This window comes from Ursus arctos, unplaced genomic scaffold, assembly GCF_023065955.2.
Source record: "Ursus arctos isolate Adak ecotype North America unplaced genomic scaffold, UrsArc2.0 scaffold_126, whole genome shotgun sequence".
NCBI lineage: Eukaryota > Metazoa > Chordata > Mammalia > Carnivora > Ursidae > Ursus > Ursus arctos.
The window spans coordinates 8,916-79,205 of record NW_026622793.1 but is presented as its reverse complement, the minus strand read 5'-3'; the positions used below and the strand labels follow the sequence as shown (position 1 = coordinate 79,205).

Here is a 70,290-nt window from a genome sequence, read left to right as displayed (position 1 = left end):
TAAGTGCTGAAAAGGCGGGGCGGAGCCAGTGGGCGAGCCCAAAAGGCCTTGTGGGTAAAGGCGCATGCGCAAGTGAAACTCTCGCAGATCTCCTGGGCTCCACGCTGTGGGCAAAGCCGGATATTGCTACAATTTGCAAAGGAAGAAATTGAGGCTCCGTGGTTATTGGGTTGTGTCTAATGCCTCCGTTAGGACTCCTACACTTCTGATTTTCATTATTGTACTTGATCCTTATCCAGGGCATGACTTTTGGTAGGTTGGAATCCCGACTGTGCCCCTCTGAACCTCAGTTTGGCCCTCTGTAAAATTGGTTTAATAATAGTGTCTGTCCTAGGTTGTAGTGAGAATGAGATGAGCGAAGCCAGGTAAAAGCACTTAGAACAGCAACTAGCACAAACGGAGCGCTTAGTACCCAGGCATGCGATAAATTGTCATTGGGCACTTGCTATGTGCCTGTTCCTGGATACACACAGTGAACAAACCAGACAAAACTGGCCCTTCTGGGATTTAGGAGCCCATTGGGGAGGCAGATGGTAAGCAAAATAAATAGGCAAATGTATTAGCTTCCCTGGGCTGCCATAACAAATTACCACAAACGAGGTGGCTTAAAACAATAGAACTTGATTCATAAGTCTGAAATCAAGGTATCAGCAGGGTTGGCTCCTTTTGAAGGCTCTGAGGGACAATTTGTCCCCTGCGCCTCTCCCAGCTTCTGGTAGTTGTCAGCAATCCTCATAGTTCCTTGGCCCCCAGAAACATCAATCTCTGCCACTGTCTTCACATAACTTTCTCTCTTTCTTTCTTTCTCTCTTTCTTTTTAAGACTTTATTTATTTGACAGAGAGAGCAAGAGAGGGAACACAAGCAGGGGTAGTGAGTGGGAGAAGCAGGACCCTGGGATCATGACCTGAGCTGAAGGCAGACGCTTAACGACTGAGCCACCCAGGCGCCCCATTCACATAGCTTTCTTTGTGCGTCTCCCTATCTCGAGTCTTCCTCTCCTTTTCTTATAAGGACATTGTCTTATTACGCCCACCCTGAATCCAGGATAAAATCATCTTGAGATCCTTAATTACATTTGCAAAGACTTTATTTCAAAAAAGGTCCTATTCACAAGTATGGGGGTTAGAACTTACCTATGTTATGTTAGAACATATCTTTTTAGGGGACACTACTCGACCCACTACATCAAGCAATTACTAATTGGATGACCATCAAGGGTTCCTTCCTCTGCCTTGACCTTCACGGCTGTAAATGAGCAATAGGTGCCCTCCTCCAGTGACTATCCTTCTCCAGGTCTCCTGAGTGTCAGCATTGGCTTGAGAGCCTTTCTTACCAAGACCAGGGCCATGTTCCTCCAGCTGAAAAAAAAAGTGCCAAGCACCTGGTAGCCCTGAACCAACAGTTGTCCTTCATGTCTTAGTTTGGGGTCCTCCTACCCCCAGAAACCAACCCTGAGATGAAGACTCAAGGGCACAGAGTGTATTCAGAGGATGACCCCAAGAAGACCCCACTGGAGGTGGAGACCTGAGAAAGGGAGGGAAGGATCCCTGTAGGAGGCACCAATGAGTACGCAACACAGTAGGCAACTGGAGATCAGTCCAGCTGGAGACCTCTTGAAGACAGCATAAAAGCTGATGTCTTGTAGTGGTCCCACCAAGGGTCAGGGCAGCTGGGGTATTTATTCAAGTTCCATCTATCATTGGCTTAGGGCTGCTCTTAGGGGTGCTGGTGAGCTCTGGGATGTGTGCAGGACACTGGTAGGTGGCTAAATAGTGATCTTCCAACCGGGTTAGAAGGACTGGAGGGAAGTAGGAAGAAAATCATGTGCTGGTACACTCCTTTCTGACTTCTTGATTTCTCTATGTGCAGTCTTTCTCCTTCTGCCCAACTAGCAAACTCCTATTCATCCTTGAAAACTCTGCTTGGGTGACCCCATGTGGCAGATTGCGGTCACTGCAGTTTTTGTCAGCCCTTTCAACATAGGGATGGCCAATCAGAAGTCTCCATCCCCCTGGCCATAGTGATTGGTTAAAGGAGGAGCGCGTGACCAACCAAGGCCAATTAGATCTCCTTTGGGCGGGATACTGAGGCGGCAGAAGAGCGCTTTACGAGGGGGTTGTTAAAGAGTTAGATAGTGAAAACCTAGGGTTGATTTATTGGATGAAGCTTTCTGCAGGATGAATCCAGCGTACGTAACAGCTACTATGTGGAAAAGGAGGCATGGTGTGTGCCCCTGGATCCAGCTATACCTGAAGGTGTAATGCGTGCCTTTCCACATATGAACCCAAAAAGTTGTCCTTTATTGCTTAATTTTCTTGGAGTTTGGACTCTGTCCCTGGCAATTGGCATAATGTGCACTAATGCATAGCTGCTCGGAGAACGCTTCAACGACTGCCCCCAAAATCTCATCATTCCTTCTCTTAAACTTTGAACTTTGGTAGCTTGCACTGACTTTCATCACTACCTGGTTTGTGCCACATTGTCATTGCTCGCTCGCGCACTTAAGCCTTCTCAACTCTGACTCGTAGAAACAAAAATATGAGAGTTTGTGTGGGCCAGTTTGCGGCTGTCAGCCCGGTTCCTGATCCCCTCTCATCAGGCTCAACCAGTCAGAGAGCTTCCCTGGATCCCCTCTCATCAGGCTCAACCAGTCAGAGAGCTTCCCTGGGGCAGTTCTGAAACGGCAAAGCTGGAGTCGTGTGAGTCAGGTAGACACTGCCGTCTCTTCAGAATCTTGGCCCTGTTTAATCTTGGATCCAGCTATACCTGATACTTCATAAATCCACATCTTTCCTTATCCCTTGAACCAAATAATGCTATTTTTTTTCAGCCCATTTTAAATTGTATTTCTGACCGCAGAAACCTCAAAAGTGCAGGTCAATGTTCCTATCAAATTAACAAAAACACCCTACCCTCCACTAAAAAAGGGAGGGGGTTGTAAGACCCAATGCTGTCAAGATTGTGGTGAAACTGGTAGATATATATATATATATATATATATATATATATATATATATATATATATATATTTCCTTTTGAGTGGGGAAGGCATTGGCATTATCTGCCAATTATGTCCCAAAGCCCATAAACGTGTCATGCCCTTCAACTCTGATATTGTATACTAAGGAGGTCTTGCAAATGAAGGGAAACACTCCATGCCAAGGCCTTGCAGCAATGCTGCCAATTGTAAAAGCACAGAAAGAACAGCAGCGGACTTGTTGAGTAAGTCATGGTTCACCCACTAGACAGAATATTTTCCATTCATTAAAAATATATATATAACCTCACCACCATCACCAAGGGTGGGCTGGGCTCAGTGACTCACTTTCAAAGAATAGAGTAGAGAAAGGGGGAAATAATGACTTGATAGTGAAGACCTGTGACCGTTACCACACCCAGTGGGCTGAATGGCAGGTCCCCTAAAGACGTGTCCAAGTCCTAACTCCACAACCTGTGAATGTGACCTTATTTGGAAGAAGAGTCTTTTCAGGTTGAAGTGAAGGATCCTGAGATGAGATTGTCTGGGATTCAGGCAGGAACCGAAACCCAATGACCGATGTCCTTCTATGAGAAAGGCGGAGGGAGACTTGAGACCCAGAGAAAACAGAGACAAGAGGTTGGAGCCATGCAATCATAAGCCAAAGCATCCGCAGGAGCCGGGGCCCCCCAGAACCTGGAAGATACAAAGAAGGATCCTCCCTTGGGGCGTCTAGAGAGAATGTGGCCCTGATGACACCTTGATGTTGTACTTCTGGCCTCCTGAACTCTGAGAGAATAAATTTGCATTGTTTTAAGCCCCCTGCACCGAGTGATCCAGATTACGCCGCTGTGATACATTGTGGGGATGTTAAGAACCCCTGATATGATGAGATGAAAGGGGCATCTCATTTCTGTGGTCTTCCCCAAACACCCACAGCCCATTCTAATCACAACAAGGACATCAAACAGACCCAGATCGGGGGCATCCCGCAGGACACCTGCCCAGGCTTCCTCAAGATTGCTAAGGGCATGGGGCTCCTGGGTGGCTCAGTCAGTTAAGCATCCGACTCTTGATCTCAGCTCAGGCTTGATCTCAGGGTTGTGAGTTCAAGCCTCCAAGCCCAGCATGGAGACTAGTTTAAAAAGGGGTGTGTGTGTGCGCCTGATGGCTCAGTCAGTTAAACAGCTGCCTTTGGCTCAGGTCATGATCTTCAGGTTCCTGGGTTCGAGCCCTGTGTCAGGCTCCCTGCTCTGTGGGGAGTCTCCTTCTCCCTCTCCCCCTGCTTGGGCGCTCTTTCTCCCTCTCTCTCAAATAAATAAAATCTTAAAAAAACAACAAAACAAGACTGCTAAGGTTATGAACAGCAAGGAAAGACACACATCCCATTCTATTAAAAAAAAAAAAAAGATGCTCCATTCTGTATGACCACATTGCTATCCATGCTGATACTCTTATTTTAGACTTTACTTTCCCTCCCAGTACTATCTGCTCCCGCCCCAGCACTCTGTAATCCCCATTTTACAGATAAGGAAACTGAGGCTTGGAATGGGAAAGTAACTCATCTGAGGGCATGCATTTGAACTCAAGCCAGCTGGCTCTAACCACCACACTCGCTGGCCTCCATTCTCTCCCTAAGAAAATCACATAAACATTCTATTTATTTTTTTAAAGATTTTATTTATTTATTTGAGAAAAAGCAAGAGAGAGAGAGCATGAATGGGGGGAGGGGTAGAGGGAGAGGGAGAAGCAGGCTCCCTGCTTAGGAGCTCAACCCCAGGACCCTGGGATCACCACCTGAGCTAAAGGCCACATTTAACTAACTGACTGAGTCACCCAGGCACCCCTTGCATAAACATTTTAGAAGAAACAATTCTTTACAAATGAAACTTTTCTTTTTCTTCCAAGGACTCTGGGAAATTAGGTGTGGTTCCTGAGTCCGTTACATTGTACCAATGTCAATTTCTGGTTTGACAATAGGTTAGTAAGATAGACCATTTCAGGAGGGAAGCTGAGTTAAGGGTCCATGGAAATGTTATTTTTGCAACTTATTAAAAATAATTTTTTAAAAGATTTTATTTATTTATTTGCCAGAGATAGAGCAAGAGAGACCAAGAGCGAAAGAGCGAGAGCAAGTGCACAAACAGGGGAAGGAGCAGGCAGAGGAAGAAGCAGACTCCCTGCTTAGCAAGGAACCTGATTCAGGACTCGATCCCAACACCCTGGGATCATGACCTGAGCCCAAGGCAGATGCCTAACCAACTGAGCCACCCAGGCGTCCCTATTTTTGAAACTTTTTATTAGTCTTATTAAGCTGTTTCCAAATAAGTTATAAAAGCTGAGTGACCAAAAGAATTGAAAGTAGGGTCTCGAAGAGATATTTGTACACCCATGTTCATAGAAGCTCTATTCATAATGGCCAAAAGGGGGAAGCAACCCAAGTGTCCAAGAGTGGATGTGTGGATAAACTAAATGTGGTATATTCATACAATGGTTTATTATCTGCCTTAAACAGGAAGGAAATTCTGACACATGCCACAACGTGGATGAACCTTGAGGACACAGTGCTAACTGAAATAACCCAGTCACAAAAAGACAAAGCTGTATGATTCTACTTTTTTTAAAGTATTTTAGTTACTTGAGCAGAGAGAGCACAGAAGGAGAGGGAGAAGACCCCCACTGAGCAAGGAGCTGGATGTGGGGCTTGATCCCAGGATGCCGGGATCATAACCTGAGCCAAAGGCAGACCCTTTTTTTTTTTTAAATTAAAGGTTTTATTTATTTATTTGACAGAGAGAGAGACAGCCAGCGAGAGAGGGAACACAAGCAGGGGGAGTGGGAGAGGAAGAAGCAGGCTCCCAGCAGAGGAGCCTGATGTGGGGCTTGATCCCAGAACGCTGGGATCACACCCTGAGCCGAAGGCAGGCGCTTAACCGACTGAGCCACCCAGGCACCCCATGAGCCACCCAGGCGCCCCCAAAGGCAGACTCTTAACCAACTGAGCCACATAGGTGCCCCTCTATGATTTTACTTATATGAGGTCCCTAAGGTAGTCATATTCATAGAGATAGAAAGTAGAATGGTGGGTGCCTGGGCTGGGGGAGAGAGATGGGGAATTAGTGTTTAATGGGGACAGAGTTTTCGTTTTACAAGATGAAAAGAGTTCTGAAGATTAGTTGCACGACAACGTGAATGTACTTTTAACACTACTGAACATAGACTTAAAAATGGCAAATTTTATGTTATGTGTATTTTAAATGAAAGAATTAAAGAAATTAAAGAAAAAACACTGGGGCACCTGGGTGGCTTAGGCAGTTAAGCATCTGACTCTTGATTTCGGCTCAGGTCATGATGCCAGGGTGGTGAAATCGAGCCTGGCATCAGGCTCCACGCTGGGCACGGAGCCTGTTTAAGCTTCCCTCTTTCCCTCCTCCCCACCCCACCCACCAAACAACAACAACAACAAAACTAAAACTCTAGTGGCATTTTTCTAAAGGCGAAAGTTTCCGTATTGTGTTTACTTCTGAGCATAGGTATGCCCAACTTTTCAAAAGTTCACATTATGCCACTTGCTTTTACAAAATACCTCCACATTAGTACCTATTTTCCCTAACTGAAAGAAATCAGAAAGGACTTTTGTTCTAAGGAAAAGAGTGAAAAGCGAAGACAGCCTTCTCTGAGAATTGCACTCAGCCTCCCAGCATCAAGCCGCCAGAGCACTGAACTGTGACTGTGGGCGTCTGTGTTTTATTTTGACTTACTTTGGACATCCATTAACAGGATGTGTCCTCAGGTACCAGAAAAGCCTGACAGAGGTTATTCTGGGGGGGTCTGGGAATGCTCAAAAATTTTCCCATATAAACGAAAGGTGATTGCTTCTTTGCCATCTCAGCTTACTACAGGTTTCCCAGAAATGCTCTACTTCCAGATAGCAGCGGAAACGTTGGCAGTGTTCCCCCTCCACCTCCACTTTCGCACACCCCTCCACCCTGGTTCTCTCCCCAAAGGTGTTATCAATTTCTTGCTTTTCCTTCCTGAGATATTGTCTGCATTTGCAAACACATTTGTGTTGGTCTTTCTAACTTTTACATTTGCTTTTCATTCCGTAAATGTGTCCACGCTGGTTTTTTTCTTTTTTAATATTTTATTTATTTATTTATTTTTAAAGTAAAACTACACCAAACCTGGGGCTCGAATTTAAGACCCCGAGATCAAGAGTTGCATGCTCTACAGACTGAGCCAGCCAGGAGTCCCTCTCCCCTCCCCTTCCCTCCCTCTCTCCCCCTTTCTTTCTCTTTTTCCTTTTTTTCTTTTCTTTTCTTTTTTCTTCCTTCCTTTCCTTTTTTCTTTTTCTTTTCTTTTCTTTCTTTCTTTTATTCCTGATAAAATGCATATAACATAAAACTTACCCCTTAAGCCATTTTAAAGTGTACAATTCATTGGCATTAAATACATTCACCATGTTGTGCAACCATCACCTCTATCTAGTTCCAGAACTATTTCATCACCCAAAAGCAAACACCATCCCTATGAGCAGTCACTCCCCACCCTCCTCCTCCCAGCCCCTGGCAACCATTAATCTCCTTTCTGTTTCTATGGACTTCCCGGTTCTGGAGGTTTCATATAAGTGGAATCCTACACCCTGTGTCCTTTTGTAACTGGCTTCCTTCACTAGGCATGATGTTTTCAAGGTTCATCCATGCATGTATCACAACTCCCTTCCTTTTTATAGCTGAGTAATATTCCATCCGGGATGGACCAATTTTGTTTCCCCATTCATCCATCAATGGGCATTTGTTTGTTTGTACTGACCTTTTGGCAATTGAATGGTGTTGTCACGAACATTCGCATACAAGTATTTGTTTGAGCGCCCATTTGCAATTATTTGGGTTTATACCTAGGAGTCGAATTGCTGGTCCTCTGGTAACTACGTTGAACTTCTCGAGGAACTGCCAAGCTTTTCCATGTGATAGTGGCACTTTATTGCACTTGGCTTTCCAACGTAACCATCTTGCTTTTTTTTTTTTTTTTTAAGATTTATTTATTTGAGAAAGAAAGAGGGAGCGTGTGCATGGGGGCGAGTGAGCAGGGGAAGGGGCAAAGGGAGAGGGAGACAAAGAATCTGCAAGCAGACTCCCTGCTGAGCACGGAGGCCCTAAGTGGGGCTTGATCCCAGGCCCATGAGATCGTGACCTGAGCCAAAATCAAAAGCTGACCGCTTAACCAACTGACCTACCCAGGCGCCCCCCATCTTGCTTTTTTTTTTTTTTTAAGGCACCCTCTATTTCACCCTGATCCTTCATCTATCCTGCCACTGTTGCAAAGTAGATCCTTGAGCACCAACCTTGGAAGAACCAGCCAGGATATTTTGGGGGTTGCTTGTCCTCCCTAAGGACAGGACTATGTACTCCTGCTCCAAATCCCTGTCCCTCCCAAATGTGACCCTGGGACAAGCAACTGAGCTGCTCTGGGCCTGTTTCCGTACTTGAAAAATGGGATAAGAACAGTCCTCCCTTGAAGGGTTTTGTGAGATTAAGAAAGAAAACACCAGGGACATGCTCAGACAGGGCCCGAGTGTGAGTTGGGTTACCCATGTATCTGCGCCTTTCTCCCATGCAGTCTCAGCAGTAGTGTGTGACTTGGTTTCTCCCCATCAGCACTGACTCTGGATGTTGTGTGTTTCCTCCCATTTGTACGGTGGGATGAGGGAAAATGGTGCCTTCCCTCCCTCCACAACCCTGGCTTCTAGCAACATGCACAGACACTTACTACATGTTCAAGTTATGAAACGTGATCCTTGGTGAGATTTTTGTTCTGTTCTCTTCTCCCACTTGGCTTGGGTCTTGCTCCCACAGCTGGTGCAGGCCGGCTCTCAGATTTTCTGAATTCTACCTGAAGCTGCCAGAGACCAAAATAGCCACTGAGTATGTGACCTCTGGTCTGTGCTCGCAAACCAGGGCTCCAGGCCAGTCCAATGAGCACTGCCCTGGGTATTCCGAGGCCAGGGCCGGAGACAGATAGCTCTTGAGTCGGCACCGTAGCTCATCCCGGGCCAAGGCTGCTTGGAATGAGATGTCAGTGACCCAAGTCCAAGGTCTAGCCGTTTTCTGATGATGTGGCGAGAAACACAGCTTTATTTTTCTGGCTGTTTTTTGGAGAAATTCTGGTCTCTGATCAACATTAGTGGGTGACCTACTGTATGCCAGGCACATATTGGGCGCATGGACATGGTTGTAATGGAGACACATCCTTGCCCTGGAAGTCCTAATTCCTGTGTCAGAAGAAATGGGAAAGAAACCAGAAAAGCAGTGTCTATAACGGAGTGTGATCACTGCTACAAAGAGCATGAAGCAAGGAAAGGAGATGGACCTACTCACAGAGGATGGGGGGTTGGGGGGGTCTCAGCCAGGTAGGGTAAGTAGAACCCCTAAGAAGAGGTGAGGTTCAGCTGACTCCTGAAGGAAGAGAAACAGCTAGGTTTGCAGATAACCTGCAGGGCATTCTCCAGGTAGCAGCAACAGCAAATGCAAAGGCCCTGGGGTGGGACTTCGCTAGGCCCTTGTTGGACTGTTGGGGATAGAAGTGGATTGAGTGTTGGGGAGATGGAAAGAGGGGAGGCTGAGGTCTGTGGAGCCACACTGGCCTCCTTCTTTGCAACATGGGAGCCTGTGAAGACCTTCGGCAACATCTTACTGTGATGCTGGGTTTTCACTTTTTTCCGTTCCCCCTCTCAACCTCCTGGCCCACATGCATGCCGCTTCTCTGACTCCAGGAGGCTCTAGTCAAGTGGCCCTACGAACCATGCTTCAGGTTCTTCCTCTGCAGAACAGAGTGAATAACGGAGCCCTCCAGGGAGGTGGCGGGGGAGGGAGCCAGGTGATTCCCAGCAGTGGGCAGACAGCGGGCGCTCAGTGAACACGCGGAATAAATGACCGGCGCGTCGCAGCGCCTGACTCAGTGAGTTCAAGCGGCCACATCGTACGGAACGAACTGTCCCCATCTTACAGGTGGGACACTGAGTTTGGGGAAGGCTAGGAGTTGGGCGCTCCTGGGTGTGAGTCGGGGTCGGGGCGCGCACGCTACGTCTCGGGCCCGGGGGCGCGCACGCCAAGCGGCCCTGCCGGGGGCGGGGCCGGGGGCGGGGCCGGAGGAGGGGCGGCGCGGGGTCCCGGCAGCGGCGGCGGCGGCGGCGGCGGTGGCCGACTCGCCAGTCCCGGCAGGAGCGGGTCAGAGGCGCAGCCCGAGCCCGCCATGGAGCAGCCCAGGAAGGCGGTGGTGGTGACGGGTACGCTGATGGCGGCCGCGGTGACAGTGACCGCGGGCAGGGGCGGGTGGGGCGGCTCCAGAGCCGGCGGGGTAGTCAGGGGCGCGGTGGCCCGGGAGGGGGCAGGTGCTAGAAGTCGTCCCAGGTTTGGAAGATGTCATCGCCCAGTTCAGTCCGCGCAACACGTAGAAAGTGGAGAAGGGGCGCCCCTATAGTCCTACTGTCAGGGGTCGGGGCAAACAGGGCTGTCGGGGGTCCGGTCAAGTGCCCAGCGCAGGACAGGCCCCTCTGGCGTCCTTCCTTCCCCGGGTGAAGACAGTGGTCCTCTGGGCACCTGTCTGTTCTGTTTAACCGGCCGGTGGGCAGGACTGGACTTCTCCCTGCCCCTCCCGAGATCGGGCCTGTCCCCACCCACGGCCCCAGGGGACAAAGGCCGATTTGCGGGCAGGAAGTGCCCCAGTGACAAATGAACCTTCTGCCAGCCACTGCACCCCCAGCCCTGTGCTAAGGGGGGCTGTTCTCCCGAGGCAAGAGCAGGTGGAGGTCGGGGAACCTCGGGTGGCCGGCCGGTCTCCTGTTGTCCCTAGGACAGTGTGGGTCAAAAATCTCCCCCCCCACCCCCGCCCCGGGGCTGTTTATGGGTGAGCCCGTCCCCACTGTCACCAACTCCCTGAAACTAACTGTTCCTCATCGACAAGACTCCGCCTCAGGGCCACGTGGGCATCAACTTCCGCCGGGGCCTCTGGTTGGGGGGTCATTTTGACCCGCTGTCTGGAGGGGTCAGAGTGGGAGATCCAGCTAAGGTTCACACAAGTGTTTTGTAGCCTCGGGAGTGTGAGGCTGATCCTGGAATTCCCAGGAAGGTGGAAGAAGGCACTCACTTAACAGGTGTGTGTAATTGGGGGGAGAGTTGCTGCCGTCCCCCCACCCCCCAGCCCTCCTGTATCTGGTTATTTGTTCCCCCAGTGCTGGACTCCTCAGGCAGCCACTGGACTGGCCATTTTCCTTGCATGAATTCATTACCTCTGTGCCATCTCCATTTTGCACAGGGGAAACTGAGGCTTACAGAGGTCACCCTGTTTGTAGGTGGCGGAGCTGGGACTCAGTCTATGCAGGAAAAGAGAAGGGGTGGAGAGGTCCTCCCCGCACTGGCCCTCCCAGGGCCATGCCACCACGTGGGACTCTCTGTCCAGCTGGAGTGACCCACACTTCCAGGGCAGCCTTTCTTGGAGATGTTCATGTCTTGGCAGGATGACAGGGTGATTAGAATAGAAGAGCTGTGGACTCTCATGGGTCTGGTTTCAAATCCCAGCTCTTCAGCCTTCTCGCTGTGTGACCCTGGGCAGCAGTTTTCACCTGTTTGTGCCTTAGTCCTGCTCCTGTAAAAGGGGTCCAGGAGACAGCCTTGCCTGAAGGGGGTTCAGTGAGGCTGAAGGCCAGAGTGCATGCAGAACACTTAGCACATCCTCAGACACTCTCTTGGTTTGTAAGTGGGGCCTGGAATTCGAGCAAGTGGGGAGGAGGGTGGCAGGATGGTATCTGGACAGCCTGGCCCGGTAGGCACCCACATGTATCCCTTAAGGGCCATTTCTCACTTCGTGGAGATTCACGGAGCACAGAGACCCTGCACAAAGACAGTGATAAAATAATTATAGACGGGGTCAGGGATAGTGGAGAAAATTGAGAGGGGGGAAAAGGCCGGCCCTTTCTGGGGCAAAAGGAGGCCACTGGCCCCTTGCCAGGCACGAGGGTCAGGTGAAGGTGAAGACAAGAAAGGACAGTTAAAAGCAGTTAAGAGCAGAGAAGTGGGGGGGGGCAGAGGGGCTCTGCACCCTAAAACGCGGGACCAGGCCCCCGACATTGTCCCCCATGGCAGCTGCTCCCAAGTTCCCTGTTCTGTTCTGCCAGGCGGAGGCAGCAGCCCAACCCTGGGCAGGCTGGAAAAGGTCACTGGGTGGTGATATGCTGCTTTTACTGTTTGCTTTTTCAGGATTTGGCCCTTTTGGAGAACACACCGTGAATGCCAGCTGGATTGCAGTCCAGGTAACTCAGATGTGGAGGGTAGGAATCAGACTCAGGGCTGGGCTCCCCCTGGAAATAGATGGCACCAAAGAGAGGAAGGAATCTACGAAGAGAACGGCTCCCTTGAAGCTTCCCGCAAAACATTTAAGTCTGATACCCCCATCTTTCCAAACGGTGACCGGTGCAACTTATACTCGTTGGGTTGCTCTGCACCAAGCACTCCGGATTTCTCTCACGACCTTTGCCTGGTTGGATATATTCATTCTTGTGCCCATGTTACTGACTAGGCAACTGAGGCCCAGAGAGAGTTATCTGAGGTCATACAGCCAGGAAACGGGAGTGGCAGTGACTCAAAAGTGCCCCGTGCCCCCGCCAGGTTTGGGGGGACCAGGCAGGGATGTTGGGGGATGTATTAACCTGTAGAGAGGGTATAGTGACCCTCACTCTTGCTTCCCAGCAGATGGGGGAGGAGAAAGCTGCATATTGGGGGTGGGGGTGTCTTTCCCACTGTCCTGGGCAGGTTGTCAGCCTGCAAGCCTTCCACTTTCTTTGTCAGATGGGGCATTTGGAGAGACAGACGGGAACAATGGGGAGAGAGAAAGAGAGAAACGTTTTCTCCTTATATAAATCAGATCTGTAGAGACTGGAGCCAAACTCATGTTAACCCTAGCCCATTAGCTGCTTGATTTAAAGCTTTTCACTCCAGAGCCCTGAATTTGGAGAAAAATCCAAGTTGAAACCTCAGTGTGTCCACTCCTAGTTTTGGGGGACCCCCGCCTTTTATATCAGCCCTAGGAGAGACCTCAACATCTTGGCTACTTTCCTTTTTTTAATAAAGTATTTTGCCCCACTTTTTGAGTAGAACAGAGTGATGGGGACCCCAGGACCCTGCAGATGGGAGCGTGTCCGAGGCTCTGCTCGTTGCACCCGCTCCCTGGAGCCCCAGACAAAAAGGAAACAGCGTGTTTCTGAAGACGTTGTGTGTCTGGCTTTGTGCGAGTTTCAGACAGGAGCCTTCACGGGGCTGAGTGGACACAAAGCCGTGTGTCTGAATTCCTGGGCCCCAGACACTACGATCTGCATCTAAATAGGAGAAAAATCAATTAAACAATCTTTGGAAATCCCTCTGAGCTTTGGGATGCGGATGGTGGAGGATGGCAGCTTTTTCATCCTGCTGCTGGAGGGGAAATGCCCCTTGCATTTGGGTCGCCCATCTTGCCAGACCTTGCCTCTGTTAGACTTTCCATTTCCTTCCTCAAGCTTATGAAACAAGAAGAGAGGATTCTCTACCATTCCATGGGTCGAAAAAGACACCAACCTTCCCAGATGTGATTGTTCCCCCTTTAAAACCAAAACCAAAACACTGGAATTGCGCATACATACTCTGAGTGAGTGCCCATCAGTGTAGCTCCACGAAATTTTACACCTGTGCACCTACACGCCACCTGTGTCTGGATCAAGATCTAGAACATTCCCAACCCCTTTCTCATCACAGAAGCTCCTTGTGTCCCTTCATAGCTATTTTGCCCCAGGTGTAAACATCTCTGCTGACTTTTTCTTTTTTTTTTCTGCCACTGTGGGTGTCGCCTGTTCTAGAACTTGGCGTCAGTGGAGTTGCGCCTGGGTCCAGTGCCTTTGGTGCAGCGCAGTGTCTGAGGGATCCGTCTGTGGGGTTGCTGGGAGCTGTCCTTGGTGTGTTTTAGTTGACCTGGATAAGACAGACTTGGCAATGAAAAGGTGCCCCGTTGCATGCGTCCAATCTATCCCGCACGAAAATATGGCTCAGAGTGTTCTTGGTGTGATCCAGACATGAGTTTATTTTTTTATTTTTTATTTTTTAGATTTTGTTTATTTATTTGACAGAGAGAGAGAGAGACAGCCAGCGAGAGAGGGAACACAAGCAGAGGGAGTGGGAGAAGAAGAAGCAGGCTCCCAGTGGAGCAGGGAGCCCGATGTGGGGCTTGATCCCAGGACCCTGGGATCACACCCTGAGCCAAAGGCAGACGCTTAATGACTGAGCCACCCAGGCGCCCCCAGACATGAGTTTAGGTGACAGTTCATGTTGATCACCTCAAGCTGAAGATGGGAGTTTCGTTACCCATAGTGAGCAGCAGTTAGCTTCCTGTCCCCATGGGTTTTTCAGAATCCCGAACTGTCACCTGTAGAAGGAACCCCTCTTCTCTCAGGGACCAGCTAACTTCACTTGTCTCTCCCCTTCTCTGTCTCCTCGTCTCTGTCTCTGTCAGCCTCCCTCTGGTCTCTCCCTCTCTCCCCTTATGTCTCCATATCTCTCTCCGTCTCTCTGTCTCTCTCTTTCAGTTTCGTTTGGCCTTTCTGTGGATCTCTCTCCGTCTCCTTCTTTTCCTGTCTCTCTCCCCTTATGTCTCCATCTCTGTCTCCATCTATCTGTCTGTGTCTCTGTCTTTCACTCTCTCCTCTCTCCCCCTGCTGCCCCCCCCCCCCCCCCCCGCACCTCCTCTGTCCCTCTCTCATCTGACCTTCCTTCTTCATGCCTTGGGTGAACTTGTGCTCTAGTGGAGAATGAACTGTTTCCCACCAGCCACATGGGGGAGGTGGGAGTGCGGGGGACAGAGGGCACCCCCTTTTCATCATTCCCCAGCATGACACTACCCCTAAGCACCTCCCAAAGGACGGACTGCATTTTTGGAGTGTCCTGTCTCCCCCAGGTCTAGGGTGGTGGACGTGGGACACTGCCTGCAGGTCTCTCTCTTCCTAGGAGGCTCAGGTGGGTGTCAAGGGCCGGGACCCCCTTGGCTTGGGGCCGTCTGGAGTGTTCCCTGCCCAAGCGCAGCGAGGAGGAGCTGGGTCACAGGTCCTCGTGACATCACGGGACAATTACTGCCACAGTGAGTCTAGACAGACCTGCTAAGGATATTAACCAGGGAACAAAGGGGGTCTTTGTTGTGGGGTCAAGGGAATCGGTCAGATGTGGCCTCGCGGCGGGGTCTTGTCAGGTAGACTGGGGTGTAGACAATGCGCCCGTCTGGGGCGCGTGAGCCCTGTTTCTTTCACGGTGTGTGCTTGGCGGCTGCGCTCGCTGCAGTGTCGTGGGACTTGGGGGATGCTGCCACTCCCCTCCTCCCCCAGGAGAACTGCCCAGCTCTGTTGGAACAGAAAGTGTCCAGAGGCAAGAGTTTAGCCAGATTACAGGCCACCCACTTCTGATAACTTCAGCTGAACTTTATAGCTTGCTCCTTCCCCTCCCTTGCCTTGTTTAAAATTGGGATGTAATTTGCATAAAGTGACACGTACAGATCTTCAGTACCCCTATCATTTCAGTGAAGAGTATTTAAACCCATGTCACCGCTGCTTCCATTAAGATAGTGCACATTTCCGTGAACCTGGAATGTTCCCTCCTGCCCCCATCCCTTCCCCAGCATTCCCCACCCTGCCCCGGAGGCAGCTGCTGTCCAGATCTCGGTCATCTTAGGTGAGTTTGGACTCATCTTAAGCTGCAAATAAACAGGATGGCACAGCCTCTGTGTCCCCCACGTGCCGGCTGCTGCTTGCTTAGCCTGAATTGGTGGTGGGAGGGGCAACTGGCTCTTTTCCCTACTTACCCCCTCCTCCCGCTCACATGGGCATTGGGGGGCTTCTATAATGAAACAACAGGGATGCCCCTCTCAGGGTCTTTGGTGAACAGGTGGATGCCGCACTGTGGGGATGCTGTGGGCCGGGAGTGGGGTCGGGTAGGTGGTGGTGGTATATTTTTGGTGGCTTTTTTTGTTTTTTAATTTTTAAAAAGATTTTATTTATTTATTAGAGCGAGAGTGCGAGAGAGAACACAAGTGGGGAGGAGAGGGAGAAGCAGGCTCCCCACTGAGCAGGGCTCAAGGCTCAATCCCCAATCCCAGGACCCTGGGATCATGACCTGAGCCCAAGGGAGACGCTTAGCCAACTGAGCCACCCAAGTGCCCTGGAAATCACATGTCATAGTGACCATGGGGGTGGGGGGTTACTGTGCCCCAGAGAAGGTTTCTTGGCCTGGTCAGGAGTTGAGTTAGCATCCTTCGTCCCCCTGCGCACAGAGGTGGTTTCGTGGAGTGCCGTGCCTGGGCTTGTGGGTGGGCTGGCCCGTAGCCAGCAGACTCAGCGGGGGCACAACTCCCCAGCTGGACCCAAACAAGTAAAGGTGATCCTTTTAGGTCCTCAGTTTAAACCTGGGGGGTGGAGTCTTTTCATTCCTGGCCTTTTAACATCTTTTCTCTTGCCAGAAAGATCTGCCAGGTCCACAGGAAAATAAAAGGGGGAGGGGTGGAATTCAAGTCCTTGGGGGGGAGGGATCAAAAAGAGTGGAGTCTTGGTGACAGCTGTAAGGGTGGAGGAGATTCCTTACCTCATGCCGAGATAAAGCCTTTGCTGGAGACTTCTCCCAGCCCTGAGGGGAGAAGAAGCGACTGTCTTTATTCTCATTCCAATTACATAAAAATTGTGGCAAGTCATAAGAATAGGGCAGAGAAGTCCTTTCCCACCCAGATTTCTCCAAATGTTAACATTGTATTACGCTCTTTCTCTAAGGATAAATTAGGTAGATAGATAAGTATAATGGAAAAAAAAATTTTTTTTGACTTCTAAATCATTTTTTTGTGGTAAAATATATATAAAATTTACCATTTTGATCATTTTTAAGTGTACAGTTCACGCACGTTCACATTGTCGTGCAACCGTCACCACCATCCGTCTCCAGAACTTTCCCATCTTCCCACACTGAAACTCGGTCCCCATGAAACACTAACTGCCCGTTCCCCCTTCCTGCAGCCCCAGCCCCTCCATTCCGTTTTCGGTCGGTAATGAATTTGTCAACTCTAGGGACTCCTATCAGTGGAACCAGACAGTACTTGTCCTTTTGTGCCAGGCTGATTTCAGTCAGCCTCTTGTCCTCAAGGTTCATCTATGCGGTAGCCTGGGTCAGAATTTCTTTCCTTTGTTAAGACTGAATAATATTCCGCCATATAGATTATGCAGACATCCATTGAGAGACACGTGGGTGGTTTGCACATCTTAGCTGTAGTGATTAACACTGCTGCAAACGCGGGCATACAAATATTTAAGAGCCTGCTTTCAATTCTTGTGAATATACACCCAGAAATGGAATTGCTGGATCATATAATAACTTGTTGTTTAATTCTTTGAGGAACTGCCCTGTTCCAAGTCTTTTATTTATTTATTTTGCAAGGCTTATTTAGGTAAGCAATGTCAACACCCAACGTGGGGCTTGAACTCACGACCCTGAGATCAAGAGTCACATGCTCCACCCACTGAGCCACCCAGGCGCCCCTGTTCTGAGTCATTTAAAGGTCAATTGCAGACATGATACCCCTTGGCCCCTAAATAATTCGTGGCGTATTTCCTAAAACACAGCCTTAGCCCAATGACTAAAATCAGACTCATTTAACATAGATACAATTCTACAGTCTGCAGCCCTTATTCGGATTTTACTGATCGCCTTATTAATATGTATTTATTAACAAGTTAGTTAATTGCTGTTTATTATTAATAATTAAATCATTGTTTAGTTGGTTAATAATTTATTAATAAATTATTGTTTGATCATTGCTTTATTAATGATAAAGAAAATTCTATCATACGTTGTGTTCAATGGTTCCATCTCTTTAGTCCCCTGGAATCTGGAAAGTTCCTCAGTCTTTGTGTCAAACATGATGACATTTCCCGGGAACTGCTCACTCCTCCGTAGTGTCTTCCAGTGTGGTTGGTTGGGTGTTTCCTCATGAATGCACTGAGACCGTTGGTTTTGGCAGGAATCCCACAGAAGTGATGGTGTGTCCTTCTCGGTGCATTGTATCAGGAGGCACCAGATTTTGAAGCGTCGCGTCTGGGGTTGTTGACCTTGATCACTTGCTAAAGCTGAGATCTGGTGGATTTCTCTCCTACAATATCACTATCTTGCCTTTTGTGATTGAAAAGTATCCTGTAGTAGGATACTCTGTACCATATAAATACTTCTTTAGACTTCCACGCACTCCTTTTAGCATCTCCTGCTGAGTCTTGCCGGAATCAGTTATCTTTTAGTTGGTGGTCACCAAATGGTGGTTTTCTAATTCCATCTTTCCTTTGACACTTTTCATGGCCTTCTGCTTTGAGGAGTCTCTTTGTATCCATGTGGACTCATGGATACTTAGCGTCCTCAATATGTGACAATCGCTTACTCTCTTCCTTTATTTTGATGTTCACATTGTCCCAAACCTGGCTCATGGCGGCCCCTTCAGGCGGGCTCCTGTGTGCTTTTGCTGTGTCCCCATCGTCCTCTGAGCACATCTTTCTTTTTTTTGGTTCCAGGCTCATTTTCTGTAAATCAACTTTATTTCAGAATAATTTTAGAAATTAATTTAGGAATTTAGGAAGATTACAAAGAGAATACAAAGAGTTCTTATATATGCCGCACTTGATTTCCCCTGGTGTTAACATCTTACGTAACTACGACATTTCTCAAAATGAAGACCCCAACACTGCTCCATTACTTTAACTAAACTCTGGACTTTATTCAGGTTTCATGGATTTTCCCCACTAATGTCCTTCTTCTGTTCCACGATCCCATCCAGGCTCCTTCACTACATTTATCAGGCATTGCTTTCTTTTTTCTTTTCTGATTTCTACCTGACTAGAATTTCTGGATGTCAGGTGCTTCATGTCCTTGTTTGTTCTTGTTTTTTTTGTTTTTTTTTTTTTAAGATTTTATTTATTTATTTGACAGAGAGAGAGACAGCCAGTGAGAGAGGGAACACAAGCAGGGGGAGTGGGAGAGGAAGAAGCAGGCTCCCAGCGGAGGAGCCTGATGTGGGGCTCGATCCCATAACGCCAGGATCACGCCCTGAGCCGAAGGCAGACGCTCAACTGCTGTGCCACCCAGGCGCCCCTTGTTCTTGTTTTTTTAAACCAAGATATAATCTTATTGAAAGATAATCCCATACCATAAAATTCACCCTTTTGAAATATATTATTTTGTGATTTTTTTTTAGTTTATTTACAGAATTGTACAACCATCACCACTAATCTAATTCCAGAACATTTTCATCACTCCAGAAAGAAACCCCATGTCATAACTGTCACTCCCCATTCCTCCTTTGGTGCCTGATAATGACGAATTTACTCTCTGTCTCTATGGATTTGTCCGTTCTGGACATTTTCCATGGAATCACACAACATGCAGCCTTTTAGGTCTGGCTTCTGGCACTCAGCATGTTTTCAAGTTTCATCCACCCTGTAGTGTGTGTGTCAGAGTTTCATTCCTTTCTATGGCTGAGTAATATTCCGTTGTATGGACGTACCACATTTTGACCAGCCATTCACTCGTTGATGGGTATTTGGGTTCTTTCCACCTTCTGGTTGTTGTGAACAATGCTGCTATGGACGTTCACATATAAGTTTCTGTGTGGACGTCGGTTTTCATTTCTCTTAGGTATCCATACCTTGGAGGGAAACTGATGGGTCCTCTGGGAATTCCAGGTTCATGCACATTCTTTCCCTGCTCCAGCCTTGAAATGAGCAATTTTGACAAAAAGCCTTCATTCTTGTCTTCAATAATAACATTTAAAAACTGGGAGCTGGGAGCTGGGTGTGCTCACTGCTACTGGGGTGTCATTACTTCTGAGCTCTTTCAGTGGGCAGAGGTGGAAAACACTCACACACACACACACACACACACACACACACCCTTACCTTTACCCATTTCCATGTCAAAACCCTGGAGTTTACACAGATACCTCCAATTCTTCCCCCCCCAAGATTATTTATTTGTTTATTTATTCACAAGAGACAGAGACAGAGAGAGAGAGAGGGAAGCAGAGGCAGAGGGAGAAGCAGGCTCCACAGAGCAGGGAGCCTGACATGGGACTCAATCCCAGGACCCCAGGACCCTAGGATCATGACCTGAGCCAAAGGCAGACACTTAATCGACTGAGCCACCCAGGTGCCCCCAGATACCTCCAATTCTGATCCAACAAGACCTGGTTTGCTTTTGTGTTTTTCATTTCCAGCCTCAGGGCTTCCTCCTCTGACAGTTGGGGGGGGGGCTGCTCCCATGATTCTCAGCTCACTCTCTTCTTTGCTCAATCCGAGAATAAACAGAAAGGAATTACAGAATTGCTAACCTGTGCTTCTGCAAAAAGAGAGCTTACTCATTTAAATTAAGCATTTTCTTTTTTTTCTTATCTTCAGCTTTATTTTTTTTTAAGATTTTTATTTATTTATTTGACAGAGAGAGAGAGAGCACAAGCAGGCAGAGCAGCAGCAGAAGGAAAGGGAGAAGCAGGCTCCCCACCAGGCAGAGAGCCGGACATGGGGCTCGATCCTCAAACCCCGGGATCATGACCTGAGCCGAAGGCGTACTAACCGACTGAGCCACCCAGGCGCCCCTAAGCATTTTCTTATAGTTCTTGTTATTTTTAGCCTGAGCGCAAAAAGTCCAAACACTGTGTCGAGAAACATTACTTGAGTTAGTTTCAAAAGGAATAACTTAAAAACACTCTTTTGGAGGAAGAGAGAAGTACCATAAATTGTTTTTCAAGTATTTCATACATGAAAAGAACACACACACACATACACACTGTGTGTAGGGCACACATGGTAATGTTATGGTGCTTATGTATTTAGCACAAAGTGTTTTAGAAGAAACACCTGTAAGTAGCATCTCAAGTCCCATAACTTCAAGGATATTGTCACTTGGGATGAGGCTAAATTTATGTAAGGGGGAAAAAGTAAGTGAATGAGTTTGAGGAAAATATTAAGTAAATGTTAGCACCGCCATGGGGGAAGCAGAGCTCAATGTGACAGGGCATCCAGCCCCGGGCCTGGGGAACGGTGTTGGGGGGGGGGGGCGGAAGGAAAACTGAAAACTTTGAAGTGAAAACTAAAAAGTTTGTTCCCTCTCATGTCCCCCACATGTTCAAGATCTCAACAGAGAGATAGGATTCATCATTCCAGGGAACAGAGAAGGGCCCCAGACTGGGTGCCTTCACACACCTGGGCCCTTCCTCCTGGCCAGGCTGTTGTGAGTTTGAAATTCCGGTAGCTCGTATGTATGTGGAGGGCATCAAAGTGGGCGTTTACTCTGCAGGTTTTAGATTTCCCAGCAGGATGGAGAGAAAAGGCAGGGAGAGGAATTCCAGAAAGTTCTGCAGGATTTAAAATTGGAATCTGGGTAGTTCCCAGCTTTCAACGAGTGTAGACGTACAGTTGGCAAGGAGCCAAACTCTGAATCTCCAAGGCCGGGGCGGGGGGGCTTGGGGTGTGGGGAACAGTGTACTCAGACCCCAGACTCAGGGACAGAAGCCGAAGAGCAGCCATTTATCCTCCTGAGAGCCTGATGTTGGCACAATGGGCGCCTTTAGCATCTGTGCTCAGGGAGCTAGCCAGAGGCAAGGCAGTTAATACAGACCATGGCTTTCTGCTTTTCTTTCTTTCTTTCTTTCTTTCTTTCTTTCTTTCTTTCTTTCTTTCTTTCTTTCTATATTTTATCTATCTATCTATCTATCTATCATCTATCTATCTATCTATCTATCTATCAATCAGAGAGAGAGAGAGCGTGCGCACAAGCAGGGGGAGCAGCAGGCAGAGGCAGGAGCAGACTCCCGGCTGAGCCGGGAGCCTGATGCAGGGACTCCATCCCAGGATGCTGGGATCATGACCCAAGCCGAAGGCAGATGCTTAACCGACTGAGCCATCCAGGCGCCCCTGTTTTTCTTTTTAAAACTGTGAGAAAATAGGGGCACCTGGGTGGCTCAGTCGTTAAACGTCTGCCTTTGGCTCAGGTCATGATCTCAGTGTTCTGGGATCAAGCCCTGCATCGGGCTCCCTGCTCAACGGGAAGCCTGCTTCTCCCTCTCCCACTCCCCCTGCTGGTGTTCCCTCTCTCGCTGTGTCTCTCTCTGTCCAATAAATAAATAAAATCTTAAAACAAACAAAAAGAAACATTAAAAAAAAAAAACTGAGAAAATAAACATAACAAAATCTACTGCCTTAACCATGTCTAAGTGTCCCATTCAGTGGCATCAAGGACATCCACATTGTTGTGCAACTGTCACCACCGGCCCTCTCCAGAACTTCTCATCTTCCCAGACTGAAACTCTGTCCCCATTAAACACTAACCTCCCGTTCCCCTCCCCCAGCCCCTGACACCCACTGTTCTACTTTCTGCCTCCATGATTGTGCCTCCTCTAGGGAGGCCTATAAGTGCAAAGGGGTCCTATGGGGGAGTCCTCTAGGGGGTCCTATAAGTGCAGTCACATAGTATTTGTCTTTCTGGGGCTGGCTGCTTTCGCTCAGCAGAATGTCCTCAGGGTTCATTCACGTTGGAGGCTAGATCAGAATTTCCTTCCTTTTTAAGGCTGAATATCATTCTCTTGTATGGATAGACCAAATTTTGTTCATCCATTCATTAGTTGATGGACATCTGGGTTGTTTCCACCTTTGGCTATGGTGAGGAAATGCTGCTATGAGCACAGGTGTGCAAACGTGCGTTCAAGACCTGGCTTTCAATTCTTTTGTATATGGACCTCGAAGTGGAGTTGCTGGATCGTACGGTAATTCTGTAAGTGTTTGACGAACAGTCATTTATTTCCCACAGCAATTGCACCATTTTGCATTCCTACCGGCAGCACACAGGGCTCCACCTTCTCCACGTCCTCGCCAGCACGAGTTAATTCTTGTCTTTCTGATCCTAGCCATTCTGACAGGTGTGGGGTGACACCTTGCTGGAGTCCTGATTTGCATTTCCTGGATGACTAGTAACATTGAGCATCCTTTCATATACGTATTGGCAATTTGTGTATCTTCTTTGGGGAGATATCTATTCATGTCCTTTGCCTATTTTTAAATTGGGTTGTTAATTTTTTTTTTTTTTTTTGCGGTTGAATGGCAGGCATTCTTTACGTATTCAAGATATTGATCCCTTGTCAGATATGTGATTTGCACATATTTTCCCTCATTTCACGGGCTGTCTTTTCACCCTGTTGATGGTGTTCTTTGATAAGCAACCGTTTTTCACTTTTATCAAATCTAATTTCTCTGTTCTTCTCTTACTGTCTGTGCTTTTGGGGTCATTGGATTTTTTTAAAAGATATATTTATTTATTTTAGAGAGAGAGTGTGTGCCACCGGGGGAGGGGGGGGAGGAGCAGAGGGAGAGAGAGAGAGAGCATCCTCAAGGAGACTCCTCAACGAGCTTGGAGCCTGATGTGGGGCTCTATCCCAGGACCCTGAGATTATGACCCGAGCTGAAGGCAGATGCTTAACCGACTGAGCCACCCAGGCACCCCAGCAAGGCCACTTCTTATTAGCATTTATGCCTCACACATGGGTGCAAGAAATGTACGCAAGGGGGGCGCCTGGGTGGCACAGTCATTAAGTGTCTGCCTTCGGCTCAGGGCATGATCCCGGCATTCTGGGATTGAGCCCCACATCAGGCTTCTCCACTAGGAGCCTGCTTCTTCCTCTCCCACTTCCCCTGCTTGTGTTCCCTCTCTCGCTGGCTGGCTGTCTCTGTCTAATAAATAAATAAAATCTTAAAAAAAAACATGTACGCAAGGATGTTCACAGTGACATGGCTTGTAGCTGAGGAAACTTGGAACTTACATATTCTAGTGTAGCGAAATAGTTAAATCCATGGCAGCTAGTGTCTGAGATGGAATATTGTGCCCCAGGGAAAAGGGAAGGAATAAGATCTACATGTAACCATCTAGCTAGACCTCTGAGATGGAAGACTGAGTGGAGAAAACAGTAACCGAAGGATACGGTTGATGTAAAAATGAATATTATGAGTTTTCTCAGGTGTGTATAATAGATGGAGATAGGTGTGCATGAGTGTGTGTGCTGCTAACAGTACTGACCTGTGAAGTCTGGGGATGAGACCTGGGCTGGGGGGTGGGGGGCGGCACAACTTCAGACTTGATCTGTATGGATTTTTTAAATATGCTGGTTTTTTTTTTTAAGATTTTATTTATTTATTTGACCGAGAGAGAAGCATTGAGAGAAGGAACACAAGTGGAGGGAATGGGAGAGGAAGAAGCAGGCTTCCCGCTGAGCAGGGAGTCTCATGCGACGCGGGGCTGATCTCAGAACTCTGGGATTATGACCTGAGCCGAAGGCAGATGCTTAACGACTGAGCCACCCAGGCTCCCCAAAATATGCTGATTTAAAGTTCTTTATCTGTTCATTAATTCTACCATCTCTGTTGTTTCTGGGCTTGTTTCTAGTCATTGATTTTTCTCCTCATGGGTTGTAATTTTCTGCTGCTTTGCTTGTCTGGTGAGTTTCAGTTTAATGCCGGACCTGGTGAATTTTACCTTGTGGCCCGCTGGATACTTTTTAATTTCCTCTACATGTTCTTGAGCTTTGTTCTGGGGTACAATTAAGTTGCTGGAAATAGTTTGATCCTTTCCAGCCTTGCTGTTAAGTTTTGCGAGGCAGGACCAGAACAGTCCTTTATTCTCGGGCTAATTTTTCTCCACTTCCTTATGAAGTTTTTCCATTCTGACTGGTAGGAACACCAAGTATTTACACCCTGTGTGAATTCTGAGTGTTGTTTCCTCTGCTCCTTTCAAGAGGCTCCGTCCCTGGTCTCAGCACCTATATGTGCCCATTAGTTCTCAGACCCTCGAAAGATCTCTGCATTGATCGAGCTCTCCCCTTCCCCTCCCCCCAGCTATTTTCTTTCCAGGACTCCACTCTACAAACCGTAGCCTTCTTACCCTTTCTAGAACCCCAGCTTTGACTCCTCAATGTCTGAAAAGTGTTATTACATATTTTGTCTATTTTTTTCCCAGTTGTTCCAGACCGGGGGCGAGGGGGTTGTAAATCTGATTCCCGAGGCTCCATTTTAGCCAAAAGAGATTGCTTTGAATTTTTTTAAAGAAAGCACATACATGTTTTAAAATATAGTTTGAGTTAACATCTTTTGAGCCATTTTAAGACACTATGCCTTTTATGTATATTGTTTTATTTTTCCTCCCTATGACATGGGTACAACCCTGTTTACAGATGAGAAAACTGAGGCACAGAGCAGGTGAATGACTTGCCCAAGGTCACCCAGCCAGTGAGTGGTAGGAAGAAGGAACAAACGTGGTCACCTGGCTCTGGAGGCTATGCCCCTGACTCCTACCCTCCACCACCCATGCAGTTAAGAGCTACTTTTTTCTCTCTTTTCTCTGTTTACCAAAATGAAATTTACATACCGTAAGAGTAACTGTTTTAAAATGAACAATTCAGTGGCATTTAGTACGTTCACGATGTTGTGCAATCACCACCTCTATCTACTTCCAAAACATTTCTATCACCCAAAGGAAATCCCATCCCCGTTAGCAGCCACTCCCTAGCCTCCCTTCTCCAGCCCCTGACAACCATTAGTTTACTTTCTGCGTCTATGGATTTGGCTGTTCTGGACATTTCATATACATGAAATCATACACTGTGTGGCCTTTTGCATCTGGCTTCTTGCGCTCAGCACGCTGTTTTCATGGTTCATCCACATGGTAGCATGAATCAGGGCTTCGTTCCTTTTCATGGCTGAATAATATTCCATTGTGTGGCTAGACCACATTTTATTTGCTTATACTTTTATCTACTGATGGACACTTGGGCTGTCTCTACCTCTTCATTATTGTGAATAGTGAGGAGTTACTTTTATTTATTTATTTTAAAAGGTTTATTTAAGTCATCTCTCCACCCAACGTGGGGCTCAAACTCATGACCTTGAGATCGAGAGTCGCATGCTCTTCTGACTGAGCCAGCCAGGTGCCCCCGGGAGCTACTTAAATGTAGGGACAGATGAAAGGAGAAGAGAGGGTCCCATCTGGCAGCTCGTCCAAACCCGCATTTATAGTTGAGGAAAGCAGACCGTTGGGTCTACATTTGTTCCCAGTCCACTCTTGAGCCACTCAGTTGTTCAGCCAATATCCACCAGCACCTACTGTGTGCATGTCCTGTGCTGGGGCAAGGACACCATCTTGTGGGGCTAGAAGTGCTTCTCAGGAGGCGGAGACATGAAGGCTAAGGAGAGAGTCCACTGACCAGAAAGTAAGGGGAAGAGTGTTCCATGCAGCAAGAACAGCCAGTGCAAAGGTCCTGAGGCAGGCATGAGTCTGGTGTGTGGGAGGCCACATGGGGAGGCTGGAGGAAGTGAGCCAAGGAGGGCAGGGAAGGGAGAAGAGGGCAAGGAAGTTGGCAGTGTCCCACTCCCACAGGGCCTCATGGACCATGGTAGGGAGTTGGGATTTTTATTCTGAGTGTGGCAGGAGGCACAGAAGAGTGGGAGCAGGGGAAGGGTGTGATGCGATTTTAAATTCTGCCTTGGGAGGCGAGAGGTTGGGTCAGTGTGGGGTGGGAGACCATGGGGCTTGAGTCTTCAAATCAATTTGCCAAACAAAACTTGGGGTACCCCATAAGTCCCACCCATGGAATGCTCTAACATCCACGGGGGTAGTAGCATTTTCAAACCATTGAGTGAGATCTGGGAATACTATGAAACAGCCCTACTGATAATTATTATTCGGAGTATTCACTTTACTATGAAGAATGCTCGAGGGGAAGGCGGTCGGTCCCTGTCGGTGTGGCCCTTTGAAACAATCACTCTGGGTGCGTGGCATGCAGCAAGCCAGTGAGTGTTTATGAACCAGTGGGAATGGAAACAAGGATCCCAGATATACAGCCTTCTTGGGGGTTTCAGTGGCGAGCCCTGTGCCTGCTTCATCTCCAGATCCCCTCACCCTGTAAAGAACATTCACCCATTCCATTGCACAGTCCAGGAAGTTGAAGCTTAGATGAGAAGGGAACGTGAAGAGTAAAAATACTGATGACTGAGAGAAATAATTGTAAGAGAAACAAAATCATTTACAACGTTTCTCTTGTGTGTTTTAAATGTCTTGAAATTGACTTCACAGCAAATGTCACTCCCCTGGCCTACCAGCCACCTGCCACAGCAGTGGTCTGCAGTCCACCTGTGCACCAGTGTTTGGGGGGGCAGGTCTGCCCCCTGCCCTCGTCTGTCTGGCCATGGGATTTCCTGGGCAGGGGGCTCTTTCTGATCCTGCACGTCATTGGGCTTGGTGACAGGGATGGGGTCCCGGTTCCCTGTGTTGGCGTTTGAGACTCCCCCCACACATACACCATGTCCCACCAACCCTGCAGGTGTCCTTGTCTCCAGGTGACCTGGACGTACCCTCTTGGGGGAGCAATTTGGAATTATTTGTCCTTGAGGAGGAACCTCCCTTTCCAAGTGTTGGATACTCTCCAGCAACGGCAGTCAAATGAGCGTGGAGTTGGGACAGCATGGATAGCAAGGTCAAGGCAATCAAATAAAGGAATCCTGAAGCCACTTCAGGAGATGCAGGAACTCACCTGCAGTGAATTAATTCAGTGAGGCCACGGGCATGCAGAAAAGGCTCTGCCTGGGACCCATCCATAGAACCCCGTGACGTCCACCAGCAGTAGCATTTTCAAGTGCATGAGACTGGGGAATGACAGGAGACCATCCTGCCAATAATCATTATTCAGAGTATTAATTTTACTCTGAAAAATACTTAGTGTTTCGTGTTGAGCCAAAACCTCCATCACCAAACATCTCTCCCTGCCCCTGGCTGCCGGGGCCGGAAGGGTCACTGTTGCACCAGCAAATTTGGTCCTGGGCCTACTGTGCCTTGAGCCATCTGGGGAAGGTGACCTGGTCCTGGGCTCTACCTGCAGGGAGTTAAGAGGTGGACACTTGGTGGGCCACAATGAGAATCCAAGGAAAGAAAGCAATGATATTTCCCCTAGAAAAGGGCACATGCAGCGAGCGATCTGTAGCCCAATTTTGTGCACAATTCATGATGTTTCTAAGCCGCCTCACGCTCAAGGTGGTTAGGGGATCCCTAAGGAGTTGGGTCCATCTGTAAACATATACTGAGACCCTGCTATGTAGCAGACACCAAATCTATAAATAATTCTGAGCAGGTGTAATGAAGGGGAGAGTGTAATAACAACAGCAAAAACAATAGTAGTAATGGTAGCCGGCATTATTTGAGCACTTATGTGCCAAGAGTGGCTTGGAACTCTTCCTGTGAACTTGTTCGTTTAATTTGAATAGCGACCTTGTGAATTTAGTACTTTTTTATCCTGATTTTATGGATGAGAAAGCGGAGGCTCAGAGAGGTTACGTAACTTGCCCAAGGTCACACAGCGTTCAGACTGGGCTGCTTAGCTCCAAAGGCCGTGGCATTATGCTGCTGCCAGTGGAGATGTGGAGAGAGTCCGAGATGGGTGGGTGGGGAGGGGATGAGGGGAGAGCTTTGGGGTAGACCAGTACATGCGCCCTCCACTCTGCACCCTGAGTCAGGAGCCCTACCTGGTTTCTGAGGATGTGTTTGAGCACTCACCCTGCAGCCCTCGCCTAAAGCCACAATGCTCTGTCTCCTCTCCCTTCCAGGAGCTGGAGAAGCTCGGGCTTGGTGACAGCGTGGACCTGCACGTGTATGAGATTCCAGTCGAGTACAAGACAGTCCAGAGGCTCATCCCTGCCCTGTGGGAGAAGCACAGCCCACAGGTGAGTGGGGCGAAGGCAGGTGCTCCCTCATCAGGACCTGCAGGTGGGCACCCCATGCGTGGATGATTTGTGTGGCTTTGTTCCTGCTTCAGTCACATGGCTGATGCCATGGCCTTGTCCCCCAAAAGAGTCACACTTTCCTGGGTTAGCCGTGGGTGTGAGGCAGGAGAGCAAACATCTGGGACCTCTCAGAGCCTGGCTCTGTCCCACTGGACGGTCAGTGTCAGTTGTGACATGTTTAGTTACATGTGACAGTCAGAACACGCCTTAACTCAGCTTAAGCACAAATGTTTGTGTGCTTCAGGTAAAGCTTGATCCAGGCACTCCCCCAGCATTATTCAGCTTTGCTTTGCACTTCGCTTTTTCTTTGGCAAAGATAGATGGCAGCTGGCTGATACCCTCCCCACTCAGCCCCTCAGCCAAAAGAGAACAACTTTCCTTTTGATAATTCCCCAGAGTCCATGGCTGATTCTCACTGGCGCACTTGGGTCCCATGCCAGTCCCTGAGCCAAGCACTAGGGCTGGGGGTTGAAGGAAGAAAGAGATGCTCTGATTTGCGAGGCCTGGATCACATGCCTACTCTGGTGGTCAGGGAGAGGCATCACCTCTCTCCAAACGTCCTGGAAGTCTCCTGGGGGGACTTGAGGGTTCCACAACGGGAAAATGAGAATGGGAGGGAACTGGCTATTACCAGATATGGTGGAATGGAGGCCAGAGAAGCAGGAGCCACACTCTCCCACCAGAGAGATGAGTGGCCCCACCAAGACTGTGGGCTCAGAGAGCTCCAGGGTGTCAGGAGTGAAAGCTGCCTGGGCAGTCCCCGGGGCTGGCGTCTCTGATGGGTGAGGTACGGGTCGCCTGGGGGGGCCCCACCCAGCTTCCCACACTAGCCTGCCCTTGCGGATTTTCCAGGGCCGACACGTGGAAACTTCCTTCCTCATGAGCCCTTCTGTCGAGTCTCAAGTGGCGTTCGTCCCTTTGTAGAGGGGGACCTGGAGGCTTAGTGAGATGGGACTGCAGGCTGTGTCAGTGGGCATTTTCGTCGGCTTTGTGTGTACCCTTTGGCCTTTTTCTACAAAAAATACCCTTAAAGCATGAACACGTTTTTAAAAATTTCCACACCATAGAGAATCACCCCCAGTTCATTACCTGGCACCATGGTTATGGCTGCCGTTCACACACATATCGCCATACACGCGTGTGCACGGGCACGCGCGTGCCCACATGTGTGCTGTTGAAGCAGTCGGCGTGGACGTGGCTCCTGTGGCTGCTGTAGCAGATGCTGTACACTTAGAACAGAAGAAATGGGGGCGCCCGGGTGGCTCAGTCGTTAAGCGTCTGCCTTCAGCTCAGGTCATGATCCCAGCGTCCTGGGATTGAGCCCCTAGTGAGGCTCCCTGCTCAGCGGGAAGCCAGCTTCTCCCTCTCCAGCTCCCCCTGCTTGTGCTCCGTCTCTCGCTGTCTCTCTCTGTCAAATAAATAGATAAAATCTTACAAAAATAAAAAAATAAAAGAACAGCAGAAATGTATTCGCACATTCCTGGAGGCCAGAAATCCCAATCCGGGTGTCAGCAGCGGCACTGACTCCTTCCGGGGCAAGGGCTTTGCTTGTCTCCTCCAGCTTGGGGGGTGGGCTCCACGCCTTGCGGCCGGGTCACTCCTGTGGCTGCCTCTGTGGTCACATGGACATCTCCTCCTGTCTCTGTCTTTCCTTCATGTGTCTCTTTTAAGGACACGTGTCATTGGATTTGCCCCCCCCTCCCCCCAGATAATGCAGGAGGATCTCACCACATAATCCTTTACTTAATTTCATCTGTAAAAGACCCTTTTTCCAAATAAGGTCTCAGTCACGGTTTCCAGGCAATGGGACAGGGACAGGGTTTTTTTGTTTTTTTGTTTTTTTTTAATTTATTTATTTGACAGAGAGATAGACAGCCAGCGAGAGAGGGAACACAAGCAGGGGGAGTGGGAGAGGAAGAAGCAGGCTCATAGCAGAGGAGCCTGATGTGGGGCTCGATCCCAGGACCCCGGGATCACGCCCTGAGCCGAAGGCAGACGCTTAACCGCTGTGCCAGCCAGGCGCCCCTGTTTGTTTGTTTTTGGGTATGACGGGAGTATCACCATTTAGCTCATTATTACTGCAGCTGCTGCTTTGTTTTCACATTCCCCAATATTCAGTTTATGGAATGCCAGATGTGGGACATCCAGTTAGTGAATGAACGAACTTCGTAACTCCAAAGAGTTCGATTCTCCAGCAGTGTGGCCCCCCAGACGTTAGCATGCCATTTCGTAGGACCCTTTAAATGTTCCACTAGCCACGTTTTTAAAATGTCAAAATAAATGGGTGAAATAAATTTTAATAATAGTTTCAGTGTAACCCTGTGTATCTAAAATATCATCTCTGGGCGCCTGAGTGGCTCAGTCGGGTTAAGCGTTTGCCTTCAGCTCAGGTCATGATCCCAGGGTCCCGGGATGGAGCCCCGTGTCAGGCTCCCTGGTCAGCGGGGGGTCTGCTTCTCCCTCTTACTCTGCTCCTCCCCCCAACTTGTGTGCTTGCTCTCTCTCGCGCGCGCGTTCACTCGCTCTCAAATAAATTAATAAAATCTTTAAACAAATATTATCATCTCGACATGTAATCAACCTTGGTAAAGTTATTAATGAGACATTTTGTATTCTTATTTTTGCGCCCAGCCTCCAAAATCTGGGGTGTGTTCCGCACGGACTGCGAATCTCATATTGTACCAGCCACATTTTAAGCGCTCATAGCCAAGTGCCCCCATAGGCAACCCCCCACCACCACTGCTGCCCTACAGGACAGCATGCTTCTCAGCCCATATTTTAAATGTTTACATATGTAAATGTTTGCATTTGCACTGCCCTTTCTGTGTGTAAGCACATACACAAAGAATTAATAGTTGAAATTCAACCATTTTCGGTGTGGTGCCCTGGCTTTTATAAATATTTTATCATGAGCATTTTATTAACTATGTCATTAACAATTCTCCGTTATGTTATTTTTTTCATTTTTTATTTTTCATTTTTTTTTTTAAGATTTTATTTATTTATTCGACAGAGATAGAGACAGCCAGCGAGAGAGGGAACACAAACGGGGAGTGGGAGAGGAAGAAGCAGGCTCATAGCGGAGGAGCCTGATGTGGGGCTCGATCCCATAACGCCGGGATCACGCCCTGAGCCGAAGGCAGATGCTTAACCGCTGTGCCACCCAGGCGCCCCTATTTTTTTCATTTTTTAAAAGTTAAATTCAATTAGCCAACTTATAGTACTTCATCAGTTTCATATATAGTGTTCGATAATTTCTCTCCCTCACGTGTTTTAACTGCTGGGCAATTTTTAGGAATGAATATAACTCTTTTCCTATTATTGAGCCTGCCAGCGGTTTCATGGTTGTTGTTGTTTTTTTTCTCTCATTTTTAGAAAACACACTGAAGTGACCATTGACAGATTATGACCTCTTTGATCATAGTTTCGATTCCTGGAAGTTATACCTTGTTTTTTGTCTTTTGCATTTGGCAGTATGTCTTGAAGATCCTTCCTTATAGAACTGCTTTTGAGGGGCGCCTGGGTGGCTCAGTCAGTTAAGCGTCTGCCTTCGGCTCAGATCATGATCCCAGGGCCCCAGTCCGGCTCCTTGCTCAGTGGGGAGTCTGCTTCTCCCTCTCCCTCTGCCCCTCCCCTCTCTGTCTCAAATAAATAAATAAAATCTTAAAAAGAAACAAAAGAACTGCTTTTGGCACGATAACAGCTACGTAATAGCTCCTGATTTATTTAGCCAATGCCCTGCTAATGGCTAATGAGGTGGTTTCTGGTATTTGCTTACGATAACGCAGCTGCAATGAGCATCCTTGTACGTTGTACATCCTGACATGTTTCCTGGGCAGACCTTTCAGTGGGGTGACTGTATGGTCTATTCCAGCAGCAAGGGGCCAGAAGCGATGTGACCCCAGGCAGAGCGCGGGGGAAGGATGCCGTCCTCTCCTTGGCCTGGTGTGGGGGGGACCCGCAGTCTCCTGGCCAAACCCGGTTAAGCCCTGCCCGTCTGTCTGCAGCTCGTGGTGCATGTGGGGGTGTCGGGCATGGCGACCACGGTCACGCTGGAGAAGTGCGGGCATAACAAGGGCTACAAGGGGCTGGACAACTGCCGCTTCTGCCCCGGCTCCCAGTGCTGCGTGGAGGACGGCCCGGAAAGCATTGACTCCATCATCGACATGGACGCTGTCTGTAAGAGGGTCACTACGCTGGGCCTGGACGTGTCCGTGACCATCTCACAAGATGCTGGCAGGTAGGGAACCTGGGGGTGAGTGTGAGCGGTGGCTTTCCCCACCTACCGGCCCCGGGCTAGCGTCGGGCAAGCCAAGTGTGTTGGCTTTGGCCTCTGGGGGCTGAGCACTCACCATTCATGAGGCCCGGAGCTACGTATATGCTCGGAGCAGATCCCACTGATTCTGCTTCTAGAACTCATGATGTATGGCTCTGTCCACTTGTCCCCACCCATGCCCTGGCGTCTGCCACCTGGACGCTGCCCAGCCACCTCCCTGGTGGTCCTCCTGCCACCTTTGCCCCGGCCTTGACAGTCCTCCCCCATTAAGCCACTGGTTTCTGCGTTAGTTTTCTGTGGCTGTTTTAACGAAAACCATCAACTTGGTTGCTTAGGACAACAAAAAGTCATGCTCTCCTAGTTCTGGAGGCTAGAAGTCCAAAACCAGGTGTTGGCGACATTCGCTCCTTCTGGAGGCTCTCAGGAAGAATCTGTTCTCTGCCTCTCTCCCGGCTTCTGGGGGCTGCTGGTAACCCTTGGGGTTCCTTGGCTTATGGCTGCATCACCCTGATCTCTGCCTCCATCTCCCCGTGGCCTTCCTCCCTGCCCATGTGTGTTCCCATGGGCTCCTTACGAGGACCCCAGTCGTTAGCTTTAGGACCCACCCTAGTCCAGTATGGTTTCATCTTAAGCAATTATATCTGCAAAACCCCCATATCCAGCTAAGGTCACATTTTGAGGTTCCGGGTAAACATCAGTTTGGGGAAGAAACTCCAGCCTATTACAAGGTCTTTTATACGTTTAAGTCAGATGGTATCCTTTCCTTGCTTAATCCCTCCTGCAGCTCCCACAGCACCTAGAATAAAATCCCAACCTATCTCCACCATCCACAGGTGGTGTGTGGTCTTGTCCCTGACACCTCTCCGCCCTCATCTGCCTTCGCTCTTCCTGCCCCTACTGCATGCCAGGTCCACCAACCAGCCTCCTCTGGTTGCTTCAACACCCCATGCTCACTTGAGCCTCAGGGCCTTCGCGCATGCTGTGGCCTCTGCTCAGAACTCACCTCCCTCTGATAAGGCGTCTTTCAGGCCTTAGCTCCAACGTGTTGCCTCCTTGGGGGTTCTCTTTGGGGGGCCTCTGCAATCCCCCCCAGACCAAGTTTGTCCTCTCTGTTCTACGTCCTGTCACCACCAGTGTCGCCGTTCCTCAGCACTCTGTGCACTTCTCCAGCCCAAAGGCGGCAGGTGGCAGATTCAGTAGACTGAATGAAGTAACCGAATTCGCTGGCATTCTGTTTTTAAAACTAATTCCAGGGGCACCTGGGTGGCTCAGTCGGTTAAGCATCTGCCTTCGGTCATGGTCCCAGGGTCCTGGGATCGAGCCCCACGTCGGGCTCCCTGGTCAGTGGGGAGTCTGCTTCTCCTTCTCCCCCTGCTCATGCTCACTTTCTCTCTCTCTTGCGATCTCTCTCTCTCTGTCAAACAAATAAATAAAATCTTAAAAAAAAAACCCAAGTAATTCTAAATTGCACAGATAATTCTAGAATATCTTCTCATGTGTTCCCATCGTGAAAAATTATCTTGCCCTCTCTCCTTCTCCCTAGAGATCCCTTGGTTAAATCTGAGACTTAATTGTAAAACCTTCTACACCTTTCCATAGACAGTTAACCCTTGAACAACATGGGGGGCGAGGGTGCTGACCACCCCCCTGCGTAATTGAAAATTGTGTAACATTTGACTCCCTCCCCCCCCCCATTTAACTACTAATAGCCTGCTGTTGACTGGAAACCTTACTGACGACATAAACAATTGATTAACACACATTTTGTATATTTTATGTATTATATACTATATTCTTACAAGAAAGTCAGCTAGAGAAAAGAAAATGTTATTAAGAAAATCATAAGGAGGGGAGCCTGGGTGGCTCAGTCAGTGGAGTGTGTGACTCTTGATCTCAGGGCTCTGGGTTTGAGCCCCACATTGGGCGCAGAGCTTACGTTAAAAAAAAAAATCATAAGGAAATGAAAGCAGCCCACGTATCCATCAGCTGATGAATGGATAAGATGTGAGATACAGATACACACGTGTACACACACACACACACACACAGGCATATGACTCAGCTATCAAAAAGAATGAAATCTTGTCATTTGCAACAGTGTGGACGGAGCTAGAGAGTATTATGCTAAGTGAAATAAGCCAGAGAAAGACAAATACCATGTGATCACACTCATGTGTGTAATTTAAGAAACAGAACAAACGAGCAAAGGAAAAAGAGAGAGAGAGAGAAACTAAGAAACAGATTATTTATTTGACAGAAAGAGAGAGAGAGCGAGCGAGCGAGCACAAGTAGGCAGAGCAGCAGGCAGAGGGAGAGGGAGAAGCAGGCTCCCTGCTGAGCAATGTGGGGCTCGATCCCAGGACCCTGAGATCATGACCTGAGCCGAAGCCAGACGCTTCACCAACTGAGCCACCCAGGCGCCCCAAGAAACAGATTCTTAACAGTAGAGAACAAACCGCGGGTTACCAGGGGGCAGTGAGTGATGGGGAAAAGGTGACGGCGATCAAGGGGGCCCTTCTCAAGCTGAGCAGCGGTGATGGAGGGACCTGTTGAATCACTGTGTCGTACACCTGAAACTAATAGAGCCCTGGAGGGGCACCTGGGTGGCTCGGTCACTTAAGCGTCTGCCTTCGGCTCAGGTCATGATCCCAGGGTCCTGGGATCGAGTCCCCCATCGGGCTCCCTGCTCGGCGGGGAGCCTGCTTCTGCCTCTCTCCCCTGCTTGTGCTCTTTCTCTCTCTCTCTCTCTCTCAAATAAATAAATAAAATCTTTTTAAAAATAATAGAACGCTGTATATGAACTGGAAGTAAAATAAACACTTGAAGAAAATCACAAGGAAGAGAACATATATTCACAGGACTGTGTTATATTTAGTGACAGCAGTCCTTGCCTAAGTGGACCCTGGCCATTCAAACCCATGTTGTTCAAGGGTCAGCCGCCTATAGGACGCTTGGTGCGCTGGTTTAGGGTTTTGTCCTACTTTGCTTTCACATGGATGGGGTGACAAGAGGTGCCCTTTCCTGAGAGTCCCCTTCCTTGGTTTCACCTGCGGGCGCACAACGCGGGTCTTGGTGAATTCTCCGGTTCCCTGTGGGTCTGCTGCTTGCCTTGCAAACGGCTGCATTGTATTCATTCCATCGCGTGGCTGTTCCCACGTATGAAGCCACTCCTCTGTCAGGGGCCAGTCATGTGGTGTCCTCGCCCCTTGGTTCTGCTGTAACAAAACACCCCCAGCCGGGCAGCTTCTAAGCAGCAGAAAATGCTTGCTCACCATTTCGGAGGCCAGGACGTTCCAGATGAGGGCGCCAGCCCGGTCCCGATCCGAGGAAGGCCTCCCTCCGGGCTGCAGACTGCCAACCCCTCACGGCGTCCTCACGTGGCAGGAGGAGGAAGAGAGCTCTCTGGGGTCTCCTTTCTAAGGGGTACTCACCCCGTTCGTGAGGCCTCTCGCTTCCCAAAGGCCTTGCCTCTTAACACTATCACCTTGGGAGTCAGGGCTTCAGCATTGAATTTGAGGAGGGACATGCAGGCCCTAGCCGGCTGCTTCTCATTCTACTTTTATACTTAACGAACCCCTTCTTCATCTTTCTTGTGCCCTCACACAGAGGGCTTCTGAAGGTCGATTCTCAAAACGGGCAAGCACATGGCACCGAGTCTAGGTGTTTGTAACATTACTAGCCCTGCGGCCGTTGGCATTCCCGCGAGCCGCGCCTCACTGCCTCCTTCCTCACATACACACCAGCACTTGGAGTTACCAGGTTTTCTCGTTTTTGTCAACGTGGCGGGGGGTGCGGGGAGAAGCAGTGTTCCATCTTGTCGATTGCTGGCGGGGTTGGGGGTCTTACAGCAGATCTGGATGGAGGCTGTCCCGTTAGGCTGGGTATTGACGCTCTGACCCCGTTTTGGTCTCCCTCCTGTCCCCGACACCCTGAAACTTAGGTACCTCTGTGACTTCACCTATTACACTTCGCTGTACCAGAGTCACGGCCGCTCAGCCTTTGTTCACGTGCCTCCACTGGGCAAGCCCTACAACGCAGACCAGCTGGGCAGGGCGCTGCGGGCCATCATCGAGGAAATGCTGGACGTCCTGGAGCAGTCAGAAGGCAAAATCAACTGTCGCCACAAACACTGAGGGCCTCTCGGGCCTCCCAAGACCTCGTCCCACTAGGGACCCCGGGAGGGATGTCCGCCCTCCGGGGGCCTGGCCGAGAAGGATAAGCCTGTCAGCTGGGGATCTGATTTGAATCAATATTCCGACTTACACACTTCCTCTCCCTTCTTCTCCGCAAAAGGGCTGGTCGCTTTGAAGGAGGTGGCTGAAGATTTTTTTCTCTATTTCCCTTTGCCTCTGGGGATACAGCCACAATGGCTGGGAAGCTGGTAGGTCCCAATCTCCACAGGGAATCCTGGTCGAGTGGATCTCTGCTCTTGATCCCACAGCTGGGGCCACCTGCTCACCTGCTTTTCTAAGTCTCTGGTGAAGGGATTCCATCCAGGACTGGTTTTTCCCAAACTTAAAAACTCCTTGAAGTCTTTGCCCTGATCCGTGTCCCAAGAGCCAGGACAACCCCACAAAGGGCTGCCTTGGGATGTGACGGGGGCTTTTTTCCCCCCTCTCTTTCTTATTCTCTTTTTTAAAAACAATAGTGCTAGTTTGGGCACAGAGGAATTTATATTCCCTTTGGTTAAAATGCGGGCTTTTGCTGACAACAAAGTGTCTTTTCTTTTTCCTGGGATGTAGCCCCTTCTGCCTCTTCCTCTGAAAACTAGACCCGCATCTTTGTGTCGGAGCTGACATCAAGTTCCCTTTCCTCAGGGCGGGCAGGCCCTTGGCCAGGCCATGGTGGGGTGGGAGCCGCTGCCCCAAGTGGTTAAAAAGGTGGGCTGACCCTTTCGGCGCCAGAGCTGTGAGCGGTACCCATGGGGACTCTGGAGCAGGGGTGGGAAAACAGCCCTTGTCATTTCGACTTGCACATGACTTTTTTTTTTTTTTTTTGATATGTAAAAATCTGTAGCAGCTGCAAACCCACCCCACATCTGGCCTGGATTTTTGCAGTCTTGGTGCTGGGGACCAGCTCCTTGTTCTCCTTAAGTGGGGCGGGGGTGCCCAGAATTGGCCCGGGGGCTGGAGTTTGCTGATCTCCATGTGTGCTGGTGTGTTTGACCAGGAGGGTGGTACAGCTGCCAACAGGGCTTTTGTGTAGATGATTCTGGAGACGGGCCCAGGACTCAGGAGTAAATTTTGATCTCACTCCCTGGCAACTTTGAACTTAGCAGCCAGGGGTGAGAGTAACGTCCCCGGGAGGCCAGTGAATTCAGCTGGACCTTCATACCCATCAGAGGAAACGAACGACAGCAGCAACCGTGAAGCCAACTGAGGAAAACCCGCATTTCGGAAGTGTTCTCCTATCTGGGGGAGAAGACAGGGGTTTTATCATTTCCCTAAGCGCGAGGTGTGCTGGAGTCTGATGCCCGGTTGGATCATGGCGGTGTGACCCAGCATGCAGTTCTCTCTAAAACAGATGAGATTTCTGTTTTGTTTCGTTTTCTTGAACATTTGCCTTCTTTGCCTCTTGTTCTGATGACCAGGGAGTTCCTGCCTCTGCTGAGCTGCTGTGTTGCTTGGGAACCAGGTTGATGGGTTTCTGAGTTAAATGCGTTTTCTGGGTCCTGGGTTTTCTCTGGAGGGCAAAGTGGCTCCAGGGGTGTGACGGGGCGGGCACTTGGCAGTGGGCGTGGCCTGTGGCTGGCAGGTTGAACTGATTGGGGGCTGTGCTCCTCTCCCCTTGCCAGCCTGCCTCCCGCTCCTCTCATGTCCCCAGGCCGAGATTGTTGTTTCCTGAGAAATCTGCCATGTGGGATTCCGTGAGCAGAAATCGTGGCTCTTCTGAATGTGGGGAGCTCAAGGCTCGGGGGTCCCCCGGAGGTCTTATTCAGAGCATCAGGCTTCATCTAGCTCTGTTCCCCAAAGGTCTGATCTGCAGGGATGTGAGGAGGAAATGAATCCACGCAAGATGGGGAGGGAAAAGGGGGGAACCTGGAGATAAGCCAGGTCTGCACTTAGCTGGGTACCCACTGGAACCCGGACGCGCCATCCCAGACTCCACATTTTCATCTTTGTCTTCATCTTGCCTCTCTGTTTAAAGCACCGTGTGATTCAGAAGTTTGGAGGTGTAATTTATTGTCTGATCATTGCCGAGTGTGTGTATATCATTTTTGTGTTCCTGCAGTGGTTTTAGATTTCTTATCAAGTCAAGCCGGAATCCTATCCTCGTCCACGACGCAGAGCATTTCGCTCGTTTTTATTTAATCAGACGGCCATTAAACATTCACCCACTTCCCGCCAGCTTTTTTTACTTTTATTTATTTATTTTTTTACTGTTTTTCTTTTGGGCAAACTCATCTGTTCTCTCCGTGGAGTGTCTGTCTGTGTTTTTTGGCTCTCGGACTGAAATGTCCTCCTGTAAGAAGGGAGAACCAGGGCCCATTCTTGCTCCCTTGTCATTTGCAGAATCTCAGGTGGAGGGGGGCACACAGAACGGGGCCGGGGGATGGGTCTGTGAAGTGGGTGTAGCCTGGCAGGGTGTGGAGGGGAGAGGCACTAACGGGTGGGTGGGCAGGTGGTCATGGTAGAAGGATGGGCAGAGGGATGTGGTGCGAAGGCTGCTGGGGGAATCTTGTAAGAAAGCAGAGTGGGGGCCTCTCCTGGAGTGCCGGGGTGGGGGAGAGGGGCAGCAAGTCATCTGGGTGTCTGGTGATGGCCTCTCCTTTATGGTGCTGGAGTCCCTGCACCTGATACCTTTCTTCTTCTCCCAGCCCCTTCGGCTCCCCCTTGCTCACCGAAAAGAAGGCCAGTGGCGTGGACGTGAGGTTGTGGCTTGAAAAAGAAGGAGGAAGGAGTGGTTAGTAAGAAGGAAAGAAAGGTGGGAAAAAGCAGGAATTTGAGTTGGTGGACTGGGTTTGTGCCACCTGGTCCAATCAAGGAACAGCCAAGGTCCCTTGGCCACGGGGAGAGACAGGGACAGGTGGGGGACAGAAATCATGGCTTCCCAAGCAGCGCCAGACCTTTGCGGAAATGTCAGATGGCAGTCGTTTCGGCTGCCTTCACTTTGCTGGCACTGTGACTTGTAGAACAGAGAGGGCCTGCTCAGGGCAATGGCTGGAAAAGAAGATTCAGGATGCCTTTTTGTTTTCTTAGAAGTTTCTGCCAGGAAACCAGGCCAGCTGGTGTGTGTGTCTACCCACGTGCCTGTGTGCCCCGGGGGGGGGGGCGGGGGGGGGCAACTGGGCCAGGGAGGGGAGCCACTCCTGGAAATCCGCCCTCCTCGCCGTCCTCTTTTCTCCTGCCACTGTCTAGACTGTTGACCTTTGACCTCTCTACCCCTTGGCGTGTTTAAACCCAAAAGTCCCCTTTGGGGATAGTGGGACAAAGCCCCATTCTTCTCTGTGGCCCCAGCCCCCACCCTGTGAGCGCAGGAGCCTGCAGCCAGTGTGGGGCGCTGGTGGTCACGCGGGCAGAGGCCACCGCATTCCCGGGTGGCTCCCCGTGGACACGAATCCCACTGTATGCACCGGACTCTCTTGGGGAGCCGAAGAGGGCTTTTGTTTTTATATCCCAGATTACATTTCCCTTCCCCAGGCACAAGTGCCTCATAACGGCCTGGGGCTGCTGACCAGCAGGGAGAACATCTCTCTTTTTGCTGTGGGGAAGCACATTCCAGCCCTGAGCTGCTCTTCTCGCCAAATCCATTGCTCCCCCGCCCCCTCCTCACCAGGCGTTGCTTTCAGCTGCCCGGAGACCCACAGAAGTGCCTGCCTCTCCAATAAGCATGGGGCACAGAGCAAGGGGGGATGGGCAAGAGAGAAGCAAACCCCAGGCTCTGGGAAGTGGCCCTGGCTCCCCAGGGCCCAGCCCAGGGTCACCCGAGCCATTTGCAGAGCTGGGGTCTGGGGTGAGTGGCTTCTGGGGCCCATACACTTTGTCTCTAGGAGATCCCAGAGAAAGCCAGTTGGGAATTGGATACTGTCTGCTCCCAAGGCCTGTGGCATCCCCGGGTACCAAGGAAGCCACATCTGAATCTTGGGAAGCAGAGTTGGCTTTCTGCCCACCCTGGGGGTCCCTGGCGTGTTTCTGGGGCTCCCTCAACATCTCAGGTTTCTAGCTCATCCTAAATCTCTCTTTAGGAAAAAAAACCTTTCCTACTTAAGGTAACTGTGTGTTCTGTCCCCCAAGGTGGGCCTGTCCCCTGCACCTCGGGGTGGCCTCTCCCTGACCCCCAGAGTTCCTGTGAGTGCCTTGTCTGAAACCTTCCTGTCTGGGAGCCCAGGCTGGGGAAGGGTCTGTCGTGACGTTGCTGGGGCCTGGGCTCCGGAAGATCCCGAACTTGACACCCCAGAAAGCAAATAAAACAGTTGAACTATGTGATTTCTTGTATGTCTTTGTGAGAGGTTAGTGTTTACTGCGGTCACCCTCAGCCTGAGGGCCTGCGTGGGCAGAGGGGGGCCCTCGTTCACTGCGATTTCTGTCCCTGGTGTGTGACCTGGTGCTCAGTCTGGGACAGCGGCTGTCGCGAGTGCGCCGAGGGAAGAATGTAAGATTTCTGTACTGAACGATGAGAGGATTTCTGTAGGGAACAGTCTCCCTTCTTCACAACCCAGTGCACTCGTTCTGATCCACAGAGACTGAGTAACTTGCCTGTGTTCACACAGCAAGGGGGTGTGGCGCTGGGATTTGAATCACAAACGTTTAGACCCCCAGCTTGTGCCACGTTCCCACTCACAACCCTGTGGTTGGGGGGGGGTTTGCCATTAGCACCTTCTACAGACTGGGAAACTGAGGCTCTGCCAGGCGAAGCCTCTTGTCCCTCGTGTCGTGGCCAGGGAGCGGAGGGGCAGGAAAGCTGGCTCCAGGCCGGCTTCTCTGGAGCTAAGTGGTTTGAACCAGAAACAGGATTTGGTCCGTCCCCTACGTATGTCCTCAGAAGAAATGAAGACATTTTAAGGGTCAGTGGCTTTCAAAGAATAGATCTTTGAAACCAAAAGGACTTGTCTTGGAGAACGTGGCTCCCAGGGGAGGGGGAACCTCCTCCAAGCCCCTGAGGACACAGGGTCTTTGCACCCTCAGAGGAAGTGCCCTTTGCACCCAGCACAGCTCCAGGCGTGTAATTGGTGTGTAATAAACTACGGGAGGACTGAGGAAAGGGGCGAGAGCTCTGTGTTCCACCCTGGGGCCAGCAGGGGGCGCAGAGAGGCGCTGGAGCCTCCCGGGAGCAGAAGACACGCCCCAGAAGGCCAGCTTCCTTCTCCAGCCCTCCCGCCCATGTGGCTTGTTCCTTGCCTTAGCCCGTGGCTGCCTCCGGTCACTTATGAAGTGCCTATTGTGCATTGGTTCCTGGGGCTGGGGACACACCAAGGATCCAGCAGTTTCCGGGCTGGGAGTACAGTGAAGGGGACCCCATTAATAATGGGGGACACACAGGCAGCTGAAAAGTCCAAGGCAGATGGGGGTTGGTTCATGGGAGGGTAAGGCTTGGAGAGGCCGCGCTTGGCCCCATGCAACAGTTTCCCTCAGCTCTCGCCTGGACGGTCTCAGTTACGTGAAGATGAGGGTGTTGGACACCAGTCTCCTAGTTCTAGTCCACCCCATTCTGGGGATCTAATGGGGGCCCCTCCCCTCCTCTCATACCCTCCATGGCTACCTTTCGCTTACAGGAGAAAGCCAAACTCCTCTTGTGGGCATTTGAACCTCTGTTCTCTTGGTACCACTGACCCCAAGCTTATCTCCTCTGCCGGGAAGCCCCCCTGCCCCCATTTACACCCGGAGAACTCCTATGCATACCTCAAAACCCAACGTCAACTTGAAACACGTTGAGTGTGACAGTCCTGGGTAGGGGTGAGGGGGGTAAAGTACTGAACCGGAAATCCTAAAGTCCTTTCCCCACACCCTTTCACTTTCCTACCCCCTTTCTGCACTGGCAACTTGCCACGAGGCATTCAGCAGTTTCTACAAGGAGTGTGTCGGACCTGCCCGGACATATCCAGGTCCCCCGGAAAGGGGGAGGGGCAGGCTCCGGTGGCATGTCCCCACCGCCCTTTGTGGTACTGATGGGGGGAGGTGGGGAGGCCAAGACAGAAAGAGACTATGAGAGACTGAAAAGCGGAAATGCAGAGAGAGCAAGGGAGAGATTCAAAAAGGGGCAGAGAGAAAATGTGAAAACTCCCTAGATATTTTCTCTTCCAAAGTCCCGTGTTTCGAGTGAGGACAGTGAGAGGCAGAGAGGACCCTTGCCAGCCAAGGTGAGACAGGGTGCCCTGCTGCCTCCGTTTCCCCCGTGATAAGGAGCTGACACCCACCCCCACCTGGCAGGGTTGTGCGTCCCTGCCCCGCCACGGCCTGGCACAAGCAGGTGCTTCATAGTAAGCGCACTGCAGCTAGCCGAGCCATGGCAGGGGCGCTGGAGCCTTGGGGGGGAGGGGGGAAGCGCAGGCTCTGGGGGGGGGGTTACCCCCGCCAAACATTCCGGTCAGCGAACACGTGGAGTCCCGAAGCCTGCTGCCTCAGCTGACCCACTTCCTGCCCGCTCATTCTGTCCATAGCCCCCCTCGGCCAGGAACCCACACAGCCGGTCCCAGGGCCTGACCAACCACTTCCGCCCCAGGCGGCTTGGCCTCGGCTGACTCACACTCAGCTGTCCGCACCCCTCCCCCACGGAGTGTTAATGGGGGGCAAGGGGAGGGGCTGGCCGAGGCCCAAACCCGCAGTGCGGAGAGGTCAGCCTGGAAGCAACACAGAGGAGAGCCACACACCAGCCTTAACCGCCTGGCACATGAAAACCCACCCTTGACGAGGAAAAAAAGGAATTGGAGGGTTTGGGTTACGTTAAACTCGATCACAGTGTCCTACTTTTTGACACCCCCCAAAAATCCATAAAGTAATTGAACAGCCAGGGACTGAGAGAAGATGTCTGCCATCCATTTAACTGATCAAGGAATAGCTTCCAGAACATACGAAGACACGCTAGGTGGAATAAAAAAAACCCCACCAGATTATTAAGATGGGTGGAGGACGTTGTTTCATGGGGTGGCCATGACAGTTACCACAAACTGGTGGTTTAAAGCAGCAGAAACGTGTTCTCGCACAGTCTGAAGGCCAGAAGTCCCAGGTGGAAGCGTCGGCAGGGCTGGAGGCTGTGAGGGAGAATTGGTCTCAGGCCCCCTCTTCTGGCTTCTGCTGGCTGCCGGCACTCCTTGGTGGATCCGTCACTCACATCTCTGCCTCCGTATTCACATGACCTTCTTAGAAGGACACCAGTCACTGGAATGAGGGCCCGCCCTCCCCCAGGGTGACCTCATTTTAATGTGAATAATTATATCTCAAAGACCCTAAAAGTCACAATCTGAGGTTCCAGGTGGATGTGAATTTGGGGACACAATGGTCCGTGAAGTACAGGCAGGAACAGGTGATTCAGGGAAGGTGAATCAGGAGACCCAAACTAGAAGCTCAACCTAGTTTTTAGGGAACAAAAATCACCCTGAGACCTCTCCTCACCCCTAGCGAGGCTCCCAGACAGGGCCTAGAGACAATGGGCGGTGGTCGCTGCGAGTACACTGGTGGTGATGGGCGAGGGAATCCATCTGACCACGTTCAAGAGTAATCTGGCCGTGCCAGTGCTGTTGAGGGTGGCCGGACCCTCTGACCTGGCCCTTCTGCTGCTTGCTGTGAATCCCGGAAAAACCCAACGTGCGCGTCGTCCCAGCGGCCTGGCTTACGATAACGAGGAGTTGGATGTCAGAAAAACACTAGGGTGTACTTATTCCGTGGAATACTATATGGCACAGAAAAAGGATGAGCCAGGCTTCCAGGCAAAAACCTCCAAACCGAACATGGAGTGAAAATAAGCAGGTTGCAAAAGGGAACAAACAGTGTGATACCAATGTTATAAAGGTGTTTTTTTATTTGCATTTTTGTATTGTGGTAAAATATATAGAACGCAAAATGTGCTGTTTTAGCTGTTTCTAAGTGTACCGTTGGGTGGTGTTAAGTACATTTACAAGGCTGACTATGCATAATACCTGACCTCTGATTAGTTCCAAAACTTTTCCATCACCCCCAGATGGAAACTGTTTAACCATTAAGCAAGAATGCCTCATTCCTGTCCCTCCTCCGCCAGCCCCTGGTAACCTCTAATCTACCTTCTGTCTCTATGAATTTGCATATTCTAGATATTTCGTATTAGTGTAACTATAAAATGCTTGCCTGTCTCTGTCTAACTTACTCCACTCAGCATGTTTTTAAAGTTCATCCAAGTTAGGGGTGCCTGGGTGGCTCCGTCAGTGAAGTGTCTGCCTTCCGCTCAGGTCATGATCCCAGGGTCCTGGGATCGAGCCCCAAGTCAGGCTCCGTGCTCAGCGGGGAGCCTGCTTTTCCCTCTCCCTCTGCTGCTCCCCTGCTTGTGTGCTCTCTGTCTCTCTCTCAAATAAATAAAATCTTAAAAAATATAAAGCTCATCCAAGTTGTGTCATGGATCAGAACTTTATTCTTTTTTATGGTCCAGTAATATCCCATGACCTAGATATACCACATTTGTTTATCCATTCAGCCTGTGATGGACACTTCAGTGGTTTCCACCTTTTCCACTGTCGTGAATAGTGCTACACTGAACATTGGTCCGTGTACATGCTCAGTTGCAGTCCCTGCTTTCAGTTCTTTCGGATATATACCCAGAAGTAGAATTGCTCGATCATATGGGCATTCTATGTTTATCGTTTTGAAGAACCGCCAAACCACGCACCAGCTGCACCGTTTCACATTCCTACCAGTGGTATAAGAAGGTTCCAATTTCTCAACATCAACACATTATTTTTGATAATAACCACGCTACTGAGGGCAAAGTGGTATCTCGTGTGGTTTTCATTTGCATTTCCCTAATGACCAATGTTGTTCAGTGTCTTGTTACGTGTTAATTGTCCATTTATGTATATTTCTTGGAGAAATATGTATTCAAGTCCTTTGCCCATTTTTAAATTGGGTTGTTTGTCTTTTTGTTGTTGAGTTGTAGGAGTTCTTCGTATATTCTGGATATTAAACCTTCACGAGATATGTGATTTGCAAATATGTTCTAGCGCTCTCTTGGATTCCTTAGGATTTTCTATAAATAGGGTCATGTCATCTGTGAATAGAAGTAATTTTACCTCTTCCTTTCAAATTTAGATGCCTTTTTTTCTAAAGATTTTATTTACTTATTTGAGAGAGAGAGAGAGAGCACAGGCAGGGAGAGCAGCAAGCAGAGGGAGAGGGAGAAGCAGGCTCCCTGAGGAGCAGAGAGCCCAACACAGGACTTGATACCAGGACTCTGGGATCGTGACCAGAGCGGAAGGCAAACACTTAACTGACAGAGCCACCCGGGAGCCCCTAGATGCCTTTTATTTATTTTTCTTGTCTAATTGCTTTGGTTAGAACTTCCAGTGTGATGTTGAGTGGCAATGGTGAAGGTAGACATTCTTGTCTCGTTCCTTATCTTAGGGGGAAAGCTTTCAGCCTCTCACCATTGAGTATGAAGTTAGCTGTGGGTTTTTCATAAATGTCCTTTATGATGTGCGAGAAGGTCTTTCTATCCCTAGTTTTTAGAGAGTTTTTATTATAAAAGGATATTGGATTTTGCCAAAGGTCTTTAATGCAAAAATTTAGATGATTTTTTTTCTGTTTGTTTCATTAATATGAGTATTGCATTGATTGATTTTCTTATGTTGAACCATCCTTGCATTCCTGAGATAAATCCTACTTGGTTATGGTGTGTAATCCTTTTGATACACTTTTGGATTTAGTTTGCCCCCTTTTGGTTTAGCAACATAATTATATATGTCAGTTTAGGTAATTTACGTGTTTCTAGGAATTTGTCCATTTCATATATATATATATGTAGCAATATAATTTTGCAACTATATTCTTAAGGTATATTGATCTGTGTTTAAGGAAAAACCTCAGTGCTCATTACGTGTTTTTCCTTCACTCTTACCCAACTACCACACTCACAACCCTTCTGCAACACCACAACAAGCAATTCTCTGCAATACCAGTTGGGTATCTGACAACTTAACTCCGTTCTGACACTATATACCTGGAGATAGTGTCAGATCCTTCAGGTTAAGCGTTCGGTCCTACAAGACTGCCCACCACTTCAGATGCCCAGAGCACGTCCAGGTTGTAAACTGTGGTCCTGATGGACTGGCTATAAATCAGAGGTTTCCATGACCCCTTCTTCAGATTCCACTGATTTCCTAGAGTGGCCCACAGAACTCAGGACAATAGTTCACTTACTGTTTACCTGTGTCTTGTGAAAGGATATGATAAGGGTAGAGATGAACATCCAGATGGAAGAGATCTGTAGGGCAAGGAATGTGGGAAGAGGCATAGAGCTTCCAACCTCTGGGTGCACCACTCTCGCAGCACCTCCGCATGTTCCCTGACCCGGAAGCTCTCTGAACCCCGTACTTTTGGGACTTTTATGGAGCCTTCATCATGTAGGCATAATAAATCATTAACTCCATTTACAGCCCCTCTCCCCTCTCTGAAGAATGGAGGTGTGGCTGAAAATTCCAAACTTCTAATCATGGCTTGGCCTTTCCGGTGACCAGCCCCCTTCCAGGAGCCCACCCAGAGTTGCCTCATTACAACAAAAGACACTCCTATCAGGAAGTTCCAAGGGTTTTAGGAGCCCTGTGCCAGGAAATGGGGTCAAAGACCAAACAGTATAACAAAAGATGCTCCTGGTGCTTTTATCACTTAGGAAATTACAAAGGCTTTGGGAATTCTATGCCAGAAACCAGGGGCAGAGACCTATATATATATTTTTTTTCTCTCTTTTCCCATAGGCTGTAATTTTCATTTTTTAAAAAGATTTTATTTATGTATTTGATAGGGAGAGAGAGCACAAGCAGGGGGGTGGCAGGCAGAGGGAGAGGGGAAAGTAGGCTCCAGGGAGCCCGATGCAGGGCTCGATCCCAGGACCCTGGGATCACGACCAGAGCCGAAGGCAGATGCTCAACCGACTAAGCCACCCAGGTGCCCCTGTAATTTTAATTTCTTCTATTTGTCTGTCTTTATTGTCAGGTAATGGTGGCTTCATTATATGTGTTGCCTCCTCTTCTATTTCTTGGGAGAGTTAGAAAGAATTAGTATTATGGTTGAGTCTTGAACAAGATGGATATGAGCTGCATGGGTCTGTACATAGATTTTTTCAATAGATATGGTACAAGACTATAAATGTATCTCCTCCTTCTTATGATTCTCTTACCAACATTTTCTTTTCTCTAGCTGACTGTATTATAAGACTATAGTATATAATACATATAACATACAAAATATGTGTTAATCAACTGCTTATGTTATAGGTAAGGCTTCCGGTCGACAGTGGGCTACTAGTGAGTGGCTCAGTCAGTTAAGCATCTGCCTTCGGCTCAGGTCATGAACCCAGGGTCCTGGGATCGAGTTCTGCATCGGGCTCCCTGCTCGGTGGGGAGCCTGCTTCTCCCTCTGCCTGCTGCTCCCCCTGCTTGTGCTCTCTCTCTCTGACAAATAAATAAATAAATAAATAAATAAATAAATAAACAAAGAAATAAATAAAATCTTTAAAAAAACAAACAAAAAAGTGGGCTACTAGTAGTTAAATTTGTGGGGACTCAAAAGCTATATGCTAGGGGCACCTGGGTGGCTCAGTTGGTTAAGCTCTGCCTTCAGCTCAGGTCATGATCCTGGGGTCCTGGGACCAAGCCCCATGTCAGGCTTCCTGCTCAGCAGGGAGCCTGCTTCTCCCTCTCCCTCTGCAGCTCTCCATGCTTGTGTGTTCTCTAGCTCTTTTTCTCTCTCTGTCAAATAAATAAATAAAATATATTTTTTTAAAGTTATATGCTGATTTTGGACTGCTCAGGGGGTCAGTGCCCCTAACGCCTGCATGGCTCGAGGGTAATCATTCAATAATTGATTGGTAGAATTCACTAGGGAAGCCATCTAGTCCTAGACTTTCTTTATTGGAAGGTTTTGGATTACTGATTCTATCTCTTTATATATTATAGGTCTGTTGAGATTTTCTATTTCTTCTTAAGTCAGTTTAGGTAATTTATGTGTTACTAGGAATTTGTCCATTTCATCCAAGTTATCTGATTTGTTGGCATACAATTTTTCTTTTTTTTTTTTAAGATTATTTATTTATGTATTTGAGAGAGAGAGAGAGAGAGAGACAGTGAGAACGCAAACAGGGGGAGGGACAGAGGAAGAGGGAGAGAGAGAAGCGGACTCCCCGCCGCGCGCTGAGCACGGAACCAGACATGGGCCTCGATCCCAGGACCCTGAGATCATGACTTGCGCCGAAGGCAAACGCTTAACTGACTGAGCCACCCAGGCACCTGGGCATACAATTTTTCATAGTGTTCTCTTGTGATCTTTTTTTATTTCTATGGAGTCAGTAGTAATACACCCACTTTTATTTCTGATTTTAATGATTTGCATCTTCTCCCTTTTTTTCTTTGTCAACCTGGCTAAAAATGTCTTGATTTTGTTGATCTTTTTCAAGATGCAACTTTTGGTTTCATTGATTCCAGTGATTCTATTTTTCTCTGCTCTCTATTTAACTTTGCTCTAATCTTTATTATTTCCTCCCTTTTACTAGCTTTGATTTAAATTCACTGTTCTTTTTCTACTTCCTCAAAGTGTCAAGTTAGGTTATTCATTCAAGATCTTTCTTCTTTTCCAGCATAGTCACTCATAGCTGAAGATTTAATACGTGCACTGCCTTTGCTGCATCCCATGACTTTTAGTAGGTTGTGTTTTGTTATCATTTGTCTCCAGATATTTCCCAACTTCCTTTGTGATTTCTTTGACCCACAGTTTCTCTGAAACTCTGTTGTTTAATATCTACATATTTGCAAACATTCCAACTTCCCTTCTGTTATTAATCTCTAGCTTCATGTTTTCCATTGTAGTTGCAGAAGACACTTTGCATGACTTCAATTTTTCAAATTTTCAAATCTATTGAGACTTTTTCTCCCCCTAATCTGTTTCCCATACTGGAGGATAGTGCATGTGAACTTGATAGGCATGTGTATTCTGCTCTTCTTTCATGAAATTTTCTACAGATGCCTCTTCAGTCTAGCTGGTTATAGTATTATTCAACCCTCTATGTCCTTAATCTTCTGTTTAGATGTTCTATTCATTATTAAAAGTGGGGTACTGGCATCTCCAACGGCTTTTTTTTTTTAAAGATTTTATTTATTTACTTGAGAGAGATTGAGAAAGAGCATGGGGGGAGGGGCAGAGGGAGAAGCAGACCCGCTGCTTAGCAGGGAGCCTGATGCTGGACGCGATCCTGGGACTCCAGGATCATGACCTAAGCAGAAGGCAGTCGCTCAACGAACTAAGCCACCCAGGTGCCTTCTCCAACTGCTTTTGTAGAACTATTTGCTTTTCCTTTCAATCCTGCCAATGTTTGTTTCTTATAAGTTGGAGCTCTGTTGTTTGAAACATATATATTTAGATATGGCTTTGAGTTAGTGTCTAGTGTCCTTTTATTTAAACCTGTTCAAGCTTTTATTTATCCTACATGTTTGCAGGTTGTGACTCCCTTTAGCATTTTTTGAAGGGTAGATATAATGGTAAAAACTCCCTCCAGCTTTTGCTTATCAGAGAATGTCTTGATTTCTTCCTCATTTTTGAAGAACGGTTTTGTTGGATATAGACTTCCTGCTCAGGCTGTTAATTTTATTGAGGATAGGGGAGCCTGGGTGGCTCAGTTGGTTAAGTGTCTGCCTTTAGCTCCGGTCATGATCCTGGGGTCCTGGAATTGAGCCCCATGTCAGGCTCCCTGCTCAGCGGGGAGTCTGCTTCTCCCTCTCTTTCTGCCCCCTGCCCCATTCATGCTCTTTCTTTCAAAGATCTTTAAAAAAAATCTTATTGAGGTTAGCTTATATGTGATGGGTAGCCTTTTTTTTTTAGAGAGAGAGGGAGAGTGCACAAGGCAGGGGGAATGGGCAGTGGGAGAGGGAGAGAGAGAATCTTAAGCAGATCATATGGCGCTCGATCTCATGACCCTGAGATCATGACCTGAGCTGAAATCAAGAGTAGGCTGCTTAACTGACTGAGCCACCCAGACGTCCTATTCTGTTCCTTTGAATGGGCCATAATTTTATGTTTCCTTTCATGCCTCATGATTTTTTGTTGAAAACTAAGCATTTGAACATTATAATGTAGTAACTGTGGCAATCAGATTCTCCTCTTGCTTGCTGTTTTTGTTTTTGTCTTTAAATTGTTGAAGGCCGTATTATTTAATGTGTGTAGGCACTCACTGGGTATTATATAAGACTGATGAATCACAGACCTGTACCCCTGAGACAAATAATACATTGTATGTTAATTAATTGAATTTAAATTAAAAAAATAATTTGTGTAGGTACTTTTGCAAACTCTTTTGTGCAAAGACTGTATTCTATATTGTGTGTGGTCACTGGGTCCTCCGTTCTTTAGCTCAGCTTCAGTTAATGTCTTGATAGAGATTTCTTTGACTGCCAGGAGCTGAAACAACAATAACAACAAACCCTACAATCAAACAACAAAAGAATCCACCTCTCCTAGTCTTTGCAGATCAGTTCCATGCTGAGGCATTCCTTCAACACTAAGTCAGGCTTCTACTGAGTCTAGGGATCACCCTGAGATGAAAACTTAGGGTCTTCCCTGGTCTTTTCTGAGCCTAAGTCTAGCTCTGGGCCATGCACATAGTTTTCTTTTTTTTTTTCTTTCTTTTTTCTTTCTTTTATTTTTTTTTAGATTTTATTTATTTATTTGACAGAGACAGCCAGCGAGAGAGGGAACACAGCAGGGGGAGTGGGAGAGGAAGAAGCAGGCTCATAGCAGAGGAGCCTGATGTGGGGCTCGATCCCATAACGCCAGGATCATGCCCTGAGCCAAAGGCTGACGCTTAACGACTGCGCCACCGAGGTACCCCCATGCACATAGTTTTCTAAATTCCCTCCATATCTACAGATGCTTTGAATGTCTTAATTTCCCAAAGAATCTCCCCCAATTTTTCTCCCAGGGTTTAGGTGATTGATTATTTTTTAAAGATTTTATTCATTTATTTATTTGTGTGAGAGAGAGAGACAGTACAAGCAGGGAGAGCAGCAGGCAGAAGGAGAAGTAGGCTCCCCCTGGGGAAGGAGCCCGATGCGGGACTTGATCCCAGGACCCTGGGATCATGACATCAGCCGAGGACAGATGCTTAACTGACTGAACCACCCAGGCACCCCTAGGTAAGTGATTTTGACCATAATCTTTTATCCTACATGTTTGCAGATTGTGAGTTCATCTTGCAGTGTTTTTGAGCAATGCACGCCACTTTTCTGGCCTGAGCTCTGAGTCAGGCAATTCGGAGATGAGCATTCTCTATCAGTCCTTCAAGAAGCCCTGAGTAGGTTAGAACAGACCTACAAAATAATTTGTGAAGAAGATGTGCTCTGCCTCCTCCAGAATCAGGGACCAGAGTTTAACACCCAAAACAGGTTGCTTTTGCTAAACCACCACTACTGAGCTGGGAAGGGCAACCAGCTTTGGCAAGGGCATCGTCTCTTGGCAAGGGCAAGTAAAAATGCCACAGAGCTTTCCTACCATGTTCAGTGGTGCCTGCGTGGCTCAGTAGTCAAGCAGCTGCTTTAGGCTCAGGTCATAATCCCAGGGTTCTGGGATCCAGCTGTGTGTCGGGCTTCCTGCTCAGCGGGCAGTCTGCTTCTCCCTCTCCCTCTGACCCTCCTCCCTGCTTGTGCTCACTCTCTCTGTCTCAAATAAATAAAATCTTAAAAAAAAAAAGAAAAAAAAAGCTTTCCTACCATTTTCAAATTGCCTTTATTTTTATTTTGTTTTGTTTTGTTTTTTTTTCTTCAACATTTGCTTAGTTGCTGCAAACCTTTGATTCTTTTCCAGATTCCGACAAAGTCAATTCTGTTAGTTTTTGTTTGATGTTCCTGTGGGGGCAGAAGAGGTTGGAGCTGTCCACTCCACCATTTTGCTGATAAATTTATTTTGGGTTTTTTTAAGATTTTATTTTGAAGTCATCTCTGCACGCAATGTGGGGCACGAACCCACAACCCAGAGATCGAGAGTTGCCTGCTCCACTGACTGAGCCAGCCAGGCGCCCCTTGCTGACAAAGTTTTAAATATACCTACCCCTTAAATATATATATATATAATATTATAAAAATAGGCCTGGGAAGGATCAAATCCCAGTTTCAGACAGAGACTTCCCTGAGATTGGAGAGGAGAGTATGGCAGATGGATGATGGGGGGCGGTGTACAGGGGCTTCAACTTCTGGGGGGAATGTTTCTTTCTTTAGCTGGGTATGAGGTAGGTGAGTGTTTACTATTTTATGATCGATACTTTTGTGTATATCTGAAGTCTTTCATAAGGGAAATAAAACTGACGAGAGAGGATTTGACAGTTTCTCAACAAGTTAAACACAAAATCAGGGCCACCTGGGTGGCTCAGTCATTGAGTGTCTGCCTTCAGCTCAGGTCATGATCCTGGGGTCCTGGGATTGAGCCCCGCGTTGGGCTCCCTGCTCAATGGGAAGCCTGCTTCTCTCTCTCCCACTCCCCCTGCTTGTGTTCCCTCTCTCACTGTCTCTCAGTATGTCAAATAAATAAATAAAATCTTTAAAATAAAATAAAATAAAATAAAATAAAATAAAATAAAATCATCACATGACCCAGCAATTCCACTCCTCGGTTTAGGCCCAAGAGAACTGGACACAGGGGGTCAAACTAAACTTGTACAGGCATTTTGACAGCAGCACTAGGAACAATTGCCAAAATATAATATTAATATTGTATGATTCCACTTGCATGTAATGTTCAGAAGAGGCAAAATTATAGGGACAGGAAGTAGATTGGTGGTTGGCAGGGGGAGGGGAAGGGGAACGAATGGCACAGGGTTTCCTTTTGGAGTGATGAGAAGTCTGGAAGTAGACAGATGTGGTGGTGACACAGCCCTGTGAATGTGCTAAATCCACTGAATTGCACATTTTAAAATTGTTAAAATGATATATTTTATGTTATGTGTCTTTTACACAATAAAAAAATGTGTTGTTTTTTTTAATAATAAAACGGTCTTTGCCCAAGAAGTAGCCCTTGCTATCGATTGGGTCCTTTTTGGGGTGCGTCTACAGGCTCACAGATTTTTAATCTCACCCGGATCCCAAAGAGTTGCAAATAAGCCTCTCCACGTGAGGAAAATTGCCCTTGACAAGAAATCCAGGATGTGAAGAGCTCACTTGTTCACTGAGGAGAAGCCAAACCAGGATTTCAAACAGGCTCATCTACCGTGAACAGCCTCTTGGGCCTGGGTCTGCTTTCAAGTTCCTGAGCCAGTCTGTTCCTCCAGGTTGTTGGTGGGAGAGTTTGCAACCCCAGGGCCTTTGAATAGGCCATGTCCCCTGCCGGGTGTTCCCTTTTCTCTACTCCTTCCATACCAGAGCCTTCTCCGGCCACTTGAAAGGAGTCCTGGCACGTGATAAAGTGTTAAAGCAGTATTTGTGGAATGAACGAGTGAATGAATGAATAGATGGGTTTCTTTAAAACACCTCTCAGGGGCGCCTGGGTGGTTCAGTTAGTTGAGCCTCTGCCTTAGGCTCAGGTTATGATCCCAGGGTCCCAGGATTGAGCCCCAGGTAGGGCTCCCTACTCAGCGGGGAGCCTGCTTCTCCTTCTCCCTCTGCTCCTCCCCCCACTCATGTTCTCTCTCTTGCTCACTCTCTCAAATAAATAAATAAAACCTTTTTTCTTTTCTTTTTTAAAAGGATTTTATTTATTTGACAGAGAGAGACAGCGAGAGAGGGAACACAAGCAGGGGGAGTGGGAGAGGAAGAAGCAGGCTCCCCGCTGAGCAGGGAGCCGGATGTGGGACTCGATCCCAGGACCCTGGAATCATGACCTGAGCCGAAGGCAGATGCTTAACAACTGAGCCACCCAGGCACCCCTCAAATAAAAAAATAAAATCTTAGAAAAATAAAGCACCTCTCATGGGAGCACCGTCCAATGACAAAAATACTACAATTTAGCAACGAGTTTGATGCCCTCTACTCGAGGGAGAACAATCCACGAACTGGGAGAGTACATGCCTGACAAGCAGAGAAGCACGCTTCCTGAGGAATGTGGGGATTTTATAGAACTTTTGAAGCAGCGACTCGGAAACAGGGCATGATTGCCTAGGAGGTCAGGGATTTCCTTACAAGGCTAGCATGTCCTATTTTCTAGGGTAAGGTAAACTAGCGAAAGCTGAACAGGGAGCACTGTGATTGGTTTATGTAAGTTCTCCTGTAAGAGCAGGCTGATTTAGGACTAGACTTGTGGTGTGCGCAGGGCCACTGGGACGGCTTCTATTTTAGTAGCCGAATTACCCTTATCAGAACAAAGGAGAAAGACCTGTGAATCCTCATAGCTGTGGCCAGTCCAGGGATCAGGACATCAGAGGAGGAGCCTGGCACAGAAAGGTCAAGACACCTGCCCACGATCACACAGCCAGGAACTGACAAAATCAGGATTGAATCTCCTTTACCCGAGCATGGATTTGTCCCACAATGCCCAAGTATTGCAAACCCATCATACGCCCCATAGTATGTGTGTCTCATTCCCATCTGGAGGTGGCAGAAGACACCCCTGCAGAAAATGCTTCTTTGGGATAAGGATTATTTTGAGAAACGGCCCACACAGGAAAAGCTCTGGAAAAACAGAGTAGATGTGACCCTTCTGTAAGGAAAATTTACACTTATAAGGAGAGCCTCCGTTTGTAAGAGTGCGTTCCTCGCCGCTGTATCAGGACAAAAAAGCTGGCTCGAAATCACAAGAGAATCTTATCAGTGGAGAAGCACAGAACTAGCCTCGAGCCCCACCCCCAACAGCTTTCTCTTGGCTTTAGTTAAAGATGGTATTTAAGGTGATGGCTTGGGCCACCTCAAGGAGTTTCCTGTTTTCCTGTGTCCCCTGTGTATCCTTGAGGTACACATGTCAACCTCTGTTTTTCTCTTCTTAATCCGTCTTTCATTACAGGAGGTCTCCGCCAAGAACTCAGAAGGGTGGGGTGGAAATCTTCTTCCTCCCCATGGCATCTCACGCTCAGCCTCAGGGTGGCCACATCCCATCATGTTAGGGGCTCCGAGGGAGGTGGAGCAGGCTTGGGGCTGACTCTAAGGGGTTCCACCCTTGGTCTCGCTGGCTGCCAGCCATGTGGCCTCGGCAAGCCAACCCCGCTGGCCTCAGTGTTTCGTTTGTGAAATGCACACCTCCAGCACATCGGGTTTTATAAAGATTGTGTTTTCAGCACCTGACACATGATAGGGGCTCAGAAATGTCCCCCTTGGTATCTGTTTCTTTACTCACCACTCTGCTGTAGAGGTTGGCATCCCCCCACCCCTTGCCACCCCCATTCCCTGCTGTGGATGTCTCCTTGCAGCTTTTGCGGCCCTTCCCTGCCACGCCTGATCGGATATCTATCCCTCAGTCCCTGTGAATGTGACCTTAGTTGGCAAAAGGGCCTTTGCAGATGTAATTAAGTTAAAATCGGGAATGAGATCATTCTGGATTTATGGTGGGCCTTAAATATGACAGGTGTCCTTAGAGAGCGAAGAGGAGAGACAGAGAAGAGGAGAAGGCCATGTAAAGACAGACACAGAGTTTGGAGTGACGTGGCCAGGAGCCAATTGTTGGGGAGGAAGAATTCTCTGTCTTTCAAGGTCCCTCTAGCAGGACTAAGAATCTGATTGACATGAGACAGATTAACAGGAGAAAATAAAATTTAATAGCATGCATACGTACAGGGAATCCACACAGACATGGAAATTCCAAAGACAATGGGGCAACATGATGCTTACATGAGCTCGGGAGAGGGGTGGCAGTCTGAGGAGGAAAGGGGAGAAAGACCACTAGCAGGATGGTGAGAGGAGATGTTTGGAAAACAAAGATTGCCCTATAATGTAGATAGGTTTGTTTTTTCTTTTTTTAAAAAGATTTTATTTATTTATTTGACAGAGAGAGAGACAGCTGGAAAGAGAGGGAACACAAGCAGGGGGAGTGGGAGAGGAAGAAGCAGGCTCCAGTGGAGCAGGGAGCCCGATGCAGGGCTCGATCCCATAATGCCAGGATCATGCCCTGAGTCGAAGGCAGACGCTTAAGGACTGAGCCACCCAGGTGCCCCATGTAGATACGTTTCTTAGGTAAAGTGGAATCTCCGTTAATAGCTCTCTTCCTAGGTGGGTGGGGATGGGGTAACTGGGTGATGGGCACTAAGGAGGGCACTGGATGGAATGAGCCCTGGGTGTTCTATGCAACTGACGAATCACTGAATTCTACCCCTGAAACTAACAAGACAATATATATTAACTAAATTGAATTTAAATACAAAATTTTTAAAAAATACCTCTCTTCCCAGTACAAGAAGGCAGTTGAGGGGGAGGAACAGAGCTTTTCCTGAATCTGCTGGGTTTTGATTGCTTTTAACTCAAAATACTGTTTATGCCGAAGTGCCCATCTTGGGGTTGCCTGCCCTTGGCCCCTACACAAAGAACACTGGGGGCCACCCAAAGCTGGAAGAGGCCAGGAAGGGTCCCCCGTACAGCCTTCAGCAGGAACACGGCGCTGCAGATCCTTGATTTCAAACAATTTTCTGTTGTTTGAAGCCACCCCCTTTGTGGGATTTCGTTGCAGCTGCTTAGAAATACTGGAGTTTGTTTGGTCCTTGAGAAGGTGCTGGTCTGCGGGGCCACAGGGCCAGAATCCAGAGACCCTAGTCCTGTGTGGGCAGGATGGTGCCAGAGGGAGGGCCCTCAGCCTTAGTGAACCTGGAGAGAGAGCAAGGAATGCTTATCGGAAGATAGGACATCAAAGCTGGGGTTTAACAGATAACTAGGAATTTGTTGAAAGGGGACATTCTTTCCAAGCAAACTCGCCGAGGCCTAGCTCAATCCAATTCTGGCTAAAGCAGACATTGCTGCCCAACCACCTATCCTCATGATGGTTATTAATTCTAAAATATTGGGATTATCGCTCAACTCAAGCCTCTTCTACTACTCAGTGCTACTCTCTACGGGGGTAGTACTGAGAAACCAGCGTTGGAAAGAGATTATCAGTGCTTCCAGATCTGCTAGACATCTCGAGGGCTGAGCCAGGATTTGGCCCCAGGGCTGGCTGTGGAACCTTCTAGATGACACAGGTGCCTGCGGGCCCGGAGGCACGTTCACAGAATGGGATATCAATTCTTCCTTGTGCTGCAAACTGATAGGAAATTTTCAAATAACCTGCTTTTTTGCCTCTTCCGGACCTCTTGCCGTGACTGTTTGCCTCCTGTCACGAGGAACAAACAATAAAAGTGGGTGTGCGTTCTGTCATGTGTTGCATGTGTTTGAGGAGGGTGACTAGGGCCAAGAGTAGGTGGTGAGGGAAAATTCTGGGCAGTTTGGGGCCAAGCCAGGTGGCAGGGACGGCCTGACCCCTGGCCCCCATGCTATTTACTTCCACCTTGGATTGGCCCCTGGGGACCCATGGAAGCTGCCAGCGAGGAATGTAGGGTCCCGGCCTGCTGAGCTCATCGATGGCTGGCTGCCCACAGTCCGTCCCACTGCCTCTCCCAGCTTGGCCACGGGACTGGCCATGAGGTCATCCGCTAACGATGTTGTAAAGGGGAGCCAGATGGGCCTGGCTGCCAGCATTCCAGAGTTTGGTGAACCGGAAACAGCATGGAGCTAATGTCCCCCCTTCCCTGTTCCTGGGGACCCCCAAGCCCTCCGTGGCACTGTGTCCTCTCGGGAAATTCCAGGAATACATTAATTACTGGTCCTGTTCATAAAGTGACAGTCGCCCATTCACGAGCTAGCAGCTCCCCCCCGGCTGGGTACAGCGGACCACAATACTGCAAGGGAAAAGGGTGGACCACACGACGGATAAAGGACAAGAGTCTCAGACATGGCATTGGGTGGAAGACGCCAGACCGTAAAGAGAATACACTGGGCAGTTGTGTTACATCAGGTTGGAAAACGGGCACACTCATCCACGGTCACAGAAGGGGGCATGGCTGTTATCCAGGGATAGGGAGAGTGATGGGAGACGGCCAAGGGTGTTCCTGGGGCCAGGAATGATCTGGAACCTCAGCTGGGAAGTGGCCCTACAGGCCTACTGTGCGTGAAATGTCATCGAGCCCAACACTAAGATGGCTTCTTTTTGTTTTATGGAAGTCGTATCTTGATAAAAGTTTCAAAGGAAAAAGGCAGAGGCTGTGGAAAATATTCCGGCCACTCCTCAAAACGTTAAACACAGAATCAAGATTTGACCATGGCACTTCTGGGCCTATCCCCTCGAAAACCGAAAACAGATCCTCAAGTCCTTGCATATGAACGTTCACAGCGGCCCCATTCACCATCGCCGGAAGGTAAAAACAATCCCAATGACCATCAACGGATGACAAGTGAGCAGAACGTGGTCCGTCGGTCGGGTGGAATGACTCAGCCGTAAAAAGGACTGAAACCCTGACACACGCCACACCACGAATGAATCTTGAAAACATCATGCTCAGTGAACGAAGCCAGCTGTGAAAGGCCACCTATCGTATGATTTCACATTTGTGTGTGACATTGTCACTTATCGTAAGAAATATGGGCTTTGACCCTTGGAATTCCTGTGATGGGAGCTATAAATGTGTCTTCCTTCCTTCCTTCCTTCCTTCCTTCCTTCCTTCCTTCCTTCCTTCCTTCCTCTTTCTTTCTTTCTCTTTCTTTCAAGTAGGCTCCATGCCCCATGTAGGGCTTGAACTCATGACCCTGAGATTGAGCGTTCAGTGCTCTACCACCTGAGTCAGCCAGGTGCGCCGAGAGCTACAATGATGTCTTTTATTTTCTTAACGAGGTGACTTTTGGAAGACACCTAACCGTGTGATCGGAGAGTTTAACTTTCGGTCCCACCCCACCCCCTGCCCTCGACCTCAGGGGGAGGGGAGAGGGGCTGGAGGCTGAATCAGCTCCCAACTGCCAATGATTGAATCGGCCATGCCTGTGTGATGAAGCTTCCATAAAACCCCAACAGGTGGGGTTCCCCAGAGAGCTTCTGGGTTGATCCACATGGAGGTCTGGGGAGACGGCGCCCCTTCCCATATGTACCTTGCCCTGCGCGTCTCTTCCTCTGGCTACTGATTCGTATCCTTTAACATCTTTTATCATAAATCGGTCATCTGGTGAGTAGACGGGTTTCCTGAGGTCTGCGAGCCACTCTGGCAAAGTAACTGAACCCAAGGAGGAGGTCCTGGAAACTTCTGATTTATAGCCTGTCTCTCAGAACCGCCGTTAACAACCTGGACTTGCTCTGGGCCTCTGAAGTGGAGGCAGTCTTGTAGGACTGAGCCCTGAATCTGCGATCGGACACAGGGTTAAGCTGAATCCTAGGACACCCATCTGTGTTGGAGAATGGTTGGCCTGCGGAGCCCTACCCTCCGCCCCACCACATTGGAAACCGGGTGCCATATACTTAATATGAAACGCCCAGAGCAGGCAGACCCATAGACACAGAAAGCTGATTGGTGGTTGCCAGGGGCTGGGGGAGGCGGAGGGGAAGTGACTGCTCAGGGGATGAGGTCTCCTTGTGTGGTAAGGGGAATGTTCTGGAAAAGACAGAGGCAATGGCGGCACAACCGCTACATGCCACTCCACTGTTCACTTGAAAATGTTGAACCATCTGTTACTTTTCCGCAAAGCCTCATACCTGACAGCCTCCCAGGAGAGCTAGAGGGTGAGTGGAGATGTCTTCAGAGAAATCCTTCCAGGCCTCCAACCTCTGTGTCCCTGGGGACCCAGGCCTTCTGACGAAATGCAGAGAAGGCCTGCATGGCCTGAGGGGACATGGTGGGATCCCTCCCTACAGCTCTATCTACCTGACTTGCCCCTGGGGCCCTGGCTTTCTTACCCCTAGAGAGCGACAGGGTCTGAATGGAAAGCGGCTGGGTCCAACCTCCCAACGAGCGGCGGTCAGGCTGGAGGTGATGGTGACAGGAGCAGGTGTAAGCACCTCCTGCTTGCTGGGGACATCACTCGGGACACTTTGGGACCCTTCCAAAGCCGGGTGATAATCCCACTACACAGAGCCTGAGACTGAGACGGGGCGGGGGGGCCCGAGTCTCCCCAGTGGGTGCATGCTGGGGGTGGGGGAGGCCTGACCCTCTTCCTCCAGAAGAGACTCGCTCTGTGCCCCCTCCCCAGCACATCCTCATGCCTCTCGCCTGCACACACTCTGTGTCACACTTTACACATCCCTCCATGTGCCTCACACAGCTGCCCATCTTCTCTGGAGCCAGGAAGCTAGAAGCACGCACAGGGGCTGGGCCAGGGGTCCTGAGCAGTGGAGAAGGGTCAGAGGGGAAGACCTGGGTCTTTCTGGGGCACCCCTTGCCCCTCCAGCAGCTGGTGGCTGGACCTGACACCAGCCCTCCCTGTCCTAAACCCCAGCACTCCAATTCCCTGCCACATCTGCTCTGGGCCCACCCAGCCAAAGGACTGGGTCCCAGACTAGTGTCATCTCTGTTTAAGTCTTCAAAGGGCCTCCAGTCTGGGGCAGACAGGGCCAAGCACAGATATTCCCAGTGCTGTGAGCTCAAGGCTGGACTAGGGGAAAGGGTGGGGGTTGGGAGCACCCAGCTGAGCCTGGGAACGTAGCGTCAGAGAAGGCTTTCCAGAGGAGGGGCTTTTTGAGTAGGGTTTTGAGGAACGAGTAGGAGTTCCCCCACAGAGAAGGAGGAGTGACTGCAAACAAGCCCAGTTAACCACATACCTCCTATGCATCTGGCCCTGGCCCTTCTACCTCATTGGAACTTCTCTGCAGTGAAAGTCTCAGGTCTCATTTTCCAGATGAAGAAATGGAGATGGGCTAGAGAGGACTGGCTTGGCTAAGGTTGTACTTTCTGGCTCTCTCTGGCCCTTTCTCCTCTGCTTCCTTTGTTTTTCAACATCTTCAGCCTTTGGTCCTAACCGAGAAGGGAGAGCAAGAATCCCATGAGGGAGAAGGCCACTTCTTAAGCTCCTGCCGTGAAATTTAGCACACAGTTGGTGACATTGTAATAAGTCTTTTTGGACAAAACTGTCCTTTCCACCAGTCCACCAAGCTGAGCTGAGGTTCTCATTTTATGGAGGAGGACACTGAGGCTCTGAGTGGTGTCCCAGCTTCATCGGGAGCACCTCCCTGGAACCAGGCCCCGCTGTGGCCTCTGGAGTAAGTTTGGTCTGTACACAGGGGCGGGCAGGAGATGCTGGCAGGCCGGGGTGGCTAAGTTCAGACTATAAAGTTTGGTCCTACAGTGGGAGTCCCAGCTAGGAGAGCAAGGAGCACAGCCACGCCTGGGCTGGAACCAACCCCGTCCCGTTGCTCCCTGATGCTGCCGACCCCCGGGGGGCCACCACTGGGGCATGCCCTATTCCTGGCTCGGGAGAACCTCCAGACCTTCTCAGGACCCTCCGAGATGCAATCCAGTCTGGATGTCCCCAGATTCCAGAAGTTCCAGAAGCACTTCAAAGACACCCCAACCATGCTGCTGTTGACCAAGAACTTGAAAGACTCACACCCCAACCACATCCTGAAGTGTGGGTGAAGTGTCGGAGACCCCTCTGGGCGGTCCCCACATCAAACCAGTGGTTCCGTGTCTTAGAGGCACACTGCTGAGCCAGTTGTGAACTCAGCAGGAATATCCCATCCCCCACCATGGCCGATGAGGGAGCTAGCAGCCTCATATGTGGCCAGATAGGGTGGGGCTCAGCCAACATGGGATTGTTATAACCCCAGCCTGATCGCAGATGGGGAAACTGAGGCGCAGAGGGGCCAGCAACCCTCCTGAAAGTGCACAGCGCCTGTGGAACCCAGAGAGGCAGGCGCCAGGAGGGCATGGTGCTTGCCCTTGGCTGGGGGTCTGCATGTGGGGGTCGGGGAAGGTGGGCAGAACCCGCTCAGGTTGGTTCCAGATTTGAGGCAATGGAGGGCCAAACACAGCTAAAGTTGTCAGCAGAAGATGCCCTCGAGAACTGGGCTCCCTAGGATCCCGGGGGAGGAGTTTGGGGTGGGGGAGGTGTCAGGCTCCGGGGAGGGCTCTGAACCCTCCCTGGTCTCACCCCGGCTGTGTATTTCCCAGTAAACTTCTGTCCTCTGGTAACTAGGTCGAGGGCCCTAGAACCACAGGCCCGCTCTGCAGGTGTCCCCAAGACCTGGAAGGGGGGCTGTCTAGCGATTCTGAAGGTCCAAGGAATCTGGAAACTGGGCACCCTGTATGGTCTGGCACCCCGCGCCCCGCACATAAGGAGGCCCACAAGTGGCCAGTTTCTCTTTCTCCTTCCACAGGAAACCTCCAGCCTAGCATCTCTTCTAGCCTAGCCCATGAGAAATCCCGCTTTTTCCGGGCCCTACTTCCACTGTCTCCAGTGGCGCCAAGCCCACTGTGAGTCCTACTGGGGTCTGGGAGTCAACTGCTTGTCCAACCCAGAGGTGGCATCCAGGCCCCTGGAGCGCCGGAGCCACCAGGAAGACGGAGTTAAAAGCATTTGGCATGGGGCGCCTGGGTGGCACAGCGGTTAAGCGTTTGCCTTCGGCTCAGGGTGTGATCCCCGCATTATGGGATCGAGCCCCACATCAGGCTCCTCCGATATGAGCCTGCTTCTTCCCCTCCCACTCCCCCTGCTTGTGTTCCTTCTCTTCCTGGCTGTCTCCATCTCTGTCAAATACATAAATAAAATCTTAAAAAAAAAAAAAAAGCATTTGGCATATGTCTCATAGCCCGACCATAATGTCACCCCTTTAGCTCCAGGCCCACAGGTCAGAATGGCAGCCTTTGAGGTGAGGTGGGCACTTGCCAATGGCCATGCCTTGAAACTTAATTCCTAACAGATGCTGAGAGCACATTGTCCCCTGACTCGCTCACTGCCTATGAGTCCTCCTTACAACCCCTGGAAGAGGTACCATGATCACCTTTTACAGACAGGGAAACTGAGGCTCACGGCCACAAGCTGAGCATTGAGGGCTCACAGATCTTGAGGGACTCCTGTCCAGCCTTTAGCTGTTCCTTCTTCCCCAAATCCATTCCTCTTCCTCCCTCTCCTCACCAAACCTTCCTTCAGCTGTCCAGAGACCCACAGAAGGGCCTGCCTCCCCAGTACGCATGGGGCACAGAGAAAGGGGACGAGATGGGAAAGAGAGAAGCAACCCCAGGCTCTGGGAGGTGGCCCTGGCTTCCCACTGCTTGGGTTGGAGTCACCCAAGTGTTTGAGGGGTGGGGTCTGGGGCAAGTGGCTTTCGTGGCGCACATACTTGGGCTTGAGGAGATCCCAGAGAAAGCCGGTTTGGAATCGGGCTCTCTGCTCCCAAGGCCTGTGGCATCCCCGGGCTCTGCAGGAGGGTTTTGGGGAACAGAGTTGGCTTTCTGCCTGCCCTGGGGATACCTGGTGTGTTTCTGGGGCTCCCTTAATGTCTCAGGTCTCTAGGTCGTCCTAAAGCTCTCTTTTGGAGAAAACTTTCCTGCTGAAGGTGACTGCATCTTCTGTCCCCGGGGGAGGGCCTGGCCCCTGGCCCCTCTGGTTCCCTTCTTCCTGACGTCCAGAGTTCCTGTGAGTGCCTTGTTCAAAAGCCCCATGCCTGGGACCCCAGGGTCTGCTGGACAGTGTCCAAACGGCACCCCAGAAAGCAAGTAAAACGGTTGAAATATATGATTTCTTGTGTATCTTTGTGAGAGGTTGGCGTCCACAGGGGTCATTCTCTGCTTAGGGGGCGTCAGTGGGCAGAGGGGACTCAGAATCACTGGGGTTCCTGTCCTTGGTATGTGACCGGGTGCCCAGTCTGTGGCAGCTGTTATGGGTGCTGTTAAGAATGATAAGATTTTGGGGGCGCCTTGGTGGCGCAGTCGTTAAGCGTCTGCCTTCGGCTCAGGACGTGATCCCAGAGTACTGGGATCGAGCCCCACATTGGGCTCCTCCGCTAGGAGCCTGCTTCTTTCTCTCCCACTCCCCCTGCTGTGTTCCCTCTCTCGCTGGCTGTCTCTATCTCTGTCAAATAAATAAATAAAATCTTTAAAAAAAAAAAAAGAACGATAAGATTTTGGGGCGCCTGGGTGGCTCAGTTGTTAAGCATCTGCCTTCAGCTTAGGGCATCATCCCAGGGTCCTGGGATCGAGCCCCGCATCAGGCTCCTCCGCTAGGAGCCTGCTTCTTCCTCTCCCACTCCCCTTGCTTGTGTTCGCTCTCTCGCTGGCTGTGTCTCTGTCAAGTTAATAAATAAAATCTTAAAAAAAAAATGATAAGATTTCTGTACCGAACGTTCTCCTTTCTCACAACACACTGCCTTTGTTCTGACGCACAGAGAGTGTGAGTGACTTGCCTATGGTCACACAGCAAAGTGGGTGGCGCTGGGATTTGAATCATGATCAGGTTGACGCACAGCAGGTGCAAACATTCCCACTCCCCGTGTGTTCTCCCCACAACCCTGACACAGAGTGCCATTACCACCTTTTACAGACGGGGAAACTGAGGCTCTGCCAGTTGATGCCCTTTGTCCCACGTGTCATGGCCACGGAGGAGTGGGCCAGAACGTCAACCCAGGCCAGCTTCTCTGGAGCTGACAAATGTCCAGTCTGTTGGGACCTGGATCAGGAAAAACTCTTCACAAGGCTTTGAAATTTGGAAGAAAAACAAAAACAAAAACAACCAGTCGTAGACAGAGGGAACTTCAGAATCCTATCCCAGGCCTAGAAATGCCAGGAAAACAGATGGCCAGCCAGGAGCCGGACGTATGTGAGGTCTCCAGTGTGGAGTCGCCCCCTACAACCTTACGCACCTCCTTGCCCCTCTTGGTTTGGTTCCCTTATTTAGTAACGCAGAAGTGTGCTAACAGTGTCTGAGGGTGGAGGCTAGCGAATGTTGGCATCTCGCCATCATTGATCTTGCAGGGATGGCTGCTAGACAGCGCCCCCTCTGCCCCACCCGCCCCAGGTTAGGTCAGGTCTAGCCATTGGCGGCCCTGGCTGACCTGTCCCTACCAGTTCGGATTACTCAGCATTCTGGCTTGCCTTTGGGGCTGGCGTCTGCAGAGGGCACAGCAGTGTGGCTGTGGAGTGGCCCCAGCTCCTCGTCTGGTCGGTCCAACCTCCGTTATCGAGCGCCTACCACGTGTGCCAAGCTGGTGAGGCAAGAAGCCCATCTTCCCAACAGCCCGTGTCAGGATGGACGTGACCGTGGCAGGAGCCAGTGTGTTTACCAAGCACCTGAATGCCTGGAGCATCACGGGATGGTGGGGAGGGGACTGGGACTCATAGCTGGACGATAATCCCACTGCACAGAGGCTGAGACTGAGACGGCGGGGGGGGGGGGGGCGAGTCTCCCCAGTGGGTGCATGCTGGGGGTGGGGGAGGCCTGACCCTCTTTCTCCAGGGGAGACTTGGCTATGTGACCCCCCCCAGCACATCCTCGCGCCTCTCGCCTGCACACACTCTGTGTCACACTTTACACATCCCTCCATGTGCCTCACACAGCTGCCCATCTTCTCTGGGGCCAGGAAGCTAGAAGCACGCACAGGGGCTGGGCCAGGGGTCCTGAGCAGTGGAGAAGGGTCAGAGGGGAAGACCTGGGTCTTTCTGGGACACCCCTTGCCCCTCCACCAGCTGGTGGCTGGACCTGACACCAGCCCTCCCTGTCCTAAACCCCAGCACTCCAATTCCCTGCCACATCTGCTCTGGGCCCACCCAGCCAAAGGACAGGGTCCCAGACTAGCGTCATCTCTGTTTAAGTCTTCAAAGGGCCTCCAGTCTGGGGCAGACAGAGCCAAGCACAGATATTCCCAGTGCTGTGAGCTCAAGGCTGGACTAGGGGAAAGGGTGGGGGTTGGGAGCACCCAGCTGAGCCTGGGAACGTAGAGTAGGGTTTTGAGGAACGAGTAGGAGTTTCCCCACAGAGAAGGAGGAGTGACTGCAAACAAGCCCAGTTAACCACATACCTCCTATGCATCTGGCCCTGGCCCTTCTACCTCATTGGAACTTCTCTGCAGTGAAAGTCTCAGGTCTCATTTTCCAGATGAAGAAATGGAGATGGGCTAGAGAGGACTGTCTTGGCTAAGGTTGTACTTTCTGGCTCTCTCTGGCCCTTTCTCCTCTGCTTCCTTTGTTTTTCAACATCTTCAGCCTTTGGTCCTAACCGAGAAGGGAGAAAGAAAATCCCATGAGGGGGAAGGCCACCTCTTAAGGCGCTGCTGTAGAATTCAGCACATGGTTGGCGGCTAATAAGTCTTTTTTGACAAAAGCATTCTTCCCATCAGTCCACCAAGCTGGGAAAAAGTCCCCACCTCATAGAAGAGGATACTGAGGCTCAGAGAGGCTTCTAGGGGGAGGGTCCCCGCGTTTCTCCAGGAGAACCCCTCCCATAAGGGCCTCCTTCTGAAAAGCAGCCCAAGAGTCAGCCAACTACGGTCCCTGGAGTGTTTACTCTGCACCCAGGGCGGAAGGGACCAGGCAGGCGGGGGCGGACAAAGTCCGGGGATTATAAAGGCCAGTCCAGCAGCGTCCGGTGTCTCAGTTCAGAGCTCCGCTAGCACCGGCATGCCTGGACAAGGTCTGACACCACCACCCGGCTCTCCTATGCTGCTGATGCTGCTGATGTTCTCGTGGCTGCCTTCGGGAGGCGCCCTGTCCCTGACCCAGGAGCACCTCCCAGCCTTTCCGGGACCCTCAGACACGCACTCCAGTACGGATGTCTCCAGAGCCCAGGAGTTTCGGAAACGCTACGCGCACCTGCAGACCAGGCTGTGGTTGAACCAAAGCTGGGCTGATGCAAACTCTGACCTCATCCCTGCAGCTCAAGTCCGGATACTCACTCCAAAGCGTGAGTGAAATCTAGGAGACCTCCGTCCCCTGGGCAGCTCCCCCCATCTAACCAGCGGTTCTGAGTCGTAGGGGCCCAGGCTTGCCACTGAGCCTCAGTTTCCCCATCTGTGAATCGGCCAAGAACATCTCCCCTTGGGACTGATGGGGGAGCTGGTGGCCCGTTTATGCCGGGACAAGGCGAGGCTTGGCCAAAGTGAGATGTTACAGATCGCAGATGGGGAAACTGAGGCTCAGAGAAGCTAGGGATTCTTTTGAAAACTCACAGAGCCTGGAATTCCCAGAGGCAAAGTCGGGCGGCTGGGGTGGGTGTGGGTGGGGTCCTTGTCCTTGGTTGTAAGGGTGGGGGGAGGGCGCACAATCCAGGAGAAAGGATGCAGGGGAGTGGAGCGGACAAGAGGAGCGGGCGGCGCGAAGGCGAGCGGGGGAGGAGAATCTGCCTGTACTGGTTACAAATCTGACGCAATCCCTTGACACTGCCCTGTTGAAGTCGCACGTGGCATGTGCCTTAGGGAGGGAGGAGATATTTTCTCGCCATCCACGGAGGATCTAGGGGAAAGAGAGGGCAGAAGGAGATCTGGGCAACGCTGGGGACTGGGACGGGCTAGAGGAGGAGTGTCAGGCCGGAAGGTAGCGCTACTATCTCACCCTAATCCCACTAGAGCTGTGCGATTCCAGGTAATCCTCTTGTCCTCTCTGAGCCTAGTGACCAAGTCCAGGGCCCTCAAACCCTACTCCCTCCAGTATCCCCAACACCAGTACCAGCCTAGGGATCTGAGAATTCTGGGGATTCGGATATCCTCCATTTCTCAGTTATGGAAACCAAGACCCAGAGAATTGAAAGTACAGTAGCTAGTTGTTGTATCCCCGGCCCCAGCACTTAGTAGGCCTTCAATAAAATGTTTTTGACTGCCAGAGGAGGCAGAACCAGCGTCTGAATCTTAGTATCATGTATACATTAATTCCTGCAAGTTTTTTTTTTCAAGATTTTATTTATTTATTTGAGGGAGAGAGCGAGCACAAGGAGGGGTAGGGAGGGGCAGAGGTAGATGGAGAAGCAGACTCCCCGCTGAGCAGGGAACCTGACATGGGGCTGGATCCCAGGACCCTGGCATCATGATCCGAGGCGAAGGCAGAAGCTTAACCGACTGAGCCACCCAGTCGCCCTAATTCCTGCAAGTATTTACTAAGCACCTACTGTATGCCAGACATGGTGGTGGCCAAGCGGACAGAAATCCCTGGTGAGGGGATTCACTAGGGGAGATGAAATGATACACAATGAAATAAAATAAAATAAAATAAAATAAAATAAAATAAAATAGGGCAGTGCCTATTTTAGACGGGCTGGAGGTGTAGCCTGCCACACTGAGATTCAGGGGAATAGTGTGCTTGGTAGAGGAAGAAGCTTGTGCAAAGGCCCTGAGGTGGGAGGCGGCTTGGCATGTGGGAGGAAATGGGCACTCCGCGCCTGGCGCACAGTAGGACCGTGGTTGACTGGCTTTCCTGTCTTCCTCAGTGCGACTTGGGTCGGGCGGCCACCTGCACCTGCGCATTGCCCGGGCCGACCTGACTGAGGGGCTCCCCGCGGCTTCCCGCCTGCATCGGGCGCTGCTCAGGCTGTCCCCGACGGAGCCGAGTTCGTGGGACGTGACTCGGCCGCTGCAGCGTCAACTCAGCCTTGGAGATTCTCGGGCACCCGTACTACGCCTGCGACTGTTGCCTCAGTGGGACCGGTTGGGAGCGACGTTGCCTTCTGCACGTCCCCAGCTTGAGCTGCACTGGCGGCCACGTGCGGCCAGGGGGCGCCGCAACGCGCACGCGCACGGCGGGGACGGTTGCCCCCTCGGGGAGGGGCGCTGCTGCCGCCTTCAAAGCCTGCGCGCGTCGCTCGAGGACTTGGGTTGGGCCGACTGGGTGCTGGCGCCTCGCGAGCTAGACGTGCGCATGTGTGTTGGCGCGTGCCCAAGCCAGTTCCGGTCGGCTAACACGCACGCGCAGATGCAGGCGCGCCTGCATGGCCTGAATCCCGAAGCTGCGCCTGCGCCGTGCTGCGTGCCCGCCAGCTATGAGCCGGTGGTGCTCATGCACCAAGATAGTGACGGTCGCGTGTCGCTTACGCCCTTCGACGACCTCGTGGCTAAGGACTGCCACTGCGTATGAGTGGCCCTAGTCTTTCACTTTTACGGCTTGTGAGCGATGGAAGTGACCTCAGAGATCCTTGCCTGTCGAA

At 49.8% G+C, this 70,290-nt stretch overlaps 2 protein-coding genes across 4 annotated transcripts in view; both read left to right on the top strand.

Annotated features, from left to right (window-relative positions):
* Nucleotides 1-10,142: 10,142 nt before the first annotated feature.
* PGPEP1 (pyroglutamyl-peptidase I) lies at nt 10,143-39,499 on the top strand. 3 transcript variants are annotated; one of them, XM_026500532.4, is made up of 5 exons: nt 10,143-10,264; nt 12,234-12,286; nt 28,700-28,816; nt 32,884-33,116; nt 37,093-39,499. In XM_026500532.4, exons 1-5 carry the CDS (start codon nt 10,231-10,233, stop codon nt 37,283-37,285), a joined length of 630 nt encoding a protein of 209 aa, XP_026356317.1. In that variant the 5' UTR covers nt 10,143-10,230; the 3' UTR covers nt 37,286-39,499. The 3 variants fall into 3 exon arrangements, with proteins under 3 accessions (XP_026356317.1, XP_026356318.1, XP_044240708.1); XM_026500533.4 differs by lacking the exon at nt 10,143-10,264 and adding an exon at nt 15,003-15,132 and having other exon boundaries at nt 12,258-12,286; nt 28,700-28,859; XM_044384773.3 differs by lacking the exon at nt 10,143-10,264 and adding an exon at nt 15,003-15,132 and having other exon boundaries at nt 12,264-12,286.
* A 28,260-nt stretch (nt 39,500-67,759) lies between these two features.
* Nucleotides 67,760-70,290, top strand: part of GDF15 (growth differentiation factor 15) — a 3,250-nt gene continuing 719 nt past the window's right edge. The window contains exons 1-2 of the mRNA XM_026500534.4: nt 67,760-68,061; nt 69,577-70,290. The exon at nt 69,577-70,290 is cut by the window's right edge and continues 719 nt beyond it. Of these exons, the coding sequence (XP_026356319.1) occupies nt 67,779-68,061; nt 69,577-70,220 (927 nt within the window). The 5' untranslated portion in view covers nt 67,760-67,778 and the 3' untranslated portion in view covers nt 70,221-70,290. The remainder of the gene's footprint in view (nt 68,062-69,576) is intronic.

Excerpts from the sequence above, each read along its gene's own strand:
- PGPEP1 (XM_026500532.4), top strand. The coding sequence starts at position 10,231 with ATGGAGCAGCCCAGGAAGGCGGTGGTGGTGACGG. Across the intron at positions 28,817-32,883 it reads GGGAGAAGCACAGCCCACAG|CTCGTGGTGCATGTGGGGGT; the intron begins GTGAGTGGGGCG and ends GTCTGTCTGCAG. Across the intron at positions 33,117-37,092 it reads ATCTCACAAGATGCTGGCAG|GTACCTCTGTGACTTCACCT; the intron begins GTAGGGAACCTG and ends CCTGAAACTTAG.